The sequence below is a fragment of the Amphiura filiformis genome, chromosome 19 (assembly GCF_039555335.1).
Source record: "Amphiura filiformis chromosome 19, Afil_fr2py, whole genome shotgun sequence".
In the NCBI taxonomy this organism is placed as follows: domain Eukaryota; kingdom Metazoa; phylum Echinodermata; class Ophiuroidea; order Amphilepidida; family Amphiuridae; genus Amphiura; species Amphiura filiformis.
Genome location: NC_092646.1, coordinates 29372554 through 29444642, shown reverse-complemented (window position 1 = coordinate 29444642; position 72089 = coordinate 29372554). Strand labels below are relative to the sequence as shown.

Below are 72089 nucleotides of genomic sequence, written 5' to 3'. Positions count from 1 at the left end.
CCAAGCAATGAAGAGGCTCAAGAATGGTAAATCACCAGGAATTGACAACATCCAGGCAGAACTGTTCAAAGAGAGTGAAGGGGAAGGTGTTGCAATAATTCACCAAATAAGGGAGACACAAGGGAATGTGCTAACAACCGCACCATCTCCTTAATTTCACTTGCTAGTAAAGTCCTCCTCCATATCATTGCTGAGAGAATTAGAAATCATCTTGAGAATGAATTACCACCAGAGCAGGCTGGCTTTAGAAGGGAAGAGGGACAAGAAACCAAATTGGCAATTTGAGGAATTTAATGGAGAAAAATAGGAATTCCAGCAACCATTATACCTTTGCTTCATTGACTACTCAAAGGCATTTGATTGTGTGCGGCATAGGCAGCTGTGGAGAATAATGAAAGAAATGAGGTTCTCCGAGCATGTGACTGACCTGATTTGCTCATTATATCACAACCAAGAAGCCACCGTTAGAACAGAGAGTGGAGACAGTGAGTGGTTCACTATTGGCCAAGGCGTTCGTCAAGGATGCATTCTGTCACCGTACCTTTTCAACATATATGCAGAGTACATCATGAGGAGAGCATTTGTTGGTGTTACAGGTCAGGTGTCAGTCGGAGGAAGAAAGATTAACAACCTCAGATACGCTGACGACACCACCCTTATTGCAAAGTCATCAGATGAGCTTCAGGACCTTATAGACAGAGTAAAAGCAAGTAGTGAGGAATATGGGCTGCATCTCAATGTCAAGAAAACAAAGATAATGATCTGTGGAGGAGATACAAATCAGCAAGTTAAGGTGAATGGAGAAGATGTGGAACAAGTTGACACTTTCAACTTTCTGGGATCACTTATAGACAATGCAGGGGGCAGTTCACAGGAAATCAGAAGACGCCTAGCCATGGCAAGATCATCGGCAATTGCGTTGACAGATATATGGAAAGACAGAGGTATTTCTAAAGCTACCAAGATTCATATTATGGATGCTCTGGTTTTCCCGATTGCCTTGTATGGCTGTGAAACGTGGGCGGTTGGAATGACAGATAAGAAAAAGATCATGGCGTTTGAAATGTGGTGCTGGCGGAAGATGCTGAGAATATCGTGGAAAGAACATAAGACCAACGAATTTGTAAGAAACCAAACTGGAGACCATGCTTCCGTGTCCCAAAAAATAGATCGTTTTAAACTGGCGTATTTTGGCCACATTTCTAGAAGAGATGGTGACAGCATTGAGAAGATAATTATGCAAGGTCACATAGAAGGCAGTCGTAGAAGAGGTAGATAGAAGCTTAGATGGACTGATGGAATTAAACAATTAACAGGCCTTTCTCTCGTCGCAGCCCACCGTCTGGCTCAAGACAGAAGCTGCTGGAATACCATCATCAACAGGGTCACAAAGGGTCAGTCATGACCCATAGGACCACGATGAGCATTATCTGGAACATTACATTTGCTTATAACAACATGAAATAAGATCATCCTGAAAATTTAAGCAATTTTGGTGACATACAACAAAAAATATACGACCTCAAAACCCATGGTTTGTTTGGTGGAACCTCAAATATGACTATAGATGGCTGCCATGGAAAATGTCTCCATAGAGGAGCTGGACAAAAAATGCATTATTTCATAGCGGTAGTCTTAAACATTGTTCAAGGTCAGCACATTTTATCTTCAAATATGATTATATTTCATCATGACATAAGTTTGGTAACATAAATAACTACCAATTTTGAGAAATTTGCTCCAACTCAAAGGTTATCTTTACTACATTGAGCAATATACTGTGCATGGAAGCCATGATGGGGAACATATCTAAAATGCACATGGGCTTAAGGGCTGGGGTATGAACGTTTGGACAGTATTTATTTTGGGACATCAGAGCACATCAGACATATCGAATTGCATTCTGAATACGAAGAATGTCATTCTGATATCAAATAATTTTGATTTTTGAAATTCGCAATTTAATACACATTTTATGGCAAATCATTAAAATTGATATTTTGATATTTAACAGTACTTGATGTAAACTTTATAAATCTGATGATTTATACTTAAAGTGTATGTAGGTGGGATGAAAAGCCGACGATCAATTGAAAATTTTGACCTTTCGTATTGAAGATATGGATTTTTTTCCCAAAACACCAAAAAAAATAGGTCTTTTTGGGAAAAAATCCATATCTTCAATATGAAAGGTCAAAATTTTCAATTGACCGTCGGCTTTTCCTCCCTGCTACATACACTTTAAGAATATATCATTAGATTTATATAATTTACTTCGAGGACTGTTATATATCAAAATTTGAAAATATCAATTTTTATAATATGTCATAATAAAATTTGTATTATATTGTGATTTTCAAAAAATGAAAAATATTTGATATCAGAAAGACATGCTTCGTATTCAGAATGCAATTCGATAGGTCTGAGGTGCTCTCATGTCCTACAAAAAATACTGTCGAAACGCAATAAACGCTCATTTTAGATCCCTTAAACATTCTTTAATTTCTTAACATCCTGTACATTGTGACCCGGCAGCACAAACGAGCCGTAAATTCCCTAAATTGTATTCTGAGTTACGGTGTAAAATGTGTACGAAGGTCATATTCATCGGTAACTTAAGCTGGCCCGACATCCGTCTCATTTCGATAGTCAAAACTAATCAATAATCCTATTGTTGAAGTGGATAATAAGCTTCTACCTTAGATGGCTATAGAACTTTTAATAGCTCTGGTCTTTGTTTGCTTATATTGCTAAATCCTGTTCAAGTGGTGGGTTACCAGGCATTGTATTTTGTACAGGTATGCATAACCAACAATTAACAATGAGAGAACTTTCTTAAACCTCGTTGACTTGGGGATGATTTGAAATGACCACCAATTATGACTGTTTGATATTTATTGCCAACAATGTGGAAAAAGAGACACATGTAAAAACGTAAAAAGCTATAATTTTGTTGAAGGAGCAAAGTTTAACAAACCATAACCCCGCTTCTGGATATCGTTTGAAGTCAAATGATATACCATTTTTAAGTTTATGATGTTTATTTTTAAACACGAAATAAAACAAAATTGACCGGGAGGAATTTACGGCTCATTCGCCGTGGACGGTCACATTTTGTCTTCAAAAATAGTTAAATTTTATGAGTAGGCCCTATGTAAGTTTGCTTGTCTGAATCAATCCAAATTCGGAGATATTTGCGTTTCAAGACCTGATGCACAGAATGGTGTCACTTCAACCTGTTGTAGTTCTCATCTCATAAAATTTTTCTTTAAAAAAAGTTGATCTTTTGATAAAGGAAGGTCTTCTCTATTTACTGACCATGGTTTCTGATGGAATCAGGAATTTCTTGAAACAACCTGTTGTAGGTCTAAATCGGGCCAATGCAAATACTGCATACCATGGGACTTCCTCAATTGATTAATTTCTGCATTGACAATACACACACAACAGTAAATGCAAAACCGTTCTAGCATTAAATTTATTGACAGTGGGCATCCCTATTATTACGTCCTCTCATAGCGTGTCTGCGGACGTGTTCACTTGTTATCATAATCCTGTGACCTGTTCATGTACCTTTTTGTCCTTTATTTTTCCATCTTTCCGTATTATCATGTCCACTGGTCTCTGGCTCGCAAGTCGCGTGGCTCTGCGCCGTTTACGCGCGAATTGGCTTAGTGCGCATTACGCACGCGGCGCCAATGCGCTGCCTGCCAGCTGCAGTGACGCGTAGGCTGGCAACCAATTTTCATAACAAAAACCCCGTTTTTACCCATATTTTCACTGATTTTGTGGCCAATTCTTGACCGTTTTCAACCAAATAAAGTGTATTACCGTTCGGTATATTCCTCGATCTCCTGTATGAATTTGGCGACATTTGGATCGAAACTGACGGAGCCTTTATACACATACATGCATAGATAGATTGATACAACATTAGCTTATTTATAGCAAAAAAATAAATTTACCCCTTTTCTAGAAACCACCTTTGCAATCAAATTTGAGCCCATTCTGAAGCTACAGCTTTTGTTAATTACAATGATTTTTTTCAAACATAGTGATCCCAAAACAGTTCCTTTTGGTTTTAATAGTTAAAGAATATTCAAGGCTACTATTATTTTCCTAAAATTTTATATTCATTTTCAGATTTCCTGAAATTCCCTAAGATATGCCAAACAGGAAATATACAATAATTTCCGGAAGGGAAGGTTGTATGAAGGTCAAACAGCCACCTACATGTATAGTGTGTATTTTTACCCACACTATAATGTCATGCCAATTTCAGCCAGAGGTGGATGTAAGGGCTTTTGTAACAGAGCTCTTCAATTGTGGTGTGATCAAGCAAACTCAGTCTGAAGTTGGACACCCAGGGTGGGGGGGCACTCCAACTTTGGAGGTGACGCGTATGTAGGGCTATTAAGACCCCCTTTTTCAGCATCGCCATCACCTAAAGACCCCATATTTTTTTACGAACAGATGCTCTGTCACCCGAAGACCCCTTATTTTTCCATTTGATCTGTCACCCAAAGACCCTTACATGTTCAATTTTAACAGCAATTTTCATTTATCACTGATTTTGTTACTTATTTTGAAAACACTTTGAAGCCATTTAGAACTAAAAATGCGATTATTTTGTACATTTTGCTCTCACCGAATGCCAAAAATCATGCTCTCACCCAATGACCCCATATTGTTTACATTTTGCTCTCACCGAATGCCCCTTAGTGCGGAAGTGCCAGCCCTACACCTATATCCATTTCATATTGAAGTGCGCCCCCCCCCCCCACCCGGGTTGGACATGTTCAATTTTCAGATTCTTAAAGGATTGTAAAAAAAAAACCACTAGCATTTGCAAAGCTACATTTCATAATGAAAACTTCGCGACATCTGCTCTGCACACTACTACACGGCCACTAAAGCATGTGTCAAACCCTCTCTGTTTTTACTTCCATAGCTCATAACTTTGGATCTACTCATAGTATCAACATGGGGCAAACGCCATTGAAAAGAACTTTTTTTCACCTAGTCAATGAACTTCAAGTGATTTACATAGCTTCACAAAATATATGGTTTTTTTTAACTAGAACAGTTCATGTCTGACAACTTCTCAATGGAGAATTTCCCTTTGGCCTCAAAATATCTGGGTCGGACAGTTATCTCAATTTGGTATATGAAAACCAAAGGTCGTACAAATTTGGGGTAAACTGCATTGATATGCCATTGAAATTCTCCAGCTTATAATATAAACCTCATTCCTATTGAATAAGTAGAAGTATGGTTTTTTTTAGCTTGAAAACTGCGTTCCAGTCGAACTTAGCCTCTGTGTTGAGCTCAAATCTGTGACGTCATCAGATCTGACTGTGCAGTGTATCCCACGCACTAGTATGTTTTACCATACATGCGGACCAGGATAGGTCACAGTCAAGAAAACAGTCTCCCCACAGACCTCTGGCTCACACTTAGTATTTGTCCATTTTCTTGGTAAAGTTTTCATTATGGTGGAAAACCCCATTGAATTTGGACAACCAGTGGACAAAAAAAATAGAAAACAAAACGATATACTTCCTTTGTTTGGCTATATCTCAAAATCAATATTTCCAACTTTATTTTGTTTGATCACATCACAAATAAAGGTGCCCTGTTTTTGGAAGTTTACTAGTGATAGGCTGTATAAGGGTGTAGTTGCAAACAGCTTAGGGTACCAGCTTATTTGATGCAGCTTGTTGTTCTGAGTAATTTGACACCAATTTAATTGAAATCGGCCAAAAATTGAGACAGTGCCGGCCAAATAACGACACACAAGGGGGGGGGCAGATTTGACCTTTATTTTCTAGTTTTAAGGAAATTTTATCACTAAAAGGATTATGTAAGGCATTTTTGGTATCTACTTACATAGTTTTAGGTCCAGGAAGGTCATTTATGCACTTTGAGTCAAATGAAACTTTTTAGTGTCCTTAAAATTAACGGTTTTGGGTAAAATTAGGCCGTGAGGGCGCTTTACCTTTTAGCAACCCCTTTTGCAACCATTTTAAGGTAATCATACTAGATATTATCATCAATCATCCATATTCCGAAATTTTCAGTCATTTATCACATTTGGTGTGGCCGTGGCGCTAATTATTAATACAGGGGTAACCTGCCCATAGCAATATACAGGGGTCAAGGAACTTTGTATCACATGTAAAGTCAATGGAAGCATCTCTACACATTTTCAAATGGGTACCACGCACAAGTGAAATAAGGTTAAGAGTTCAAATTTGGACAGATGCTGTTATTTATCAATAACTTTGATTTGATAATAAGAAATGATAAAATTTTAGTAGGGGGATACGTAACAGCTATTAGGCTGAACAGCGCCCTCACATCCTAAATTGGCTCTTAAACTTGCATCAAAACATACGATTTGTGTAAAAATTGCATAAATATATCCAGGAGACCCAAAATCATGTAAATAATTGATCATTAGAATCCAACAAACAGCAAAGAAAATGCCCATAATTGTCAAAATAGTGAAAAATAGGGGGGCTCCCAAGAAATCCCCCTTAATGCGTAGTTTTTTGGCCGGCACTTTCTCATTTTTCAACCAATTTTTTTTTAAAAGGTGTCAAAATGCTCAGGAGGATCAGCTGTTTCAATTCAGCTGGTACCCTATTGCTTTTTGAAACATCACCCATTTTTTTGGGCTGTACAGCCTATCACTATTTTTACATGTACGTGGGTCTTGGCACCCTCAAGGTAAAAAGACCTGTGTTTGTTTTTTTATTGTTTGCAGGGTGCTAATTACTCAATTTGTGCTAGTCATACAAGATTTGCTTTTTCTTCACAGAATAATGGCATCAGATCCTCATCAACAGATGGATTCCAATTGTGAAAATATCTCCAAAAATGGCGTCACATCAGAGAAGTCATCAACATGTCACACGAGCATCTGTATTAATGGTAAACAAGAGAACAACAAAGGTTTGGAACATGAACAAAATTATGACTTGAAAACACAAGAACCCATTTGTACTACCGGTAAATGTCAATTTTGTAATAAAGCATTCCCAAAGAGCGGTAATTGGATAGAGCATGAATATTGCTTGAAAAAACATGCACACACTTATGCAGCAGACACTGATACATGTGCACTTTGTAACAGAGGATCCATACAGGCAGATGGGGTAGAGGAACATGAATGTGTTCATACCAAAGAGAAACCTTTCAATTGTAAGTGTTGCAACAAAGGCTTCATAACCTCAAGTAACTTGAAAACACATTCCGAACGTATTCATGCAAAAGTGAAGCCTTTCAAATGTAAATTTTGTAACAAAGGCTTTACATGGTCAAGTAGCTTGAAAAGACATGAACTTATTCATACTGGTGAGAAATCTTTCAAATGTAAATTTTGTAACAAAAGCTTCACACGGTCAAGTAGCTTGAAAGATCATGTTTTTATTCATACTGGTGAGAAACCTTTTAAATGTAAATTTTGCAACAAAGGCTTCACAACCTCAAGTAACTTGAAAACACATGAACGTATTCATTCAAAAGAGAAGCCTAGCTTCAAAACACATGAACGTATTCATACTGGCGAGAAACCTTTCAAATGTACATTTTGTAACAAAGGCTTCACACAGTTAAGTAGCTTAAAAGAACATGTATTTATTCATACTGGCAAAAAGCCTTTCAAATGTAAATTTTGTAACAAAGGCTTCACACAGTCAAGTCACTTGAAAACACATGAATGTATTCATGCAAAAGTGAAGCCTTTCAAATGTAAATTTTGTAACAAAGGCTTCACACAGTCAGGTAGCTTGAAAAGACATGAACTTATTCATGCAAAAGTGAAGCCTTTCAAATGTAAAGTTTGTAACAAAAGCTTCACACGGTCAAGTAGCTTGAAAGAACATGAACTTATTCATACTGGCGAGAAACCTTTCAAATGTAAGTTTTGCAACAAAGGCTACACACGGTCAAGTAGCTTGAAAGAACATGAACTTATTCATACTGGTGAAAAACCTTTCAAATGTACATTTTGTAACAAAGGCTTCACACAGTCAAGTAACTTGAAAACACATGAACGTATTCATGCAAATGAGAAGCCATTCAAATGTAAAGTTTGTAACAAAAGCTTCACACGGTCAAGTAGCTTGAAAGAACATGAACTTATTCATACTGGCGAGAAACCTTTCAAATGTAAGTTTTGCAACAAAGGCTACACACGGTCAAGTAGCTTGAAAGAACATGAACTTATTCATACTGGCGAGAAACCTTTCAAATGTAAGTTTTGCAACAAAGGCTACACACGGTCAAGTAGCTTGAAAACACATGAACGTATTCATACTGGCGAGAAACCTTTCAAATGTAAGTTTTGCAACAAAGGCTTCACAAAGTCAAATAACTTGAAAACACATGAACGTATTCATGCAAATGAGAAGCCATTCAAATGTAAAGTTTGTAACAAAAGCTTCACACGGTCAAGTAGCTTGAAAGAACATGAACTTATTCATACTGGCGAGAAACCTTTCAAATGTAAGTTTTGCAACAAAGGCTACACACGGTCAAGTAGCTTGAAAACACATGAACGTATTCATGCAAATGAGAAGCCATTCAAATGTAAAGTTTGTAACAAAAGCTTCACACGGTCAAGTAGCTTGAAAGAACATGAACTTATTCATACTGGCGAGAAATCTCTCAAATGTAAGTTTTGCAACAAAGGCTTCACAACCTCAGGTAACTTGAAAACACATGAACTTATTCATGCAAAAGTGAAGCCTTTCAAATGTAAAGTTTGCAACAAAGGCTTTACATGGTCAAATAGTTTGAAGTTACATGAACAAATTCATACAGAGGGATCTTTTGAATTTAGATCTTTAAATGGCAGCTCCATGGAGCGTGAGTGTATTGATGTCAAAGAAAAGCCTTTTGAATGCAACTCTTCAAGTGAAGCCTCTGCATTGTCAGATAACACAAATGTACATGAAAGATGTAGCGAAGAATCGGCTTTTGAATTAAGGTCTTCAAATAGAGCTTTCACTGAGCATGATGGTATTTATGTCAAAGAGGAGCCTTTTGAATCAGGCCAAGCCTCCGCAGTGTCGGATGAAATAATTGTTCATGAAAGAATTAATACTGAAGAAGCAGCTTTTGAATGGAGGTCATCAAATAGAGCCTCCAATGAGCATGATGGTATTGATCTTAAAGAGGAGCCTTTTGAATGTGAATCTGAACATAAAGCAAGTGAAGTCGCCACAGAAAACTGGAATGTAAATGAAAGAATTCATACTGAAGAGATAGCTTTGGAATTTAGGTCTTCAGACGGAGCCTACACTGAGTATGACGATATAGAGGAGCCTTTTGAATGCAAGTCTGAGTACGGCGATATAGAGGAGCCTTTTGAATGCAAGTCTGAGTACGGCGATATAGGGGAGCCTTTTGAATGCAAGTCTGAAAGTGAAGACTCTACACTGTTAGTAAACTCAAGTGAAAGAATTCAACCTGAAGGCTCCATAGAGTATGATAGTATCCATGTCAAAGAGGAGCCTTTTGAATGTAATTCCTCAAGTGAAGCCATAGGAGGGTCAGATAACTCAAATGGAGCATCCACTGAGCATGAGATTATTCATGTCAAAGAGGAGCCTTTTGAAACTAGTGAAGCCTCCATGGTGTCAGATAACACAAATGTACATGAAAGAATTCTTCCTGAAAAAGCGGCTTTTGTATTAAGGGCTTCAGACAGATCCCCCACTGAGCATGACAGTATTGATGTCAAAGAGGAGCCTTTTGAAACAAGCGAAGCTTTCACAGTGTTGGTTAACGTAAATGTACGTGAACAAATTCATACTGAAGAGCCAGCTATTGAATTGAGGTCATCAGATAGAGGCTTAACTGACCATGGGGGTATTCGTCTCAAAAAAAGGCCCTTTGAATGCAAGTCTGGAAGTGAAGACTACTATACACTACCAGCAAACTCAAATGAAGGAATTCAAACTGAAGGCTCCATAGAGTATGACAGTATCCATGTCAAAGAGGAGCCTTTTGAATGTAATTCTTCAAGTGAAGCCTTAGCAGTGTCAGATAACTCAAATGGAGCATCCACTGAGCATGAGAGTATTCATGTCATAGGGGAGCCTTTTCAATGTAATTCCTCAAGTGAAGCCTTAGCGGTGTCAGATAACTCAAATGGAGCCTCCACTGAGCATGAGAGTATTCATGTCAAAGAGGAGCCTTTAGATGTTATGCAAAATGAGTGAGGGGGTTAGTGCAAGGTGTGATCTGCAATAGCTGCCCTATAGACATTTTACAATTTTCTGCATTCTTTATTGTATTCTTGACACATGGCAGCTATTAATTGCACATAGCCTTCTTGAAAAGATAATGCAGATAATGTCAAATGGGGTATTCCAGTTGAAATTCATACACCCCCTGTGGTAAAAATGATCTTAACCCTACCACACAGGGAGTGGGAATTTCACATGGAATTGCATTACTCCATTTGAAATTTACACCCCAGTGTGGGAGATTAAGATAATTTCTTTCATAGGGGTGAATGGATTTCATCTTAAATAGCCCAATGTTTCATTTATATTCAGTGTGGTGAAAATAAATAATTTGAACTTTTCTAACACAGCCAAATATTGTTGTCATGTAGTGCATTTCTTCTCTCTTGTTTACCCTATATTATCCAGTGGTGTACCCAGGACTTTTTCATTAGTGCGGGGGTGGCAAGGCAATTGGGAGAATTTATCGAAAATGGGCTAAAGAGTACAAAAAACGGACTGGCGCACAATCAAAGTATGTCATCCACACCCTTATCAACAGTAGATAGCATATAATCATAGTAAGTCATCCACACCCTTATCAGCAGTAGATAGCATACAATCATAGTATGTCATCCACACCCTTATCAGCAGTAGATAGCATACAATCATAGTATGTCATCTACACCCTTATCAGCAGTAGATAGCATACAATCATAGTATGTCATCTACACCCTTATCAGCAGTAGATAGCATACAATCATAGTAAGTCATCCACACCCTTATCAGCAGTAGATAGCATACAATCATAGTATGTCATCCACACCCTTATCAGCAGTAGATAGCATACAGTAAGTCATCCACACCCTTATCAGCAGTAGATAGCATTCAATAATAGTATGTCATGCATACCCTTATCAGCAGTAGATAACATACAATCATAGTATGTCATCCACACCCTTATCAGCAGTAGATAGCATTCAATAATAGTATGTCATGCATACCCTTATCAGCAGTAGATAGCATACAATCATAGTACGTCATCCACACCCTTATCAGCAGTAGATAGCATACAATCATAGTGTGTCATCCACACCCTTATCAGCAGTAGATAGCATACAATCATAGTATGTCATCTACATCCTTATCAGCAGTAGATAGCATAAAATCATAGTATGTCATCCACACCCTTATCAGCAGTAGATAGCATACAATAATAGTATGTCATGCATACCCTTATCAGCAGTAGATAACATACAATCATAGTATGTCATCCACACCCTTATCAGCAGTAGATAGCATACAATAATAGTATGTCATGCATACCCTTATCAGCAGTAGATAACATACAATCATAGTATGTCATCCACACCCTTATCAGCAGTAGATAGCATACAATCATAGTATGTCATCCACACCCCGATCAGCAGTAGATAGCATACAATCATATGTCATCCACATCCTTATCAGCAGTAGATAGCATACAATCATAGTATGTCATCCACACCCTTATCAGCAGTAGATAGCATACAATAATAGTATGTCATTGTCATGCATACCCTTATCAGCAGTAGATAACATACAATCATAGTATGTCATCCACACCCTTATCAGCAGTAGATGGCATACAATCATAGTATGTCATCCACACCCTTATCAGCAGTAGATAGCATACAATCATAGTATGTCATCCACACCCCGATCAGCAGTAGATAGCATACAATCATATGTCATCCACATCCTTATCAGCAGTAGATAGCATACAATCATAGTATGTCATCCACACCCTTATCAGCAGTAGATAGCATACAATAATAGTATGTCATTGTCATGCATACCCTTATCAGCAGTAGATAACATACAATCATAGTATGTCATCCACACCCTTATCAGCAGTAGATGGCATACAATCATAATATGTCATCCATACCCTTATCAGCAGTAGATAGCATACAATCATAGTATGTCATCCACACCCTTATCAGCAGTATATAGCATACAATCATAGTATGTCATCCACATCCTTATCAGCAGTAGATGGCATACAATCATAATATGTCATCCATACCCTTATCAGCAGTAGATAGCATACAATCATAGTATGTCATCCACACCCTTATCAGCAGTATATAGCATACAATCATAGTATGTCATCCACATCCTTATCAGCAGTAGATGGCATACAATCATAATGTCATCCACACCCTTATCAGCAGTAGATAGCATACAATCATAGTATGTCATCCGTACCCTTATCAGTAGTAGATAGCATACAATCATAGTATGTCATCCACACCCTTATCAGCAGTAGATAGCATACAATCATAGTATGTCATGCATACCCTTATCAGCAGTAGATAGCATACAATCATAGTATGTCATCCATATCATTATCAGTAGTAGATAGCATACAATCATAGTATGTCATCCGTACCCTTATCAGCAGTAGATAGCATACAATTATAGTATGTCATCCGTACCCTTATCAGTAGTAGATAACATACAATCATAGTATGTCATCCGTACCCTTATCAGCAGTAGATAGCATACAATCATAGTATGTCATCCGTACCCTTATCAGTAGTAGATAGCATACAATCATGTTATGTCATCCATATCATTATCAGTAGTAGATAGCATACAATCATAGTATGTCATCCGTACCCTTATCAGCAGTAGATAGCATACAATTATAGTATGTCATCCGTACCCTTATCAGTAGTAGATAACATACAATGATAGTATGTCATCCGTACCCTTATCAGCAGTAGATAGCATACAATCATAGTATGTCATCCGTACCCTTATCATTAGTAGATAGCATACAATCATGTCATCCATACCCTTATCAGTATTAGATAGCATACAATCATAGTATGTCATCCGTACCCTTATCATTAGTAGATAGCATACAATCATGTCATCCATACCCTTATCAGTAGTAGATAGCATACAATCATGTTATGTCATCAACACCTTTCAAAGTTGTTGATGGCATACAATCATAATATGCCATCCACATCATTATCAGGTTGACTGTTCGGGTTGACTGTTTATACAAAATTTTTATTGCTTCACACTTTCAGCCTTTAAACATAAAAAAGAAATCACACAAATAGACATGTTTGCTTTGCGCATTTATTATCTTTACTAGGTGGTACACATGTGCGTGCATATACACAAACAGATAATTTCTAGCATAATAAGGTGGGGCTAAAGTTGCAACCCTTTCATGGTAAATCTGAATTTTGCTATTGGGCTATTCCATTTCAAATCCACACTGCCCCTGTGGAAGATTTTGGAAATATGTTCCTCAGAGGGAGTATGAATTCCTAATAGAATGAACACATTAGGCAGCTCCGTTTGAAATTCACCCTCCCTCTGTGGAAGATTCAGGTTGAATCTTTCTCAGATGGTGTATGAAATTCAAGTAGAGCAGCTAAAGTATTTAATTCAATTTGAAATTCATACTCCCCCTGTGGAACATATTTCCAAAATCTTCCACAGAGGTAGTGGGGATTTTAAATGGAATAGCCCATATTTGTTATATCTTTGGTTTTCTTGGATTATCACTTCTTGTTTCAGCCAGGGGTCATGTTACCCCTATCAAGTAGTTTGATGAGACAGGTATCCTGTTCAATCCTTGGTACGGTAAATCAACAAAATTGTAGATTTTTTACATTTATTGCATCCATTCCACAAACTTTCTCTACCTGCAAATGGCGGTTTCTAGCATAACATCAGAGGTAATGGCCTGACTGAAACCTAGTATAAATAGCATGCATAGAGTCCATTCATTTGAAATATGCTGCCCAATAACTAACAATATGACCAAGAGCTCTGAAGCACTCTAGTATTTTTTTTATTTTATTTTTTTTCTATTTTTTGGCACATTTTGTATATTTTTTTTTATTAGTTTTGGTTTTCGATTTTTTTTTTTTTTTTTATTATTTTTTTGTATTTTTTTTTTTTTTGCATATTTTTTTTTTAGTATTTTTTTGGTATATTTTAACATTGTTACAACATGCTGTTCAGATTTTGCTGCTATTTTAAAGCTTAATCACATGTAACATACATTAGAAGAATGTATAGAGCTCTTGATCTAATAATAATAGTAAACCGGGCAAGCAATTGGGCTATTTATGTTACCATCAAATCAAAAAGCTTATCTGGTAAAAGAATTCTGGATTTGCCTCATTATAATATTGGAATAGTACCACTTTTACCATGAAAGGGTTGATTAGCTAAATAAAGACCATAATGTCAATGCTGCAATTAAGCTAATTGTAAAGAAAACTAAAACAATGCAACTGTTTATCAAATACCAATCCTAAATACATAACATACCTTAGATACATCAGTAAATCCAAAACTATCCCACAAAAACACAAAACTCACACCTTTCAATACCCAACACTTCAATAAACCAAAAAGCTACCTCACAAACACCAAAACCATTTAACCTCAAAAGCAATTCTGAAAATGTGATGGTATCAAGCAAAATGAGTAGCACGGTGGTTCTTGGCTGGGGTGTATTTCACTAAGCTTCTAACCCTTTGTAACTCAAGTAACCGTTTCTAAGTTATGAATACCCTTTTACTAGACATAACTTTATGGAGGGTCACTATAGAGGCCTTGTTCGTCTCACACATATAACCCTGCACTACGATCAAATAGGTTGATGACAACATTTGATTGAATGGACTGCACTCCGCCATAACTACAGTGAAGGACACCGGTTCAAATCCTTTGTTTGGAGCCAATCGATAAAATGATGCAGGGCCTCTATAGCAAATCCCTATTGGGTACTGATCATAAGTCATTTTAGTAAATGGATTTTACAAAGCGTCGCAAGTTACGGTTGATTTTTAAATTTACGAAGCTTCCTATAGTTTAGTGAAATGGACCCCCATCAATTTACATGTTTGTCCATTCCTGCTGAGCTTGCCTTCAGGCCCGTATGCACCCCCCCCAAATTTGGAAAGTATACAAAAGTCTCAAAATTTCAGAATTTATGAGCTGCATCGAGCAAAAAAAAAAAAATCATGTTTCTTACCCTTTTTGGACAAAAAGGTCCCAATTTTGGGAAGAAAGTCCACTTTTCACAAAATTTCCCCCCTCCCCTTGGAAAAAAGTCCACTTTTTCAAAATCAGCACCCCCCAAATCCTGCGTACGGGTCTGCTTGCCTTATATACATGCTGTAATTGTTGCTGTTGAAATGAACTGCATTTAGTTATTATTGTGATAATTTAATTTTTGCGAATGGACAATGTAAACATGCAAATTGAACAACTCAGTTTCTGAAATTTGGCTAAAATAAATACATATATTTCCATCTATATAGGTCACTGTACATGCTTTAAAGGCTCTCAAAATAGAAATAAAGATGGTTTAACCTGTGGTTGAAAACAGTAAACAAAAAAATTATCAGAATGAATCAGATGTACCGACACCTGCTCCATTTTGCTTGATCACATCTTTATCCGTTTATGAATATTTATTATGAAAAATTATGAAAAGATCAATATACTCTTAGTATCAAAAATAAAATTCACTGATATTTGATATTAAGTAAGAGTATAATAAAAACCTGAATTTCCAAAATTGACAATACCAGTTAACATTGTTTTGAAAGCATGTCTTTCTCATATTATCATAAATCACCAACTTTAGCACCAACCATAGAGATAAGCACAGGAGAACTCAGATTCTGTATATTCTTGTGTGAAACCTGTATGCAAAAATGGCCATATTGGATTGTTACTCATGGGGACCAAATAATGTTCGGATTTCGGAATGTTTCAGCAAAGGCCCCAAATCATAAGATAATAAGCATCTAAAAGCAAAAGTGCCTCAAAGGTTTTTACTGTGAATCTTAGACGTCTCATTTTTTTATGAAAAAATATTTGGGCATTTTCCAAACAAGTCGTGCTTCATCTTGCTTTTGGTTTACGAAATATCCAAACAACTCAGTTTTGGATTTTCAATAGCTCCTCACACTTGGCACATTACTGTGCTTATGTGTTGATTAATAACTATAGGATCCACAACTTACAAATTCTTACGCTCTTTTAAATAATTAGAAAAATATTTTACGTAATGTAAAAATGTCAGAGGTATGTGTAGCCATATCTGTTTTGCACATATGGATGAATTTATAGCATCACACATCATTGCGTTCAGTCACAAGGGCCCATTATGTAAAAAAGGCAGTTTAAAAGTTGCAACAGAGTCTATAGGAGTCAACTTTCCTTAACAAACACATGAATAGGCCTGGCCTACAGTATTGTTTGAGAGTTGACTTCTATGGACTCAGATGCAACTTTTAAAATGGCCTTTTTTTTACATAATGAACCATTGTGACCGACCACAATGACGTGTGACGCCATAAATTGGTCCAGATGTGTAAAGCAAATTGGGCTACACATACTATTTTATATTATTACATTTCGTAAATATTTTTCCATTTATTTAAAATACGTTGTGGAATGTGGATCCTATTATGAATACCCCTATATATTGCTTGACAAGGGTAATTATTAATTCTTTTCAGTGGACAATGTGACAAGCATATTATGCTGATTGGATTGTTGATTGTGTGAAGTCAATGTTCTCCCGTGCAAGTCTATGACGTTATCTCCTGTGCAGGTCTATGACATTACAAACCGTTCAGTTATATAACCAGACAATCTTATTTATTATACATAATCTAAAAAACTTTGGCTTACTCATTATATTGATACATTTTTTAACATTTTCTAATACCATTACTACAAATGTACTGAAGATTGGGTTAAGCTTCCTATTTAGTGAAAGTTATTATTTCCCTAAAGGAGTGATCAATATCTATGCCGGTGGATTGGGGAATTCACAATTTTTGAGACGTTATAACATTTCACATTCACCTTCGCAATCCCTTAAACATGCACCTTGATTCTTTAACATATAAGTTACATATAATTATATAATTTTTGCTAATATAAAGTTACATATTTTCTTAAATGGTTATGATTAAAGTTTATATAAGTTACACATGTAGTAGGACCAAATGAAAAAGATGGAGTGTTCATTTTGAAAAATAAAAAGTGTGCATATTTTTCTGCTTACATTACATGAAAACTGATACACAAACTTAAGGGATCTGGAATGAGCGTTTTGAGCGTTTCGACAGTATTTTTTGTGGGACATGAGAGCACATCAGACATTTCGAATTGCATTATGAATACAAAGAATGTCTTTCTGATATCAAATAATTTTAATTTTTTGAAATTCACGATATAATACAAATTTTATGACAAATTATCAAAATTTGATCTTTTTCACATTTTTGATATATAACAGTCCTCGAAGTAAATTTTATAAATCTAATGATATATTCTTAAAGTGTATGTAGCTGGCAGGAAAAGCCGATGATCAATTGAAAATTTTGACCTTTCATATTGAAGATATGGATTTTTTTTTCAAAATGACCTAATGTTTTTTGGTGTTTTGGGAAAAAAATCCATTATCTTCAATACGAAAGGTCAAAATTTTCAATTAATCGTCGGCTTTTCATCCCACCTACATACACTTTAAGTATAAATCATCAGATTTATATTTACTTCGAGTACTATTAAATATCAAAAATATCAAATTTTAATCATTTGCCATATAAAATGTGTATTACATTGGGAATTTCAAAAAATCAAAATTATTTGATATCAGAAGGACATTCTTCGTATTCAGAATGCAATTCGATATGTCTGATGTGCTCTTATGCCCCACAATAAATACTGTCCAAACGTTCATACCCCATCCCTTAAGAAACTGTGATAATATCAAGCAAATTGTGCATCAAATTCAATAATTCTTTTAAGGGATCTAAAATGAGCGTTTATTGCTTTTCGACAGTATTTTTTAGGGGACATGAGAGCACCTCAGACCTATCGAATTGCATTCTGAATACGAAGCATGTCTTTCTGATATCAAATAATTTTCATTTTTGAAAATCACAATATAATACAAATTTTATGACAAATTATAAAAATTTGATATTTTTCAAATTTTTGATATATAACAGTCCTCGGTAAATTATATAAATCTAATGATATATTCTTAAAGTGTATGTAGCAGGGAGGAAAAGCCGACGGTCAATTGAAAATTTTGACCTTTCATATTGAAGATCATGATTTTTTTCCCAAAAAGACCTAATTTTTTTTTGTGTTTTGGGAAAAAAAATCCATATCTTCAATACGAAAGGTCAAATTTTTCAATTGATCATCGGCTTTTCATCCCACCTACATACACTTTAAGTATAAATCATCAGATTTATAAAGTTTACTTCAAGTACTGTTAAATACCAAAAATATCAATTTTTAATGATTTGCCATAAAATGTGTATTAAATTGCGAATTTCAAAAATCAAAATTATTTGATATCAGAATGACATTCTTCGATTCAGAATGCAATTCGATATGTCTGATGTGCTCTAATGTCCCAAAATAAATACTGTCCAAACGTTCATACCCCAGCCCTTAAGCTGAAGCTCAAAAAGAAATGCTGGCTATCCTTGCTTAGTAATAAGAATCTCATGTGAGATATTTTTCAAATGTGACCATTTGTTTTGTTTTTTCAAATTCTCAAAGGAGAAAAAGTAACTTTTGTGGATATCAAGATCTCAACTCTTTTAAATATGGGCACAACTCAAGACTTTTTGTTATAAAGAGTAAATTTGGACACAACTCAAGACTTTCATTACAGAGTCCAGACTGGTGACAGGGGAAGTCAGTCTTGGTAAATGCTATGTTTATTCCCCATATTGGATTGTAATAAATAGGGACCATAATATGTACTAATGAGTCAAAGCCTAAATTGAACGATAATTGGTGTCTTAGCATACACATAAGGTATGTACACTTTAGTGCACATATTTGGGATAGTGCATTACAGAAACATGCAAGTACTTTAAATCTACATTTGTCAGGATTGGACACAATATCATAGTTTATACCATGTGGGGTATTATATGACCACATTATAAGATATTATGTTAATTCAATTAATAATGAATCCAGTTTGTACTGTCCTGGGTTGTTATATGACATATAAGTTGGGCCTAAAAATACGCAATTTCTAAAAAAATGCATTTTGGGCCAAAATATGTGAATTGAGCCGCAAATCACGCAATTGCGTATTCTTAGCAGCCCTAATATTTAAGTGAATCTAGTTTGTAATATTCTGGGGTATTATAATATGACCACATTATGAATCCAGTTTGTACTATATCCTGGGTTATTATATGACCGCCTTATATATATTCAATTAATAATGAAGCCAGTTTGAACTATCCTGGGGTATTATATATTGTAAGACTGCATTACAATGTGTTACATTTAGTTTGCTCTAAATAAAATATATTTCTTTTCTCAGTAATAATCATGTCAAAGATATTTAAACAAACAAGTCCAGTACCTGTGAGATGTTCTTAAATATTTCAAAACAAAAAATAACATATTTGTGACCGTTCACGGCGAATGAGCCGTAAATTCCTCCCCCGGTAAATTTTGTTTTATTTTGTGTTTAAAAATAAACATCATAAACTTAAAATGGTATATCATTTGACTTCAAACGATATCCAGAAGCGGGGTTATGGTTTGTTAAACTTTGCTCCTTCAACAAAATTATAGCTTTTTACATTTTTACATGCGTCTCTTTTTCCACATTGCTGGCAATAAATATCAAACAGTCATAATTGGCGGTCATTTCAAATCATCCCCAAGTCAACAAGGTTTAAGAAAGTTCTCTCATTGTTAATTGTTGGTTATGCATACCTGTACAAAATACAATGCCTGGTAACCCACCACTTGAACAGGATTTAGTAAAAGCAAACAAAGACCAGAGCTATTAAAAGTTCTATAGCCATCTAAGGTAGAAGCTTATTATCCACTTCAACAATAGGATTATTGATTAGTTTTTGACTATCAGAATAAGACGGATGTCGGGCCAGCTTAATTTACCGATGAATACGACCTTCGTAAACATTTTACACCGTAACTCAGAATACAATTTAGGGAATTTACGGCTCATTTGTGCTGCCGGGTCACATTTTACCAAAACCAAAGTGTTTCTTTTACCACTACATTTTCCTCAAGTTACAATAGATATTACATTGACAGTAACTTTTTGCCCTTTAGATTTTAAATTTCTGATTCTTTACATCTACCAATTTATGAACGATTTTGCAATATATGTACATACATATTAATATGCATCAATTTTGCATGCATACATAATACCGTAAATACTGAATAGTTAGCATATGTGCTTACTACAGAGCGTTTTTAAAACAGGCAAACATGAAGAGCCCCATCCACAAAAGTGTAAAGGGTTTTGAGCAAATCATCGATACACATAGTTACATACGAACAAGTAAACCTGCAAATGTGTGTCGCAACCCCATTATATAGCTCAGTTTGTAAAGCGCCAGACTTTGGTACAATTTCATGTTTTCAAAATCGCTTGATAGTAAGCACATATGCTAACTATCGAGTTTTTACGGTATATTCATAACCTCATTAATATATGCAGTGTGGTGATCCAATTATTTTTATTATTCGTAAACATACGGACGCAAATGTAAGTCATTAATATCTCACAATGAACCAAAAAGTGCATAATTGTTCCAACCTCACGCATAAATAACTCACGCTTGCGTACAATATTTATCACACATAAATATCCAGCACTTTAGTTATCGTTCCTTAATGTGTAAACAGGCGTACGTAATCACTGCAAGTAAGTCTGCGTACTTGTGCATCGCATATCAAATGTACATAAACACAGTGAATGGAAAATACATTTTTTTAAACAAAAAAATTTTCATGAAATAAATTTGTAAAATGGTGATAACGAATGACAAATAATAACTTTGCACCATCTAATTTATGGTCACTACATGAATTTGTCAGAGTTTGTGTTGGGCCTCGGTATTTTCAGCAGCTCACGCTACTGGGAGCACAATTTCATGCAATAACCTCAAACAGATAGCACACAGTTATTATTGTCTAAATTACAGTTGAGTTACAAATATAAGTGAAATAAATAGCAAATATAAGTTACACATTTGTGTGTGTTTTGCTGTTACATTACTTCTGCATTCATCGCAACAAGAAACTGACCAATATTTTTCCAAATTTGTTATAGCATTATATATAACCAAAAACGTAATCATAATTTTGAGTAGCATTCACCAGATAGACAACCAAAAATGCAGCTTCTGTCGCAATAAGAAAACCACACATAAAAACGCACATCAGACCATACTGCCTAAAGCTGCAATTTTTGATTCTCCACTGCGATTTTCAACTCGAATGATTAGCTTTGGTAGAAGATTTGTTCTCCTCAAAATTGTCCACAACAGACAATAATTACCACTGCATTTGTCTAAATGCAAACACTTTAAACATTATCCTGGTCTTTTTAGGAGTAGACACAGTTGAGATTATGTTACAATACATTTCTATTTTAAATTAAAAAAAAACAATGTTAAATACAAACATCAAAATTCTATATAAAAAAAAAGAACAATGTATACAAACATCAAATGTTATCCCTAATATTTTATGAACAATTCAAATTAGAATTATCCCAATGCACAAGATACACAATGGATACATGTATAATCTACATAAATATCTTACAAATACCTGAAAGCATTTTTAATCATTTTCAGGAACAAAATTTAACATATGTGCGGTTTTTAATAGCTTGTCTATTCAAAAGCGTTTTTGTCACCATGGGGTCGCCCTGTTGGTTTTGTTTTGGCTGGGTTTTTTCTCGATGTTCGGGGGGAGTAAGGCAGGTTGTATTAATTGCCCCAGCTCAAGCCATATCAGTAACGTCACCCTTGTGAGGTAGTAACTGCGGCGGGGCTATTCCCCTTCTTGATTGGCTGCCTTACGACCTTGCCAGGCTCGGTCCAATCAGATCTCTTGTTAGTGAGCGTCTGGTACTTCGCGGTTTTTTCCCTTTCCATCTCATTCACTTTTTCAGCTGGAGCGGTCAGGTTCGTTTGAAAATAAAATTTGGCTTAATTAAGTGATCAAGTTCGCCTTTTAGAGCTGAATCAGTCGAACTTAGACTGAATTATAAACGGTCAAGTTCGTTGGACTAGCGTTGTTCTGATGGGTTGAAAGAGGGAAGTTACTGCACCGGCGAAGCAGCCGGACTCGGCGAAAAAAGGAAAATCTACAAGGAATACAGAAGATGACACATCGTGAACTGTGTTGGAAATTCCAAGATGGCCTCGGATAGCAGTAGCATGCATGTCTAGTGCCGGTGCGGTGCCTGCAGCAGCGCGGGGGCAGAGCCGATGCCTGATGTCAGGGTCGGTGTCGATGCTGAAAATGCTATGATGCTGCCTCCCACCTCAGGGGCCGCACCGGCCCTCCAGTAGTCGGCGTTTCAGCCACTAGAGGCCAAGATATTCACCCCGGTGAGTTTAAACAGTTTCGTAGTTCATTAAGCCCTCCTGTAGTGACTGAAAGGTGAATTCAAATTGGCCATCAAACCGCATCAACTTAAAGTAAAGAATGCAAAAACTGGGACCATTTTGTCATAGCCCTTTCCGTAGCAAAGTTACATATTGTCGGGGATCGTCTTTTATCAAAACTATTTCAGTCATTATTTTATAATGCATTATTTAAAAAACAAAAACAAAACAAAAACAAAAAACAGCATAGTCTTATGATAGCGCAGTTTGTCTCTACGTGTAGGCCAAATGGCTATCAAAATTCCTCTAAAATTCCACGTGCGATTGCTCATGAAAAATATTTAGGTGAAGTGAAGTATATGCAACATGTTTATGTAGCCTTTCATGGACATGCCTGAGCAATCTTTTTCTTTTTAAACTTCTTGTAAATATCAGGCTAAGATAAATCGCCTATCCGACTCGACTCCCGGGGCAATTTAAAAATACTGCCGGGCAAGCTAATTCCTCAGGCCTCTGCCGATCGGAAAATGGGGAAATTATTGTTCAAAGACGGCATTTTGACCCGCTGGCTTTACTTTTGTAACGTGGACAAGCAAACAAAATTTATTTCCGCACTAATTTCCACTGAAAATGTTATGGAGCGCGGGCTATTCCTAAAAGCATACATGCTAGACATGAGTGGACATCACCTGTTCAGACCGTGGGAATCCACCATATCAAAATAATGTTTTTAAATATTAATGAGGTCAAATCGTTTTTCATTTACCCCGAAACAAGTACAGAGTATATCGCAGTGTTCATTATTGTTGGTACCGTACAAGCACATGTTTACTCTTTAATTATTAATGAGGTCGATCTGATGACGCGATGCTTTTTCCCTGACCCCGAAACATGTGCACGCAGTGTATATCGTATGTAGAATACGACCGCATGTGTACATCACTTATGAATTATTCAGCGCACGTGGGTTTTTCGGGCCGGCGCTGCTCGCCTGGGAGATGAGTGTCACCTAATTTGCATAGAACATTATATCAGGATTATCAGCCCGTCGTATTTTTCCCGCGCGGCCACCGCACTCAGAGGTTGCTTACAAAATTATTCATCACAAAAAACAAGATGATAATGAGATAATAATTTAGAGATAAACAGAGAAATAAATAATAGAGTAAAATTATTAACAATTACATAATGAGGAAATATATATATTAATAAATAAAGATATAAAAGAAAATCAAGAAATTTACAAAAAATTAAAATAGACAAGAAGGAAAAAGAAAACATCTGCATGCAATAAGAAGGGGGTGCATTCCGCCGCGCGATGACAAGAAAGGATGAAATGAACAATCTTTATGATAGAAAAAAAACAAATGAAAATTGAGAAAAAAAAAATAGAAAAAAAATAAAAATAAAAATAAAAAAAAAAAATAAAAAAAAAAAAAAAAAAAATAAAAATAAAAAAAAAAAAAATAAAAAAAATATTATAACATCAACGAAAAAAATAAAGTAAATAGAATTAACACAGTACATATATACATGTATAGTTAACAATAAATAAAGGACAATAGATAATCAAATACGAATAATAATAATGAAAAAATAAATAAATAAATAAATAAATAACAAATAAATAATAACCAAATAGAATGATAGTTAAATAAAGTAATAGAATGAACACAGTACATATTATATATATATATATATAACAATAATAAAGCAAAATAAATAGATTTAACTAATAGTTAATATGCACAAATAAATGGACCACAATGGGAAGGGAATATACAAAAATAAAATAGACCACAACAATAGGAAAAAAAAAAAAAATTAAAATAAATAAGTCAATAAAAGGGATTAAAGACTGAATAACCCAAAACTCGGCTAGGTCATTCAAGACATAATTAAAGACAGGTACAAACCAAAACCAGTTAAGTTTAACAAGACACGATAATAAAAAGTAATAAGTTCAATATTAAGAACTAAATTAACAGGAGCAAAAAACCCTAACCGGGTTAGTTGCATAATAATAAAAAAAGTAGTAAGATCAATATTAAGATTCAAGTCAAATTAAAATTAAATACAGGAACAAACCAAAATTGGTTTAGTTCTTAAATAAAGACAGGACAATAAAAAGCAATAAGTTCAATATTAAGAATTTAAGTTATCAAAGGCAGGAACAAACCTAAAATGGTTTATTTCAAGCAGGACATTAATTAAAGACTGGAACAAACAAAAATGGGTTTCGTTCAATCGGACATTACTCAGTTAGCTCAATTGAGGCATAATTACAGGAACAAATCAAGACTAGTTTACTTAAATAAATACAGAATAAGTTCAATATTAATGTTATTTATTTATGACAAAAAACAACAACAACTTGGTTTAGCTTAATCAGGACATTAACTAAAGACAGGAACACACCAAAACTTGGTTAGGTCAATCAAGACATGCTAATAAAAAGTAATACAGTTCAATCAAGGATACTCAATACAATATTAAAAATTCATTTAATTAATTAATTTAATCAAAATTGGTGTAGTTCAATCAAATCATTTAATATGGTAATAAGAATTAAAAGTTAAATATTATAAACCAAAAAATTAGTTAAGTTCAAGCACAACATATTCAAAGACAGGGAAAAACCAAAACGGGGTTAGTCAATCAACCCACGATATTAAGAAGCGTTAAGTTCAATATTAAAAACTAATTTAGAAAGGATGGAAAACAAACAAACAAAACAAAAACAAATTGGTTTTATAGTTCATTCAAGGCAGAGTGATAGACAGAGACAAACAAGAACTGGTTTAGTTCTTAAATCAAGACAAGTTTAGAAGAAGTAATAAGTTCAGCGTTAGTATTAAATTATTTAATCAAACAGAGTTTCAATCGAGACAGAATTTAAAAGCATGAACAAACCATAACTGGTTTAGTTGAATCCAAACATAATAGAAAGTAATAAGTGCAAAATGAAAAGAATCAATTTAACTAGGCAATTGAAGACAGGAAAAAGCAAAATTGGGAGTTAATATCATAGACGTAATTAAAGACAGGAACAAAACAAAACCTGGCTTGGTTCAATCAAGACACGATAACAGAAAGTAATAAGTTCAATAGTAAGTCTAAGAATCACTTTAATTACCGTAAGACAGTACTGAACAAGCCAAAATTTGTGTAGTTCAATCAAGGCATAATTTATGATAGGAACAAACCTAACCGGTTTCGTTCAATCAAGATGATAATAAAAAGTAATAAGTTAACATGCAGAATTAAATTATTTAATCAAATAGAGTTTCAATCAAGACAGAAATTTAAAAGCATGAACAAACCATAACTGGTTTAGTTCAATCAAAACATAATAGAAAGTAATAAGTGCAAAATGAAAAGGTTCAAATTAACTAGGCAATTAAAAACAGGAACAAACAAAATTAGTTGAGGTAATATAGATGCAATTAAAGACAGGAACAAAACAAAACCTGGTTTAGTTCAATCAAGACACGATAACAGAAAGTAATAAGGTCAATAGTAAGAATCATTTTAATTACCGTAAGTAAGACAGTACGGAACAAGCCAAAATGCGTTTAGTTCAATCAAGGCATAAGTTATGACAGGAACAAACCTAACTCGGTTTCGTTCAATCAAGATGATGATAAAAAGTAATAAGTTAACATGCAGAATTAATTTAGTTAATTAAAAACATGACACAGGGTCGACACCCTATACTATTAACATAAACTTAATACTCTGGCGCTGCATTTTGCGAGCGGGCAAATGGTATTTCACCGAACGCAAGAAAGGGAGTTCGGTCTGATTGGCTAGCAGTCGATCGCTAGATCGCTCAGCGGTGAGCGACAAACTCAAAATGGAGCGATGTATTCAATTCGATTGAAATTAATATTCTATTATTGATGCAGATAAAGAATGTGGCATAGCATGTATTGTTTAGACTTGTGATTTAATTTTCTAATATACGTGTTCCCTTATATAATTGGTATTCCCAACAGTGGTATACATTAAATGTTTATTTTGACGATCCAATTCGTTGCTTATAAAACGTAGTAAAATATACCCGCAGCAAACAGCAGACCCCGCTAATTATTCTTACATTTCCAGTTAGTGTATTTAAAATAAACCTGGGATTTACCTGACAACAAATCAAATTTTCTTGGAATAGCAATATCATACTGTTTATCAGAGTTAAGAAGGAAAATAAGAAATAAATACATACCATAGCGTAAGTTGTTGCATTTGCTGCTGATATTTCTCTTTTTTCTGTTCTGTGTCCCACCTTTTATTACAACAGGTCACCAGACGTGGACGGTGGGTGATAGCCGAGTATATTAGGCAGGAGAGCGCAACCCTCCACTCCCTGGCGCTGGACAGGTTCTCATGGATGGGGCTTGGCGGCACAAGAGTCAATACATTTAGGAAAGAGTTGACAAAAAGTGAATGGAAGGTCTGCTCCTCCTATGCTATAAGACACATTGGGAAAATGACATTTTCACACCCTAAGAAACTATGTCACGCGGTTGACCGTCAAAGGAACTTCGGCAGATTACCCCATACATGCGTAGGGTCGCATGACCGGTTTATTGTCACGCTATTCTGGTTCTGCAAAGTCCTTTTGACGATCAAAAGTGGTGACAACAGGGTCATTTCACAAGGGCATCACGCATCATGTCCGTTCCGGGTGAAAGGCGGTGTCCATCCTCAATAAGGTTTTCGCCAGTGTCGCGACCAGGTGAAAGTTTTGCCAGCTCTATACAAACTCTTAGTCTAGACTGGTAGTCTAGTGGCCGTTTCATTTCATAAATAAACATTTTACATGAGTTGCACGGTAATTATAAGGGCAGCACTTTTCGAGCCTCAGTTTGCATTTTCTCATCCCATTGTCGGCCTGCAAAAGGCCCGGTTTCGGGTTTCATGTAAAATGGTTTCACGGTTGGAAAGGCCGGGCTGTGCTTCTGATATAGTTACCGTTCAATTGGATAAGGTATATCAGTAATTGGTTATAAGTAGTTGGTTAAACGGCTTGTTGGCATGCCTCGTTCAAATTCAATTCAAAAGATGTGCAAAAGCGTTGTAGCAGAAGGCCAGGGCAAACATGTCAGCTTTGTTGTGGGGCATTGGCTCACTTAAGGAAAACTAAAGCAAATTCTAAACCAATCAGCAATTTCAGGGGATATCGTTCAAAAACGTTAGTCTCGTTGTGGCGGTGCATTTTTCATGTTAACATCAACTTGCAGAATGGATTGATGCTGTTTTGTCCTGTTCTTAGTCCACTTACGTTCTGGTTGGATGGCAATGAAAAGCCAAGTGAAAATGAAAGAGTGTTCGGTAAGGCATTTTCATTGAATTCAATTAAAAATAGGCACATACGCTCTTGTGCGTAGGGTAACTAAGAGCAAATGACAGGAATCAACCAAAAGTGGTTTTGCATTTCGTTGGAAAAATAAAAAAGGGTTTTGGGAAAGGATTCCAAAAAATGGTTTCCGTTCAGAGTTCGCTATTGCCGGTGAAGATGGTAATTAAAAGCAGGTAGCTTTTTAAAAAAGACCAACCAAAAATGGGTTTCTGTTGTTGCGGTGACATAGTTCACTTCAACATTAATAGTTGAGTGCTTGAAAAAATGGTTCGCTTATTATGTTATTATTCAGTGGAAATCAAAGCGAGGTTGGAAAAAGAAAATGTGTTTTGGAAGTAACTTTTCACAAAGGTCAGCTAAAACATGCTTGCGTTATTGGCATGGTCAAGCATGTGTATTGTGTTGACGGCAATTTAAAAGCCAGACAGCTTGGTCACAAAAATCATTCCAAATGGATGTTGTTTGGGTGACTGTGTTCACTCAATAGGTAATTCAAATGCCACCCAACCCGCCCCCACATGAGTTTTACAAAAAAAAAAAAAAAGGCGGGGGTTGGCAAGGGTTCAGTATGGAACCCTCGGTGGCATGTTTTTCAGGGGATCAGGGTCTGGACCGTGTCTTTTTTGGTAGTTTCAATGGTCGTGTCCGGAAAATATTTGGAGGTGTGTTGCCCCAAGTGGGATCCACCATCAAAATCATCAAATAATATGTCCAGAATCCGCTCCCACCTTTTTGTTCCCTATCAATGGGTAATCTCTGTGGATAGTCCTACTTGTTCGTGCATCAGTGTGGTGCTCTGACCGTTTCAGCTAATTCCGCAAAAAATAAATGTTAATTGGGTGGTATCATAAATTGGCTGTGTGATGAGTTATTTTTCTCTCTGTGCATGTAGCCTAAGACCCTCTGAGGACAAGTGCGGTTTTAATAGCTTGTCTATTCAAAAGCGTTTTTGTCACCATGGGGTCTGCCTGTTGGTTTTGTTTTGGCTGGGTTTTTTCTCGATGTTCGGGGGGAGTAAGGCAGGTTGTATTAATTGCCCCAGCTCAAGCCATATCAGTAATGTCACCCTTGTGAGGTAGTAACTGCGGCGGGGCTATTCCCCTTCTTGATTGGCTGCCTTACGACCTTGCCAGGCTCGGTCCAATCAGATCTCTTGTTAGTTAGCGTCTGGTACTTCGCGGTTTTTTTCCCTTTCCATCTCATTCACTTTTTCAGCTGGAGCGGTTAGGTTCGTTTGAAAATCCCGCCCAACCCACCCAGTTTGTAGCTGGGGGAGGGTTTGGTGGGGCGTGCCCCAGACCCGTGGTGTTTGGGGGGTAGCTGGCCAGGTCTGTGCGCAATCCCCGTTTCCGATGTGGGGGTGGGCTGGCAAGATATCTTGCAGCCGTGTGCTCAGCCGGGTATGGCATGTTTTTCAGGGGATCAGGGTCTGGACCGTGTCTTTTTGGTAGTTTCAATGGTCGTGTCCGGAAAATATTTGGAGGTGTGTTGCCCCAAGTGGGATCCACCATCAAAATCATCAAATAATATGTCCAGAATCCGTTCCCACCTTTTTGTTCCCTATCAATGGGTAATCTCTGTGGATAGTCCTACTTGTTCGTGCATCAGTGTGGTGCTCTGACCGTTTCAGCTAATTCTGCAAAAAATAAATGTTAATTGGGTGGTATCATAAATTGGCTGTGTGATGAGTTATTTTTCTCTCTGTGCATGTAGCCTAAGACCCTCTGAGGACAAGAAGAGCTTTGTTGCAAAACCCCTTACATCCACTTTTGACTTTTTGAGAAAAACAGCTTTTTTTAATTGTGCAAGTATTACTTGTTCGATTTGATTCAATTTGGGATTGGATAAAGTGTTGATGAACAGAAACTAAAAGAATAGGTTTGGGATAATTTTCAAGGCTTCCTATTTATTTTATTATTTATTTTATATCGCACCTTTTGTGGATGTAAGGGGTTTTGCAACAAAATAAATTTACCCTTTTCTAGAAACCACCTTTGCAATCAAATTTGAGCCCATTTGTTTGCACTACATTATGTAACTTGACTAATGCTTTGAAAATCAAAAAGAAAAATTGAAATATCTCATTTACTTTTTTAATTATGATTTTTTAATTAAATTCGGGAAAATGGCATTTTTTGGTAAAGCTACACCTTTTGTTAATTAAAATGATTTTTTCAAACATAGTGACCCAAAAACAGTTCCTTTTGGTTTTAATAGGTAAAGAACATTCCAGGCTACTATTATACATCAAAAAAATTAAAACAAAACAATTCTATATTCATTTTAAGTTCAGATTTCCGGAAATTCCCTAAGATTTCCCAAACGGGAAATATGCGATAACTCGAAGGGAAGGTAGTATGAAGGTCAAACAACCACCAAAATGTGTATTTTTACCCACACTATAATATTATGCCAATAACTCAATTTGGCCAAAAGTGGATGTAAGGGGTTTTGAAACAAAGCTCTTCATATAGGTATCAAAGTTCATTGCATTAACTTAAAACCCCTTTTTCCTCCAAATACAATTGACGACTTTGGTGGAAATAATAATTGTTTAAAAGTGTTGAAGACACACTTTACAGGTTAACAATTTCAGGGAGAATCAAAGAATCAGTTCTCACAATGAATCTCCTAAAATTGGTTTGCGAGAATAAAATTAACTTGCATAAATGTTTTTGTAAACAATGTGGGTTATTAGATGAGAATCAATCTAAACTTCTCACCAAATTCTGTGATGATCAAAATCAAAACTGATTCTTCTAAGCTGCAACAACAAATTGCACCCCTGCTTTATAAAGCAACAGTTGTGCTATAAACATATACAAGCTTTTGTAAATTCACATGTCGTATATTCCTTGCAAATCACACAATCTGCCTCTGAGCTACCTCGTATATAATTGAGAAAAAAATGCATGCCTGTGTATCATATGAAACATGCCTACACTCATCAAATTTAATACAAAACTCTTTTCTTCTTCACGTTTCACATTCAGTGAATTACATAAAATTCGCCGTAGAAGTGATGATGTAACAAGATTAACTACCATAGCAATAGGTTAAAACAATTTTTAAATATATCGCCCTGCACTACAAGCAGGTTGCACTCATTACTTTTGTATGTCTGCAATCATAGATTGAATACAATGCCTCTCTTTTTTCCCAAGATACTAACCTTACAGGTGCAAGTGATCATCATGATATAAATATTCTAATCCCTGTTCTTTGACATCTATGGTTGAATGCAAAGGTACAGCGTGAGCATACTAGTGCAGTGCAATATATTCAAAAATTGTTTTAACCTATTGCTGTGGTAGTTAATCCTGTTACATCATCACTTCTGCGGCGAATAACAAGTTAGATTGAGATTGATAATTTCTCCAAAATCACCAAATAAAACTCAAATTATTTCAAGATTCGCACATCACATTTATATACATTGAATCATTTATATACTTTTTCTCTTCTGCTTTTTGTTTTGTTTTGTTTTTTTGTTTTGTTTTTTTGCCTGTTTTAAAAATGTATTTGCCAGAATTGTTTTTCAATCCTTTTACAGTCACGCATGAGACAGGGATTCAATTTTTATAAGTTAGTTTCTCAAAATTGTTGACATAGAGATGCACAACTATTAACAACTTAAAAAGGCCGGTTTCAGCTGCAGATACATAGTATAATATACCAGGCCTTATTGTACACATCAGGTTGTATGTTGTGCACCCCCCATCCCCATACAAGGTATTTCTCTACTTTACTTTATACTCCTATTCTAGTTTATACTTCACATAAGGCAAAAAAAAAAAAAATACATCTCGAAGCTTGCAAAGATTTTTAATCCAATGCAGAAGGCGCCACCCCCTCCCCTCCGACTCAAAGTCAGTCCAAATAACTCAAGATGTTGGGAACATTCAAATCTTCCATTCTTACACACAAAATGAAATATTTTCACCAATTTAAAGAGTTAATCATACAATTCTACCAGCAAATGCTTTTAAAATATATTTTTTACTAATACTTTTAGGTCAAAAAATTAATTGGCCAAGACAAATGCGCAATGTAAAACAAACACGGCTGCTTTGAGATATACTTGTTTTGTCTAATTAACTCTATAATATTCTACATGTTTCTACTTGTCATTAGAACATGACGATTCTTCATGACCTAACTACACTTATAAATGCACCGTAAACTTTGTTGCAGTATTATTGCGGATTTTGTTTTTGTGCATCATCATTTTGATATGCATAAAATTTGAGATGAATTACTGGTGGGCCAAGTAAAATAAAATAAATCACTTGGTATTGTTGTCAGTTGTTACCCACTTTTTTGGGAAAATCAAGGCACTTTTCAAATATTGCACATTATTGTTCCTCATTCGGATACGGGTATTTTATTCCTCCTTTCCAGTAACGGTTTTATGCACACACTTATTTTTTAGGACCCCTAAGGTATAATACTGTTTCCACTGCATAAAAGGCGCGCATGATTAAACAAGTACAATGAAAGACTACATGTGTTTATTTTGTACAAATTAAATTCAGAACCTTTTCGCAAGGTATTTACAGATCATTTGATCGGATCAACAAACTAGAGTTTAAATGTTGATACAAATGTTGAATAAAGTACAATGAATGAAGTTAAAAGTAAAACACATCTTGTATTCAAATATAACATACAGTACATTATAATGCAGAACTTCTAACCTTACTAAAAGTACCTTTCCATTACATTAATTTACAGACCTACAAAAGCAAATCATGACAATTCTTTGGTTGTAGAAGAAAAAGTGGCAGTGTAAGCTTTCTCTTACTACGGAAGCAATCAAGTACTGCAGCATTACAATCGTATAGTAACGTCTATTAAAAAAAGAAGAAAAAAATCATACTTGCAATCATCACCTTTGCATTGCATTTTATGTGCAAATCTGATTTCACATAGCTATGTGCACTTGTTTCCGAGACACGTTGGCTTTAAATATTAATGTTATGCTCAAGGGACACATGTACTGTGTGGTACAGTATGTGTGTTTTTCAAATTTTACCACATATTTCTTTCTGTATATTTGGGGTAAATATTAGAGACACTTTAACAATATAACTTCCAACTGCAAAAGGCTCTATCTTTGGATGTTTCAGTGGCCTATGCTCAATGTGGAATGATGCTGTGTCCCTCAAGTTTATGAAGTTCTTGCAACCCTGGGTCTGATTCTTCTGAATTCTTCTGAATCTCCCTTGCAATGTCTCATATATTGAACTGTAGGTTTTGTGATGCATAACTTTGGAGCTTTACCAGTTGTTTACAGATCTCTCAAATGTGGCCTGGTAGTGACACTCACAAACAGATAATTGAGGTGAGGGCTACTGAGTGCATGGTTTTGAGGCCTTTTGGCATTTCATCAAAACCATCCAAAAGAATAAGGCATTTATTTTCCAATTAAACCAACACCTGATCAATGTCATCTCTTGATCCACCAGACAAGAGCTGTTTTAATTGCTTCAGCAAGTGTTTGATTACTTTGAAACTTTCGGATATCTAACGCAATCACAAACTCTCTCACACCTAAATCATCTCCTCCATTCTTGACCTACTCATATGCAATTCTACTTATTTGTGTGGTTTTCCCTGTACAAGTTGTACCAGTTACTTGAAATAATAAAATTCTTCATTTGATTTCAGTCTTGTTTCTTTTACCTGAAGTTTCCCTCTGCAACTCTTGTGTTACGGTTGCCTTCATCTTCAAATAGTTCTAGTTCTACATATATATCATCCATATGTTTGATGTCAAAGCTCCTCCTTCCAAACCTGATTTCACTTTTCTCACAGAGATAGGGATTCTTCAGTTGTCTCCATTTCTGTATCTTTCCTAAAAAATATTTATAATAAAATGTATAGATAAATTCCACATTCATTGTTCTTGTTTTATAAATGTTTGTGAATACTTGTTCTTAACTAAGCAATTTCATTACAAAATGTTATACCAATAGTCTTTTTAAAGTTTCCACATGCCTTGTCCTTAAAAATGGTGTTTAGATAGCGCGGATTATGGAAAACTTCTAGGCCTTATTACTTCTAATTATTGATCTAAACTACACTAAATAAAAGAATGAAACAATCCGACAAATACGGCTGTAATGTCAGCTTTATGTATAAATGCTCAGTCTTGTTTTGACAACAAAATATTTATACAACATAGTGTTTGTTCTTATTGATTTTCAAAAACTAGATATGAAGATATAGGATTAACAAATCAAAATACGACCTATTCTTAGAAATATTCACCAAAATCATTTGAGAGTTTCAACCTAATTTGCACTAAATCTTAGGTTCCTAGAGTAAAATAATAGTAGAATTATAGGCCAAAGCTGTATGGGATAGAAGTAAATGTGTTCACATTGTTTGCTAATTTTTTAGCCATCTTGTCCCAAAAGTGTCAATTGACACCAAAAGTGACACTTTTTAATTTGGTAAAAAATAAGTGAATTTCAACATGAAAGGCTAGCATCCTCCTTAAGGGCTGGGGTATGAACGTTTGGACAGTATTTATTTTGGGACATTAGAGCACATCAGACATATCGAATTGCATTCTGAATACGAAGAATGTCATTCTGAAATCAAATAATTTTGATTTTTTGAAATTACGCAATTTAATACACATTTTATGGCAAATCATTAAAATTGATATTTTGATATTTAACAGTACTTGAAGTAAACTTTATAAATCTGATGATTAATACTTAAAATGTATGTAGGTGGGATGAAAACCCGACGATCAATTGACCTTTCAGATTGAAGATATGGATTTTTTTCCCAAAACACCAAAAAAATTAGGTCTTTTGGGAAAAAATCCATATCTTCATTATGAAAGGTCAAAATTTTCAATTGACCTTTGGCTTTTCCTCCCTGCTACATACACTTTAAGAATATATCATTAGATTTATATAATTTACTTCGAGGACTGTTATATATCAAAAATTTGAAAAATATCAAATTTTTATAATTTGTCATAAAATTTGTATTATATTGTGATTTTCAAAAATGAAAATTATTTGATATCAGAAAGACATGCTTCAGATTCAGAATGCAATTCGATAGGTCTGAGGTGCTCTCATGTCCCACAAAAATACTGTCGAAACGCAATAAACGCCATTTTGGATCCCTTAATTTGGTTTTCAATGTTCCAGGCTGAGTCAAGGGGCAGATCATACTGTGTGTAGGATTAACAATTATTTGTGGCCTACCTTTTTGAAGTTCTTTTTGCCTTTCTTGTGGTTTTTCTTCTGCTTGAAGATGTCCTGTATGGCCAAAAAAGTGAGCAACTGTTATTACACAGAAAAATGGGTATGATTAACTGAGTTGAGGTTTTGAAATAAATATAACATTTTGGGCTGGGGGTATTTTGGTATTAAATTATATGGGAAGAAACTGTATGCAAGTGTCTTGAGGATCTGGCCATTCCATGCAAACATTCGTAACTTGAGTAGTCACACTATAATTCCATTCTCTCGTACATCAGGCAAGTCATAAGAATTCTAATTTCATGCCAACAAGACCAAAATGTATTGGCCTTGATATGTGTGACTTGCTTAATGCACAAGAGAGAGGACACAGATTTGGCTACTTATGTTAACCAGCTACCTTTGAGCCAAACCTGTGGAATGGCCCCAGAGATGTTCAAATGGGATGGTAGATGAACCCTACATCTTCAGCACCAACACTGGATATGTACAAAAACTTACTATTGTTCCCCCTTAACAAATGAAGATATTCATAAGGAATTAAGATATGGAAAAGTTGCTTATCAGCTTTAATTTATGTAAAAGTTAGCAATTTATTCTATATGTTAATGTTACCTTTGTCAATTTGACTTGTAAGTTTGTCTGTCTGCTGTCTTGTTTGGTCTCTGAAGGTATCTTGCATTGTAATGGTCTGTTGTTTTGTCTGTCCTCTGATGGTATCTTGAAGTCTTCTGGTTTGCCCTTCTGTGCAGTCTGTCATCTGTCCTGTGATAGTATCATGAAGTCTTCTGGTATGTGCTTCTGTGCAATCTGTCATAGTTCTTTCAATGAATTCTTTTGGTATGTGCTTCTGTGCAATCTGTCATAGTTCTTTCAATGAATTCTTTTGGTATGTGCTTCTGTGCAATCTGTCATAGTTCTTTCAATGAATTCTTTGAGTTCATCTTCAGAATCTTTGATGATTTGTTGCATCCATTGCTTCATTCCTGCTGTCAATGGTCTTGTTGCTCTTTCTTCCATTTCTGGTGTAACAGCCAGGGTCTGTATCTGCAATAACATGAAAGCAATTTGTGGATTATTTAATACAAAGGTTTAAATCAAATCAAATGTAGAGAATTGTTAAGTTTCTTACAAATGTGTGCTTCTCATGATAATCCATAGGCACCAGCAGTGGTGCAAGTGGAGTCAGATTAAGAGGGGGATGTAGGGTGTGTGCCCCACCAGGCAGACCCTTTCCCTACAGGATTCCCTCTATTATTAGGGGTGAATTGTGCACTACTGGGTATTGTACCCAAAAACAAAAAACTCTTGCTCCCACCAGCACATGCCCAAATTTGGTGGAGCAAAATCTTACATGGCAAGAAATTTGCTTATGGGCTTTTTCCATAGTGGTTTTCTATGTTTGTTTAGTACATAAAATTAACACCATGCCCAAAATCAGTGTTCCAAAATTTGCTTGTCTCGACCTTCGTTGACCTGCCAAATATTGCTCCCCCCCCCATTTTTTTTTAGGTCTGCCACAAATTCCTTGGACCCTTCATCCCACATAAATAAAATATCATACTTACATTTTGTAGTTTATCTCTGATATCATCAGCCTGTGTTGTTGAGAAGTAAGTCGGATGTATACTCTCAAGAAGATCTACCAGATTGAAGATGTCATCAAAGAATTCATTTCTTGTTGATAAGCTCACCTGCTGATTATCTTCAATTCTCTTATGGCAGAGATTGTTTCGCACTTGGTACACCTAAAAGAAAGATCAATATAAATCAACACATAATATTCAATACATTGTTTAGAGATTGTTTCATACTTGGTACACCTGCAAGAAAGATCAATCCATAAAGGAATTAAGATCAATCACCACATAATATTAAAAACATTGTTTAGAGAAAAAACCCAGATCAATCCAGGCCTGTACTTTGCAACTAAGTCGATCACTATTAAAATATGCATCTAAAATAAATGTTTCCCAAATGCGACCATCAGTTTAAGTCAAACAGCCAGAGATCCGTCACTGCAAAATCACGCTTTTCCTCACCGATTCCCCTTTTTTGCACATTTGTAATTATAGTAACTGACCCCTGAAATTAATAATTCAAAAACTTTGTTTTCCAATGAAGAAAAACGAGTATCATATCTTGGTAGTTCCAGGGGCAAGAAACTTCTTTTTACGAGCTATAGCCACAGTCTATGGTCCTTACAGTCTTACAGTGAGCGCGGAGCATGAGGCTAGCTTCTCTGGATAGTATGCAAAAGCAACAGAGCTGGAAAGTAGTGCTAGTTACGAGCAAGAAGTCAAATATGGGAACCAAACTCACATACATACACTAGCAAGTGACGCTACCATACTCATTTATTTCACAGAAAATATTAAAATTTAATTTGGTCCAATTTTAATTTCTTTCACGGATTTGTATTTCATAAGAGGTTGAGCAAAATTGGCAAAAAAATCATCAGAATCAACTTAAAGTTATGGTATACGTGTACCAGGTGTAAAATAGGGATAAGAGATATTCACACCTGTGCCATTATTGTTGGCTGCTAAATCGTGTGATTATATATTTATTATAATATATAAAGTGATTTGATGTCCATTTAATACTGAATTTAAGGCACTATATAAATGCCTACTTTTTAATTTCAATTTATCTTTGTTATCTTCAGAACAAGATACATGTACAAAAGACATGAAATCATGAAATATAACAAGACCACCTCATGTTCACAATTGCAAACCACCTCAAGATCTCAATTACAAATCACCCCAAGATCGCAATTGCAATTAAATTTCAGGAATTCCTATATATGCATCTTATATGCCATCAAATCAAATAAAAGTCATTGTATCAAAGAAGTGTCAACAGATATTTAATCCTACCTTCTGTATAACATCATGATTAGTTGGATTCTTGCCATGACATTCTCCAAATTTCATCATGATCTTCAAGTGGGAAGCTGGATAAAGTCGCCAAAACATGAAGGACTCTTTCCTGGTGGAAGACTAACAGCAAAGGCTTTGGCTAACTCAACATAATCATGGAAGAGTCTTGGCGGGTTGATGTTTCTCCAGGTGACTCGTGCATCCATCTTTGGATGACCATTGGTCCAAAATAAAGACTATTGCATGGCACCATTGGATGCAATTCTTACAAGGTGGAGGGTGTACAGGACAATGATGAGGTTGTCTCCTATGTTTGTTGTCTGTTATTTTGGCAGGACATTGTGTTGGATGTAAACAAGGTTGAAGGGTAACTTTTAGATGGATTTGTTTTGTGGCATGCCAATCTTTGATAACATTCTCTGCACATGGTAGAAATGCTTGATCACAAACAATCTGGATGGCTTAATGTTGCCATGGTGATGATGAGCTTCAGATTTCTGAATGAGAAATAAATAAATAAAATAGATAAATAAATAATCTGAAGAAAATTGCAACATGTAACCAATACGGTCACTATGGGTGATTATTACATGTAGGTCCCAAAATTGTCCACAAAGTTCCTCCGTGGACATTATGTTTGCTTAAAACTCTAAATTATGCAAATTACCAACTATTTAATCACCATAATTAATATGTTACACTGTGAAAATCAACTTATTCCAGAGCAGCTAAATGAATATCCTTCCATCTACCAAGTTGCAGTGCATTATCTTACTATAAATAGCGAAATGTTGTATGCATGTATGAAGATCAAAAGGCTCCGTCAGTTTGTATCCAAATGTCGCCAAATTCACACGGGAGATTGAAGAATATACAGGGAATGCATTGCACTTTATTTGGTTGAAAATGGTCAAGAATTGGCCTTAAAATCAGTAAAAAAGTGAGTTTTTTGAGCAAATATATAGCGGATGTTTATTAGCGGGCTATGACAAACAACGCGTCCACATATCTGGCAGAAAGTTGAGTATAGACGAATTCGACGAGCCAAGTGATGGTCAGGATTAAGTTGGCCATAGCTGGGGGTCATCCGCACCAAACTAGCTTAGTTCGTTTGGATTGCAATCCAAGCCGTCCACTATCGCGAGCGCATCGGAGCGTGTAGCACTTGCGCCGCGTCACAGGAGCGGTAAACACTGTACACCTATGATACTGGCGTCGCGTAAAATGGATGGATGGCCGCCAGCGAGGTGTAGGAATGTGGCTCGTCGGATTCGTCTATAGGGCACAACAGTGGGTTTTTTTTCTGAAAAAATGTTTTGGTAAAATGTGATGAAAATCGCTTTTTAATACTTCAAGTTAATGCAACCAAAAGTTTACTTGAAAAATGTTAATTAACAGAAATATAAATAATTGGATTTTGGAGACTTGTTTTTGAAATTTTAGTGTATATCATATACTGGCTCAACTTATAGTTGTCTTCCCTCCTCTCAACAATAATTTTGACATACCTCACTGTCCTGCTAAAATAATTCAAACAGATGCAGAATTGGTCTATGAACATGCAGTTGGTAAATTGCATAAACATGGCCATTGGTCTGGGTTCTGCCAGGACTTGCCATCTGACTACTCACAACTCTTCACAATTTTTGCTAGGAGTATGCACAGCCTGTCTTTGTCTTGTGGACTTTGTAGACAATAACAGCAGCAAAATGCTACCAAGAGTTGTCTCCTCTCCTCAGTTGAAGTTGCTTCTTTTTCTTAGAAGGTCTTGTGAAGAAAAATTAGAAAAAACAAATTGTTAAGTCACAAAGCAGCTGGAGAATCTATGTGTGCAAGTGGATCAAGTGTATGGATCAAGTGTATACTGGGTTCAAATATTTGCGAGGCTTTACAATTATTTCATTGTTTTCTACTGATTTGCTATCACAATTTTTGCTTGTGTTTCAGGTCATTAGTCTTAAGGGTAGATACGGTATTGTTGGCCGAAGCAGCCAAAAAAATTGATTTTCATTGTCTAAATCAATATATTATTGAAAAATAACACTCTCATGTTTTGCAAAGGTTCATTCTACAAACCATATACTTTGAAAACTTGCTTGATTTATTGTTGTTATATAAGTTATGTACGTTTTACCATAGTGTTGTTGTTCCATGAGCCCTCTTTACATCATAACTCAAGAACCACAGGACCTACAAAAGTATATCTGTGATAATTGAATTCTTCTACACACTCGCTATGAAATTATCAATGCAATTTTTGCCAAAGCTCACTACCATTCACAAGATACTGTGAACTACCAAATTGCAACAGTTTTAAACAGTTGCTAACCTTATAACTGACTCACAGAGACACACAGGATCACTCAAAGTGGGAAATTTTTTTAGGCATTGTTTTGTATTTAAGGTTAGCCGAGAGTTTTTCATGCGCTTGATTTCAGAGACAAGAGCACCAAGGGTGCTGTAGCTCAATTGTTATTTGAAATTTTAAAAATAAATATAATGTTCAGATATATGTATAACCGTTGAATATATCAAATTGGGTTTTTTTTAATACACTGGTATTTAATTGTGTTTATAACATTTCTTTATTTATTTATGTCAAGAATATTGCTAGTTGGTTTTATAAAAACGAGTTAACTCTCAACATTAACAATAAAACTAAATAATATAGTATTTGGTGCATCTCACATTCTTACCAAGTTCAACAATATGACATGCTTGATCATACAAATGAATCCAATTATCTTGGTGTTACATTAGATCCACTTCTCATGGTGGGGATGTGAAACAAAATTTTAATTTTACGTGGCATAATGTACATGTATATAGAGGTCATTTATGTGCAACAGGGCCCTCCACCTTTGTTCCATAACCATTAAGGTATAGGAATTTTTTTTTTGGCTATAGCCCCCAAATGAAATGTATTTAATTATGTTTGTACTCACTAAGGTAGCATTGTGTGTGAATTTTACAGCCGAACTAAGTGCTATTCTTTTTTATGGTCATTTTAGTGACTAAAATGGCCCAAAATGAGGGTTTTCAATATTGCTGTCCATTTCTAATCCCATAGACTTTACATGTAAAATAAAAAGGCCCATAAAAATTGAATAAGCACTTAGTTTGGATGTAAAATTCTCACAAAATGCTTTTGAGTGATTACAAAAATAATTAAATACTTTTAATTCAGGGGCTATGTGGAAATTGTTTATTGTATTTCTTCATTTTCTTGTGCAATGACATATAGGTCCTTTCACAATAAAATGTCCATCTGAAACAAAGGTGGCCTTAGGAACAACAGCATAGCCAGCATTTTAGTGTGCGGGAGTAAAGCCAAACTCTGTCCCCATTTGTCAATTTTTAACCTTTCTCAGTCATTTTAATGACTTTACTCCGATCCCCATCTCCATTTTCATCACTGGAAATTTCTGTGTTGGGGATGCAACTTTCCCCCTAGCTCCCAATGCCACTGCTCAGGAGGGAGGCAAGGTGCTGAGGTTATTCTGCATATAAATTGTTAATGAATAATAAATAAATGAATGGGCACCAAATATCTTCAGGTATAAACTGACAGGAATATTAGCAGTAATAAATATTTGTCTTTAGGCATGTCCACACAGCTAGAGGAATTTTTGCTTGAGCAAAGCGGTTCTCGGACAAAAACTTGGGGAAATCTACCATGTGAACGCTCAAGGATTCCAATTACTAAGTTTACCCCAAATTTATCTGTGTCTGTTAATTAGTTGAATAAATGTAGGCTTTCAAGACATCCAAATTGCACCTGCATTGCTGAAAAGCCACCCAATTTTTTTCTTAACCATCTGTTTCTGTGGGACAGGAAATTGTTGAAAGTCTCAGGGAAAATCTTCAAAAGTTACCCATTTGGGCTACCGAACTATGAGTTTGGCAACCCTGATTACTTTGTCCTTGTCAAGCACTTGAACTAATTCTTAAACAAACAATCTACTGTTGACAATAGGTTTTAGTGGTTTATGCATATTTAAGAGCTTTAGAATTTTACAATCTCACAGAAAATAATTACTATGTAAAACTATCCTCACAAATATCTGAGAGGTCTCTGCAAAAATACACATGCTCCAAATCTAAACCTCCATAAAACACAGTAACATCATTGGCAAAGCTAAAATGTAAACATGTAACAGATGACTTATTGCTTAAAACACCTAGGTTAAACCTGGTGTAGCATGTAAGAAATCTAGGAATGAGATTATTCTTGTGAAACTGCATAATTTTTTCGTGACAAAATGCTCAAAAAAGCACACTTCCTGTCCATTTTTTCCCAGCAAAAGAAGTAACTTTCATGAACAAACTTGCAAAGATCGCCACCTCAAATTACCAGCTCCATTACTCAAACGATGTAGCAAGAGAAAGTAAAAAACATAGAGCAATCGGATCATGCCTATAGTCTCAATTTGCCTTGCAAATTGAGCTAAAAATGGGCTCTCTGGCTGAGTGTAATAAAATTGCTTATGACAAATTGAGTCAACATGATAACAATGAGTGTTAATTGGGTGCTACTTGTATTCCAGACAAAATGTCTGTGGCAGGTCTAAAGCTGCCCTCGCGAAGTAAACCATGCAGATGAAAAGGACGCATCGTTGTTAAACGGTGATGAACAACGGTGAAACATAATTGAATCCCAAATCTATGCATATACTTACTTAGTAGGCTATTGAAGCTCAGTTTATCTTGTGGACATCTTCTTTCGTCACATATCTTTTCATGCTGATTCTTGTTGCCCATTTGACTGAAGGACTTGTTACAGTAGCTACATTTATAAGGTTTTTCTCCTCTATGTATCTTCTCATGTTGATTCTTGTTGTCGCGATATCTTACTGACACTTTTGTCAGCGCAGGCATGCAAGTGGGAATACATACACAGTGCACTCCCTCAAAATCACAGGGTTGCTATCCAATCCACCAGTCAGTTGAATGTCTATAAGTGACACTTTAGCTTGTGCAGGCATACAGCTTTTACAGCTTTGTAGACTTACAATTAACATCACATTCCATTCCACAAAGTCATATGTAAACAGCAGCACAAAATTCTTGAAAAGTTTTGTGAATAAAGCTAACAAACTAGAATGTTTCATTTGTCTTCTATAAACACACCCAATATACCGCCACACAATATTCTTGCAATGTTTTGTGTATAAATGCAACAAGCTCATGTGGTCTTTCACAAATGTGTCCTTTAAAAACCATCCTTATGCTATATGCAGGGATGAAAACAAGCACTGACATAATTTCCTGAAAACGCTTTAACATTTCCTGAAAATGTGTATTTTCCTATACTTTGTACTGAGAAGCAAGCAAAATTTCCTGAAATCAGGAAATTTCATGAAGATGTACATCCTTGTATATGCTTGCTCCAGAATTGTGGCACTGAGTTTAGTTACGTTGAAAATCAATTGATCTTCTTCATCAAACAAATGATTCAGAACAACCAGGACAACATCAGTAACATAGTTGTGAAAGGTTATCTGTATCAACATCATAATATTGTGAGTTCTGCAATAAACTGCAATTCTTTTTTACGCTTATGTTGTTTTTCCTATTCCAGCTATGCAGTTTAAAAGTATATGTTTCAAATCATTGCCACTTGTAGATTTAAGCATTGCAAGTTCTTGGTGTGAATAATAATATAGATGTTGACTTTCTGTTATGCCAATTACACCACATTTGTCTTCTGCAAGCTCCAGATCAGTAAAGAACTTGTGTACGAACGTATATAAAATCATGACTATTATAGCTGCATTGTTTTTGGTTTGTCTGGCGGTTGCAGTAAAGCTACTTAACAAGTTTGAATGCAAGGTTGCCAAACCACAATTTCGTAGCCCAATCGGACTTTTGGAAGATTTTCTTCTTAAAATAATAATTTGCATACAATTCATAAATATACATAACAATTTGCATTGGTCTAGACTAGGCATGTTGCTGTTTTTTGCACAAAAACAAAGCTGCCAACTTCCTAAAATACTTCTCAGTATTTTCAATACAAAATCATTATTATCAATCTCATGATGAACAAAATAATTAACAATACTAGGAATTTCTATTATATGAACACAGCTTTTAACAGCTGTACACGATCAGACCACGATCGTATGTCGCGTATTTCAAACTACAACGTGAACGCACGACCTTGGATACAATAATTAAAATACTAAACCAATCACGAGTGAGTTGGCATGGTTGGATTCACTTCCGCGTTATGCACGCAGAGTCGCACACACTAGCGTACATCGTGCACTATACGCGAAAAAAACGCTGTGTTCATTCAATTGTAATTTAATTTCTAGTATAACATCATTCTTTAGCATTTTCAGTATTCTTAAGTCAAATCAAATCAGTAAAAATTACTGAAAGTTGGCAGCTCTTCAAACAATGGTACACCATGACTGAGTCATATGTGTAGCAATTTCACTACATGTGATGATGGACAGTTTCATAACATATAAATGTCATAGTGGCAGAATCTTTACATTGAAAATGAAAACTTGAATGCCAAATACAATAATATTATAGCACCACATTTTTCCATTCAAAACAGCACAAAGGCTGAAATTATTGTATTTTGGTGCATGTTTGCAACAGAGACATAGCATATGGTTTCCATTTGAGGTGGGCACCAAGCCTGATCTAGGGGGCACCAACCATGCATGAAGTCTGTTCATGATGATTTTGGTTGGTGATTTTCATTAAAATGGCAGCTGGAGGTGAACACAGAACACCCCCATTTGACCAGGGGCATACCAGGACCTCCGAGCCGGGGAGGGTGGGGGAAAATTTTGAGCTCCCATATCACATGTAATGAATTACACACATTAACACATGCCTAGTCTAAACATAAGGCTAAAAGAAAAAAGTTTGTTTCGCATAGGCTGTTCACATTTCCTTTTTAGGAGTAAATTGACCACATTTTTACTTTTATATTTGAGAAATCCAGAAAAAATACAAAAATTGAATGACAAGATTTCGACCACTGTGCAATGATATTTGTGATTTCAGACATAAGTTACCATGTAAACATCCTTTTTGGATTTTTGGTTTTCAGCCAAATATACGGGAAACAAACTTTTTTTTAAGCCTAAGTGCCCAACGATCGTATCGGTGCTTTAATGGCACCACAGAGTAATAAACACCTTAGATCATTGGTTGTAAAAAAAAGTCACTACAAACTGCTCATTTGGTAATTAATGGTTGATCATATCGATTGCTACACAAGACACATTAAATATATAACTGTTAATAAAAAACCTATAACTAATTCAATTTCAATACCAGCTTGGTATACCGTATACATGTGCTTGGTATATACATGTGCCATGTGGTTACATGGTAGGAAAACCGTATAATAACAACAAAGTGATCCAGATGAATTACATGTAAAAATTAAATGTAGGAAATGACTTCCATAGCTTGAAATAATTCCAATATTGTATGCATATTTCTGTACAAAAAACCAAATGAGCAGATTGTAGTGACTTGAATTGGGGGCCACTTAGGTATGAACTTGAAGCATGCACATGTATTATATAAACTACATGAGCTGTAAATTTCAATTTACAAAATATATACTATAATACACATATTTGCATTAGCATTGGTCTCTGCTGTTACAAATGACAATATTTACAATATCTGTCTAACAGATTAAGCAATTTTATGCAATTATTGCAAAAAATTTACGAGAATCATGAAATAGGGTATAATGGGTTGTACATGTACATATCAGATTTCGTTGATACAGCACTTTGTAATGCTACAGAGATGCTAAGAATTAAGGGTAAACTACTGACAACATGTGCATGCTATGAAATTTACACCTAAGTGGCCCCTACTCTGGCCCAGGTTAGGTTTTATAGATGTGAACTACATTTCGTATCTTCTTCCTACAAATTGGGCACATGGCAAGCGCGTTGGCGCATCCATCGCACGCGACCATGTGATTACAAGGTAGGAAAACCGTACTCATGTCGTTGTCCATGCAAATCTTGCAGAGTTGGCTGTCGCGGTATCGCTCAAGTTCCGATTTCAAGTCGTGGACTGTAAGGAAGAAAAAAAAGCAAACACTGAAATGGTTACTGCAATGTCCAAATCTGTTATAAAGTATGACACTTCTTCATTGTCTACAAAGCACATATTGTGCTTGTACTGTGATGACTGAATTACTTACTGCACGTATCATGTCGGATTCGGGGTTGATGCAAAATCAATTGATGCAAAAAGTGGAAATTTTTGCAGTTTTGGGTTTTACTGGGGGTAACAGAAGGGGGGCAAGGGTTCTGACTGGGGGAATTTGCCCCCTCTCCATGCCCCCTGTGGCGCCGCCACTGGTCAGACTCATGAAAATATTCTTGCGCTACTTTGGTTGTGCACTATTGTGTTAAATTTAAATCATTAATATTGTTATTCAAAAAAAAAAAAAACGTTGTCACTTTCTCATGTATTTTTCTGAATTTTCATTTTAAAATGTCTGTAGTACAGAAAAGCTGTGACAACATGAATAAATCATTAAGTAGTTTCTCTATCCACAAATTAGATCAAATTCAATATTTTTCATAAAACATTCAAAAACCTTTCTTGCACAATGTTACTAAATGTCAATTAAAAACATCTGGTAGGATTAATTTGTTTTCTACATAAGGGTGTAGGCTGTAGGCGTGTATCAAAACAGGTGACATGACGTCACGGGTCGATTTAGAAAACAAACGTCGCATGCTGCACCACTGCAGTTTTTCCTTATTGAATATGAGCTGAATATCAGAAAATTGCACAGAACCAATGTTACATGCATATATGCATGTAAAATCCCTCTAAATCGAGCACTCTGCATGACGTAATGCCTGTATCAAATACAGCAATTTTACCAGACATAGTTTTTGAAATGGCTCACGTTACATTGGACTGTTCCAGTTGAAATGCATACACCACTGGGATGACATGACCTTAATCTTCTACACAGGGAGTGTGAATTTCAAATGGGGTTACATGAATGGGTGATTCCATTTGAAATGGCCTCCCCCGTTTGGGAGATTAAGGTCATGTCTTCCATAGGTGTATGGATTTCAACTGGAATAGCCCATTATAGGTTCAAACGCAAAACAAAACAAACCACTATAATAGGCATTGGATAAATTAAAAAGAACATGCAATGTAACACAAAACCAATGTAAATTTGACCATTTGTGACCCGATCCGATTCACTTAGGCCAAAGTCAGAAATTTTGAAAATTGAGTTACTAGCATTACTAACTTACTCAGTACCCACAGTTACTGATGTGGAATCCCCAAATGCCTTGAATACTTGGTTGCAAAGTTATGAACATTTTATATGTCCATTTTCTTATGTTTTTAAGTTGGTTTTTTCTCCTCATTTTTGCCTATATCTCAGTTTCATTATTGCAGACTTTAGCCTGATTGGACCAGATCTGGTCACATTTTAAAACACACCTTTGCTGACTGCTTATTTCATTTTCGAATGTAAAATATACCATTCACATGTATTCAATTACCAATTACTGGAAACTGAAACCAGAATTTAGCTCTGTTTTCAATTGCCCAGAAAGCTGGAAACTTCTTGATTGATTTTTTTCATCTCAGTTTAGCACTATGCCTACTTATTTTTTTAATCAGTCTAGCATTTCCATATATGCATAAGAAATTAAGTGAAACTTTGCAGTTGGGAAATAAACATTTTTAAAGCGCAGGTCCTTCCCCTAAAACCTAACCTAATCCTTATCTCTTAACCCCCTGAGCACTACCTGTCAATCTAACATTGCCTCTGATTGGTCAATTACATGATATCTTCACTTTAATCACCAATCCGAATGGAGGTTTGTAAATAATTCACCCCAATTTTTTTGCGTATAAAGTGAAATTATTTTAACAATGTTGCTGATTGGTCCAATTGATAATGAAAACTTCTTTTTTTTTTTCGGCAGGTAGTTCTCATGGGGTTAATCAGAAGTCTTGCCAAAGATTATTATGAATAAATTTGTGTGAATTTTAAGTTATCTTGCATGCACATTTTTAAAGCTTAAAATAAATTTAGGCATGAATCAACTTCCTGTGTGACAAGAGAACTCTACCCACCTAAGTGATGTTTAAAAAGGGCACAAAAGTTACTTTTCAGCATTTTTACCCGACAAGAAAAGAAACTTGGTTACAAACCTGTAGCTGGCAGCAGACGATCTTCGTCTGTACGAGTATGTACACCTGCTGGGGGTGCTGTCTGTGGTGCCAGATGTCCTGATGAAGTCCCTTGGTCACCGAGTTTACCTTTAAAACAATCAAAAGCTACAAATTAATTTTCTTATATTCCTCTTGAAATTGAAAAATCATCATGGTCCCAAGAATTGATTCTAGCATCTTGGTATTTTTCAAAACAAGACCAGTTAAGTAAATCAAAGCTATAGCAATAGCTATTTGAATTGACTGAACCCCAGAAGGGGCAGAGGTTTAGTTTATGTTTTTAGGGTCAAACTTTCGACAGGCAGTTTTGGTGAAAATGATAGGCAAATCCTAGCTATGACACTGCATATAACACATTATAAAATCTTGGTTGCATTATGCTCATACATTACCTGCATAAGCGCTCGATGATAACGCTCCAGCTGTTGTTTCTGATCCCTTAGACGAAGAAGATGCCTCAGGCGGTGATCGCTCAACCAAGGTCACATTCTGTAGGTCCTTCGCAAGCTGGCTGACATCTCCTGCTGGTGGGTCTTCTACAGTGGGTTCATCGTCCAAGTCAATACTGCCTTCAGCTTCGAAGATGGCCTCTAGGAGTTCTTGGGCATTGGCAAAAGGTGGCTCAGTAGACTGCATGCGGCGGCGAATGACAGCTCTCACCAGGCGAGGATCATAGCCCATGTCCAGCACAGTTTTGGCTACTTTACTTTTCATTGTTTGTTCAATTCCAGATGCTGTTGAACAGAAAAAATGCTTGATATTAACCCCATGGGCACCACTGGCCAAATTATCAACGTCTAAGACAGGGCTCCGCAAATAGCGGCGCGCGCGCCACATGTGGCGCGCCGTGGCTTCCCGAGTGGCGCGCGGCGCCGTTTAGATTTAAAAATAAATAAATAAACAATGCGATTCCCATGTTATCCCTGTAAAGACAGGCTAAAATAGTACAAAATGTTGCACCAAATGGCGTCATTTGCACCTCAAATTAAAAAAATCGATAGCTTCACAGGGGAAACCCCCTCTGACTCCCAGCAATTAAGCAGCCATTGAGTGGCGCTTTGCATTTTTTTTTTTTTTTCATGTGGCGCTTCAACAAATCTATTTGAGGAAGCCTGGTCTAAGACCTATTTTGATTGGTTACAAAGAGGGGTATATCCTGTATTGAGCCAATCAGAGATATTATAAGAATAGTAGGAATTACACTTAAAATTACTGAGAGATCTAACATCTCTATTTTGATTGGTTGCTAAGATAATTATGTCATGTAATGAACCAATCAGGAGCTCTGTAAAAGTAGGTCCCATGGGGTTAAAATTCACTATTACACTGAATTCTTATTCACTCTTTCTCTGTATTCTCACTGTCTCCATCTCTCTCTCTCTCTCCTTTCTCTATTTTAGTCTTTCTGTATTGTGTGTCCATATATCTTTCCTTCTTTGATTTTCATCTCACTCTCCCCACTCACTATCGACAACAATGGCCTCATCCAATGGCATAGTTCAATAACCTCAATTAAACAATCACAGTGTAAAATTTGACCTCAAGTTGCAGAGTATGAGTTTTAGCACCCACATTTTCAAAGATCATTCAATGAATGTACAAATGTATATGGATTAAAGAACTGTGCCCCTGACAGATGAGCATGTTGTGGATCCTAGTGACTCACTCACTCTTTCTCCCTTTTCTCCACTTTTTCTTATCATTTTCTCTCCTTCCCCCATATTTCTGCAAATCCTCCCTCCCCTCCCCCTCTCTCTCTTTTCTCTCTCTACACTCTGTCCACACATATAAGTACAAACCAAATCTGTGGCATCGGGGGTCTTAAAATAATGTGACATGTAAAGAGCGTGGTGTGCTCGGCAAGAACAAATCGCGCAGTGGTTGACGAGCCAAAGAAGCATACACACGCATTGCATTGAAATAATTATTCTCATACCTCCAGTTTCCGAGGCCTATTTACTTTGTACTTCTAGGAGGACAGATTGTATACAGGGTTATTCAACTCAATTGGATTGAGCATGATCTAAAGCAAGTGAAAAATACAGTTCAATACCATCAGTGCTGAAGTCGAGTCCACCTTATCCGAGTCTTGAGTCCTTGGTGTTCGAGTCCGAGTCTTTGATGTCCAAGTCTTTGATGTCAGAGTCCGAAATGTTCGAGTCCAAGTCTGAGTCATTAATATCATAATACTATTTAGGCGGAGTTTATTAGTATCTCAGTCTGTCCCATTTACCCTCACGCCTCACATATGTGACCCCTCGGCACAACTGAGCCCTGTAGTCGCCAATCATCATTTTTGAGATATTCAACCAAAATATTCTGCTTGAAATTAGCTTTAAAATGATGTATATCATGTCTATAGTACTTGACATTTAAGTAGTGAAAAATCAATAAAACAGTCAATAAATCCTTTGTTTCCTATTGTTTATTGTTAAGTTCGATGGAGCATATCTCAATAGTGGCACTGGCGACATCCGGGCTCAGTTGTGCTGAGGGGTCACATATTTACTCGCCTGTCATTGCATATTCACTAGAGCATTGCGTATTTATCGCAATCATGTGAAAACAGTGATGTAAATCTATGTGAATATAAGAAAGAAAGAAAAGAAAGAAAGGACGAGAAAGAGAGGCAACAAAGGAAAAAAAGTAACAGAAAGACAAAATAAAAAAGAAAGAAAAACAAAAGAGGAAAAACAAAAAAAAAAAAAGAAAAAATAGAGAAAAGAAAGTTGAATGGGTCAAATTCCGGTGTATCAACAATGTGAACCTACCTGTTCTTCTTGGTACCGTTGTCCTGGCAACCCCAGCCTCTGGTTCTCTTTCATTTGTTAGTTCCTCCTCCTCTTCATCTGAACCCGTCCCTGAACCTCTCACTGCCATCTGAGCTGTCTGGAATGTGCCGGCTTCATCTTCACCAGCATCCTCGCCACCACCTGTGTTGCCCTTGCGATTACCCTAAAGCAAGAGAATATGAATGATACATAATGTTTTTAAAGTCATTGATAAAAACAAATAACTGATAACATTTGATCCAGTAAAATCATCAAAAAAAATGGTTATTCCTTCATGTAATTTTACACAAAATTAGGGTTAGGGTTAAGGTTAAGGTTAGGATTAGGGTTAGGATTAGGATAAACCTTAGGGTTAGGGTTAGCTTACACGAAATTACATGAAGGATCAACCAAAAATTCCTGAAAATAATTAAAAGGCCATACAGGAGCAAAGATTATCTACCAAAACACGTTTCAAAACGTAAAAAGGGGCCAAGTTTAAAAAATCTTTCCTGTGTGGCTTTTCACCCTTTTTTAAACTTGGTCCCATTCAGTAAAGTGGTACCGTAATAACATGAAGAATGAGTCCTAATTTCTACATGCAACAATTAGGTTTAAGACAGTTCGAAAGCGGTGAAATATGACGTAGGCTATGTATTATCATAAACATTTGAAGGTTTATGTTTCATTATATTGCGTGTTCATAAAGAGTAGTGGAGTATTATATATACTTAGCAAATTGACTGTCTGTCAACCTGTTACATATTATAGGCCCTACATCTGTACATAAGGCGCAGGATCGCACAAGACGATGAAGAATTTAACAAAGTGAGTATTTGCTACTTTTGCTTAAATCAAAATACATTATAACGCTTTACGGAAAAACTTCAATCAAGCACGAACATTAATTAATTTACTCTACAAAATGAACACGGACAACTAAGAAAACAAACAAGTAGCCTAAAGATGACTGCGTATGGGTCTTTAGAAACTTTCATAAATGGGACCAAGTTTAAAAAAGGGTGAAAAGCCACACAGGAAAGATTTTTAAACTTGGCCCCTTTTTACGCTTTTGAAACGTGTTTTGGTAGATATTAATTCTTTTTTGAGGTAAAAAGATATTGCGCGGTAAGTGGTTCTTTGTAGCCATGCGAGGCGAAGTAGTTGGATATCCATATTTCGCGGTTAATGGTTCTTTGTAGCCCTCTGCGGGCAAACTAGTTGGATATCCATATTTAGCGATGAGTGTTTTTTCAAGCTTCGAGGGGCAAACTAGTTGGATATCCATATTTCATGGTTAGCAGTTCTTTGTAGCCCTCGGGCAAACTTGTTGGATATCCATATTTCGCGGTTTGTGGTTCTTTGTAGCCCTGCGGGTAAAACTAGTTGGATATCCATATTTCGCGATGAGTGGTTTTTACAGCTTCGAGGGCAAACTAGTTGGATATCCATATTTTGCGGTTAGCAGTTTTTTGATTCAGGGGGCCTATGTTCGATATCCTCATTGCGCGGTTAGTGGTTTTTAAAAGACCCGTAACCACCCCAATCAGCTGCATGGGGTAAAAGAATTATTTAAAAAAAAATAATAGATGAACCCTATAGTTTTTATATGTATTTTCCAGTCATTTCCTGCAAACTTAATAAAGATATTTTGATAATTGAAAATAGTCTTTATCATAAATCGTATTGAAAGAGTCAACAAGCGTCAGAAATTATAATTTGCCATGGAACTTCGGTCATATTTTATTTGAAATATAACTGGATGTTAGGGTCTGCATGCATGGTATGCATAGTATGATGATATACAGACACTGACCTTTCCCTAAAACTATTAAGCAGCAAGTTGTGTATCACACCCATCATGGGTTCGAACCCCTTTATTGTATTTTATTGTTAAACCTGAATAGCGTGATTACTTTTGAATGAGCGGCAGCACACATATTTTGTTTGAGGATAGCTGGATCTATCTCCTTTTCCTCACATCTTCTCTGTAGTACAAAGCTGTCTTTTTATCTAGTGTTTAGACAATGTTTACTCAACCATTGCTATCAATGGATGTTGCCATTTTGACGACTTCTAACTTTTGAAATGCCCAAAATGAATCAATAAAACCGTGTATAAGATATTTGCGGGGATATTTGGGCGCGATTACAAAAAATTAGAAAATAAATGGGCACTTCTGGGTTGGGTATCTATAGAGGCCCTGCATGAAATTATTGATTGGCTCCAAACAAAGAATTTGAACCGGTGTCCTTCACCGTAGTTATGGCGGAGTACAGTCCATTCAATCAAATGTTGTCATCAACCTATTTGATCGTAGTGCAGGGTTATGTGTGTGAGACGAACTGTCACGGTAGATTGCAATCATGCTTTTGTTGAATGCATTTGAGTAGTCTGCCATATTTACGGGATGATACGTCACATGCAATGCCTCTATAGATTCTATAGAATTTAAGTATGATATATTTTCGATGGTAATATATTTTCACTTTCAAAGTTTGTAGTTTTCATAATTGCAATTTCTGAATATTATATAAAAGGTGGGAATAAGTCTATAAATGAAAGAGTATCGGATCATTTTGAATGTTAATAAATCTGGCGCCATGGTAGACACCAGCAATATCAGGGATTGCCGCGATTCTTGCAGTAGCTTTTATGAATAGAATACAATAGTGGATACAATAGCGGATACAATAGCGGAACAATAGAGCTCTCTTACGGGCAAATAAACCTCGTCGCGTTTTGCTAAATTTCACTTCTTCTTTTTCATGAACTAACCGTTATTTCATTAAGTAACCGTTATTTTTAAAACTTGGCCAAAACCTCGACGCGAGGTTTTTAATTCACGAGGAAAAAACGTACCGCATTGCATTTTCAACCTCTTGTGAGACCAGAGATAAACCCTTCTCTTTTTGGCCTAATGCAATAAAATTTAATAAATTTTAATAGATTTGAGAGCGAAACTTTAAATTTTTCATAATTATCTACTTTTCACCTAAAGACCAGAAAATTGTGTCAATTTTGGCAATCTGGTCCACTTTAACTGACTTTTTTTGTCATTCTTTAAGTTTTGAAAACTTTTTTGTACATCTGATATGCAGGGCTGTCAACTCTCACGCATTGGCCGTGAGTCTCATGCATTGGGTCACCTTCTCACGGTCTCACGCCAAGGTAGTATAATCTCACGCCAAGGTAGTAAAGCTCACGCAAAAAGCTGGAAAATGAGTAAAATCTCACGCATCGTCATGAATAATTTGTTGCTCCTACCCCCCCGCTTTTCACATTCTCGGCCGTGGCTCAAATAATCATGGTACAAAATGAACATTGGAGTCGGCAAATCCCGGTACGTCTCTGTCTCACGCCAAGCAATTCCAAAAAGTTGACAGCCCTGGATATGTTTACTGAAAATATCAATTCTGTGCTCACCTTTCTTTTTATTTCATTTTTACATTCAGAAATTGAAAAGAGAAAGTTATTCTGACAAATCTGTTAGCTGAAATAGTTCACATTTCAAACCACTTATTTGAAAGAATATTGAATGTTTTATTATATTCAAAGCATTAAAATTCATTTCTTTGTTTGTAAACAATCCAAAGAGTGTAAATATTGACATATATATGCAAAAAAATATTGTGGTTACTACATACTATTTTCACAAATATTTTGATGCCGGATACGGATATCAATGGGCGACATCAATGGGAAACCGTATAAAACTTTGTTTATTGTATATATTTGTTTTACATATTTGTTTTACCAGGAATTGTTAAGCAAGTATGTTTTCACTTTCAGTTTTGCAAATTCACTGAGAGAAACGTTATACAGCATGTTGGAGTGCAAACGCCATGAATGAAAAAATAAATAATAGAAAGAATAGCCCAAGACATTCAATCAAGTACATGCTTTCAGAATTGATTGGATAAATATAGTACAACTACATAGACTGATAGAATTAGACAATCAACATGCCTTTCTCTCATCACAGATCACTGTTTGGCTCAAGTCCTTTTAGGCAAAATTGTGTCTTTTTTTTTCTTTTCATTTTTTTTTTGCTGTATTTTGCATGCAAAATTGCTCAACTTTGACTGGAAAAAATGTGAGGGAAGCCAGTGCTAAAAAAATGCATTTTAATTATACAGATTTTGGAAATTTTTAAGGGTTTTTAGGGTCATTGCCAACAAAAATTCTCTGGATATTTTAAAAGGTACATTCCCTCATAGAACAGGGTTTTCTTTTTTGTCGTCTTACAGGCAGTGGCGGTGCCAGGATTTTTTTTTCGGGGTATTGGGGAGAGCAATTGGAATTTCAGGGGGGGGGGGGGGCAAAATCAACCAATTTTGTGCAAAAATGCCATAAAAAGTGGAAAGTTTTGTAATTTTAGGTTTTTACTGGGGGAAACAGGGGGGCAAGAGTTCTGACTGGGGGAATTTGCCCCACGATGCCCCAAGTACAATTTCTACTCACCCCAGCAGACAAAACTTCAGCAGATATTCTTGGTGGAGGGAAATTATGGACTACATAATCCACATAGGCCTGACCCCTCTGTTGTATCAACCATTCGCACCGAGGAAACCAGCGGGCATGCTCCATCCATGGTTCATCTTTGGGTTCCCAGTTTTTGAGGCCTCCATCACAGTAAAAGCATTTGCAGCTATCGTTATTCCCTGAAAAACATGTGAAAAGTGGGGGAAAATATCAAATATGATCAATGATCAGGTTTAACTGTAATAATTTTTGGGCTGAATACTTTTGGGCTAAATCATGAAGTTTTGTTCTGCCACACCTAAATCGACCTTGTGTTAATTAATGCAAACGACTTGGGCATTATAAAATATACATCACTTGTGCTTACTCCGTTAATCATAAGAATTTAAATTCCAACCAGGATCTTCTGAATACGGGGCAAGAAAGGTACTTTTTCTGTTGTTTTAGGCCCGCAATAAAACATCCATTACTCACTTATCTGAAGTGGGGTGAGATTAGTGCAGCACTGATGCAAGACCATATCCATATGTGTTCCCATCAAGGGCTTATGCAGCCAGCATGGGGGTTTTACACACCTAAACACCCAGTTTTTGCCCACATGGACGGTACATGGCCTATACCTTGAACACAAATCTTTAATTTACACACCCAGGTTTTAGAATTTACACACCCAAACCTTCAAATCCTAGAAGTCCTTGGTTCCCACACAAACATAAAAGTGGACCAACTGCTTTTGGTTATTTAGGGGTTTTTTGGTGTGTGTTTTTTTTGGGGGGGGGGCAATGGTGTTTTTGTGGGGGTTTTTTTGTTTGGTTTTTTTTTTTTGGTTTTTGCCTTAGTAAAGTTTTGTTGCAGTTTCTGGTTTCTAGGGTAATGCAAAGTTAATTTGAACTTGAAACAACTCAACTTTCCGAAATATTTCCCTTTTAATTGCTGAAATTAATATTTTGGGCATATTGTTTGGGCATAGAGGAAATACATGTAGTTTAATGAGCAATGCCAGTTGAAATCCATACACTTTCTATGGAAGACATTACCTTCATCTCCCACACAGTGGGTGTAGATTTCAAATGAAGTCGCCCATTCAGGTAGCCCCACTTAAAATTCACACTCCCTGTGTGGAAGATTAAGGTCATGTCTTACAGTCTTCCACAGTTGGTGTATGGATTGCAAACAGAATAGTCTAATATGCTACATGTACTTCCTCTAGGAAATCACAAACCCATAATACTAATTTGATTAATGCATTCCAAATTAGGACATTTCCTTTATGGTTTTGGTTTCTGTTCCGGATATGTCAAGAAATTTACACTTTAATAAAAGGTTTGCTAATCACCACAATTCACAAGCATGTGTTGGTACTCGTAATCATATGTCCTGCAATTTTGTTAGGATTGCTCAGGTGTGCTGTACCTGGTTGTGGAATAAAAGCCACTTTCAGTTAACACTTCCTCTTTTTTCTTGTCAACTTTCAAGTTCCTATCAGGAAGTTATACATTGTCCCTTTAAGGGTAGACGAGGTATTGTTGGTAGAAGCAACAAAAAAAAATTGATTTTCATTATCTAGATCAATATATTATTGAAAATTAACACCTTGATGTTTTGCCAAAAGTTCATTCTACAAATCATATATTTTGCAAACTTGCTTAATTTAATGTTGTTAATGAGTTATGTACGTTTTACAAAAGTGTTGTTGTTTCAGCCCTCTTTACAACGTAACTCAAGAACCACAGCACCTATAAAAGTATATCTGTGATATTTTAATTCTTCTACACGCTCGCTATGAATTGAGCAATGCAGTTTTTCCCAAAGCGCACTACCATTCGTAAGATGCTGTGAACTACCAAATCACAACAGCTTAAAATAATTAATAACCTTAAGGTCACTGGAGTTGGAAGCAACGGGATCACTGTGACTGTAAAACTGTGGGAAATAATATTTGTAAGCTCTGCTTCCTTTAAGCTCTGCTTCTTACATTTACATGGAGCAGCTTTTTTTATTACTGTAAAAACTGACCAATCACCCATTTTAGGGATTCCCAGGGCCAGTGTATTATTTTGACATGTATGATACTTTTGTTTAGTATGACAAAAAGATATATACTACACAATTGAGGTTGCTGAAATGCAAAAGAAATCAAAATCCTTCTTTTGGGTGAATCCCAAAATAACTTTTACCCACAATTTCCAACAAAAGACTCGATTAGCTTGACTGCGTACAATTTTCTTTGGTCACGCAACAAGATTTTGACATGGCCTGTACTTTCCACCAACAATATTACTGCATTAACATTTGTAATGCATAAAACTTATGTCAATTACATGAACATATTTTCCACTCCGGTGATCAGCAACAAGTTTCTTCAGCATAATAACCAAAACACAAATCATTCCATTTACGATGTATACAAATAATAAAAGTGGCATACAGGGTTAACTTCAAAATGGTGGAAAATTGTCTCTGCGACATGTTCCCATAATGAATTACCTGGACAAAAATAACCCAGACAAAAATGTACATATTGGCATGTACAAATTTGCCATTTTAATGCTAAAATGGCAAAAATTGATGTTACTTTTGGTCTGAAACAGGACCTAAGGCAGATGCAAATCGCAAATGACCTCTTCCCTGGATAAACTCAAGAGCTGACAATGATTTTTTTCAAAACTTTGATAAAATCAAAACTTGGATTAACGTCATTCTGCTGAAACCTGTATAAACAACTTCTCAAAATATACATTGGCAATATATTCATGTAATTAGATCAAGTACCGTATTGACGCGAGTATAGTCCCACCCTGTTTTTGGGTGAACATTTTTCAAAATTGGGGTGGGACTATATTAAATTTCAACAAAAAAAAAGTGTTTTTTTTTAAGTTATTTATTTTTTCGACTTTGGCGTGTCCCTGGACCTAGGCCTAAATGCTAGGATCATTCATGGTTGATTTAAGGGATCTAAAATGAGCGTTTATTGCTTTTAACAGTAGTTTTTTGTGGGACATGAGAGCACCTCAGACCTATCGAATTGCATTCTGAATACTGAAGCATGTCTTTCTGATATCAAATAATTTTCATTTTTGAAAATCATAATATAATACAAATTTTATGACAAATTATAAAAATTTGATATTTTTCAAATTTTAATATATAGCAGTCCTCGAGTAAATTATATAAATCTAATGATATATTCTTAAAGTGTATGTAGCAGGGAGGAAAAGCCGACGGTCAATTGAAAATTTTTACCTTTCATATTGAAGATATGGATTTTTTCCCAAAAAGACCTAATTTTTTTTGGTGTTTTGGGAAAAAAATCCATATCTTCTATAATGAAAGGTCAAAATTTTCAATTGATCGTCGGCTTTTCATCCCACCTACATACACTTTAAGTATAAATCATCAGATTTATAAAGTTTACTTCAAGTACTGTTAAATATCAAAAATATCAATTTTAATGATTTGCCATAAAATGTGTATTAAATTGCAATTTCAAAAATCAAAATTATTTGATATCAGAATGACATTCTTCGTATTCAGAATGCAATTCGATATGTCTGATGTGCTCTAATGTCCCAAAATAAATACTGTCCAAACGCTCATACCCCAGCCCTTAAAAAAAAAAAATTTAATTTGGGGGTGGGACTTTACTCGAAGGTGGGACTATACTCGCGTCAGTACGGTAATTAAAATATTTGCTTGTATGTTCTTACCTGTATAGAAGAATCCTGCTCTGGCTAGTTGTATGGGTGCAATGCCAACAGCTGGTGGCCAGCGCTCATAGGATTCCAATCGGGCCTGCTCCGATGCAAACTGTGGGTGTCGCACTTTGGCAAACACTCGCTTCTGGTTTGGTCTCTGATTCGTCGGTCCCCAGTCGGCGGTTGGTTTAGCTGTCTGCGTAAGCGGCCCTTTTGGTTTCGGCTGCTGGGTTTGGTTGCGTTGTCCAAACATAGACTGGTCTTTGTAGTTGATTGCTTGGAGGGCGCTAGCCATTTGGACAGACGTGATTGGCTGATTTCCAACTGTCAGCCCCAAGATGTACGGGCACGATGGGAAATGTCGGTTGTGTTCCACCATGGGTACATCACCGTCTTTGAAATTGCCGAGCTTCCCGAAACAAGCAAAACATTGAACCACGTCTTCTTTCCCAGTGTAGAAGAAGCCTGCTTTGGCGCAATCTCTTGGATCAACAGGGCAGGACTCAGGCCAATTCTGATATGAAAGAAGCCGCTTGAATTCGCTCTTGAAAGTAAGCTTTGCCTGATTGTCGGCTCTGGTAGCTGGGTCATCAACTTCTGCTTTTGGACTCGATTTTCCGCTCTGCTTTTTACCTCCATTCGCACCTTTCGGTTTCTTTTCTTTTGAAGCAGCCTCAATTTTTCCGCATCTTTAGAGCTGAACAGTGACGCTTCTTTTTCTTTTACTTTCTTTTCTGTGGATGATCCGGATGCTCCTGCAGGATCGGATGTAGCTACTTTTGAGAAATCTGGGGTTCCAGCCATTGGTACGTTGCCATGGTTTTTATTCTTAACAAACGGACACTTCGGAAAATGCTTCTTGTGTTCGCCCATTGCCGTATCGCCATATTCAAAATCTCGTATCTGGCCTTGACAGATAAAACACTCCACGATATCATCTCTCCCCGTGTAAAAGAAACCCGCTCTCGCCAAGGCAGAGGGTGTCACGGGGGCCATTGATGGCCAATTGCGAAATGTTGACAAACGAGTGACTTCGTATTCCGCCGCTGGTGGTCGCGGGTTTTGAGATTGATTACCTAACGAACGCCCATCAAATTGGTTCATAGATGCAGGGGCGTTGTTTCTACTTGAATCACTACTGCGATCATCTCTGTTAACTATGGATGCACTGGCAAAATCTGAACCACCTCCGTCGCTGCTGCTCGAGTCGCTTCCGCCTACACCACTACACAGCTGCAAGCCCCGAGTAACCCTAGAAGTGACTTCGTCAGGAGTAATAGTTACAGCCCCTTCAGATCTTGCTCTTTGTAATAATTGAGAAATGCTAGGTCTGGGCACTAAATGGCAATCAACTTGGTCTTCTCCCGCTGATGCCATTTTGAGTTGCGTGCACAGATAAACTTTCAAATGAATATATCCTTTAAACCCTCAAACAGTACTACTACCCCTTTCTTGTTTCTTTGACTGTAGTATATATGTGTAGTAACTTGAATTAATCAATAACAAAATTTTGAAGATCTCTAACAATCAAATTTGTAAATGTAATAATAATTTGTAAATATGATGAGTTCACTTTTTGTAAAATGTACAATGCTGTGTATAAACAAGCAAAAAATGGACAAGTAATGATTGATTTAATATTCGATACTGAACAGCAGATGGAAGCGGACGATGGATGGCTTTACCGCTGCCGGCTCAGATACGTTGACACTAATAAACAAGAGGAGAATGAGCAGTAAGAAAACTTCGTAAATACACAGTTCTGTAGTTGGTATGTTGATGCTTTGCAGGTATTTGAGATGTGGTGTTACCTGGGTACGTCTCTTCCTGCGGATGTCTTTTTTCTTTCTCTTTTCAACTGCTCGACTTTTGGCTAAAAATGCACTTTTGCTGATGTATATTGGCTTGTATCTATTGGTTTTATGGGTATCAATGTAACAACTGTAGGTGTAATATATGTATTGACCGCAGAGTAAATCTGGATAGTTTGGAGGATCTAAATCAGTCCAATCATCCAAGTCCGCAAGATGAATGTCAGGAGACCAACCTATGTGTGATGAGTCAATACAACTATAGTGTAGGTCCACAGGAGATGGGTCTATGTATGAGACCAGTGGACAAAGTTCCAGTAGTGGGGATGGTTTAAGTATTGGCGAGAGAAAATGATGTTCTTTTTGTAAGTGCTGTTTTCTTTCCTTGGCAATATCACTGTCTCGATTGAATGTAATAAGAATGATTGAACACCCAAAGTCAAAACGTTCAGAATCACTTTTTAGACAACTCTTGAATTCCTCTTCTACAGACGGATTAGTGCACTGTACTGGTAGGTTCTCTTCGCAATCGTGTTCGCAAATATTACAAGAAATACCCTCAGTCTTAGCTTCCACACGACAATGATCCTCGTCTGGAAATGCTCTATTCCAGTTAATCAAGTGGTTGTCCTCTGCTTTGTGTGGCAGTAGCCAACAATCAGCCTCCTCTGTTGAAGCAGTTGGAACCTCTGTCGCCGACTCAAAACTTTCCTCTTCCTCTGAATGCAAACCACTTTCGCCACCTTCAGCAGCTGAATGGAAGTAATTCAGATTTGAGTCTTCTTCTGGATGTAAGTTGGTTATTCTTATGGATGCACAATACGAACTGAAAAATTCCTCTAATTCTCCCGTTGGTATGGTTAGTACACTGCTGGTATACAGATATATTGATTGATCTCCAAACTCTAAATCTGAATCTGAATTGCTATGTTTTTTCAGAATTTCTTCTCCTTCTTCACTATTGATCTCACAAATTTGGAGACTTTCCAGCTCCAGCTTGCCTTCTTTGTCGTCTTCAATTTGTACTTCTTCTCCAGTTAAATAGGACCTCGCCTCTGAATCCAACTCTTCTTCTTGAGTTTTCCAATTGCTTGTTATGTCCTTGTATTTGCAATGAGACATATAATATGTTACTGATTTGTTTAGCGCTTCGCACATCAAGTTGAATAATGCCTGTGGGACACAAACAAATTAAAACATTGTAATTTTATGATCAAAATGTACTGATATACAGCAACTTTATTATTATTATAAATTATTATTATTATTATTATTACAGTATTATTATTACTTCTTGTTCTTTATAGTTATTGACATCTTGTGCTTTCTCAGTTGTCATAAAATGCATGCATGCATGGCGTAACATAAAAAAAAAATTAGGGTAGGTCGGTAGGCATTTGTTCTTTTTTAAAAAGATTTTACACACATTTTAAGCGGTAAATTGCGTATGATAAAGGCCTTGGAACTTCTTTTTTAAATTTATTATTATTATTATTTTTTTTTTTTGGCGAAGGAAAAGAAGAAAAAAGTGTAGGGTCAGGCCTATTTTTAGGGTCGGTCGGGTTACGCCAATCAAACAATTTTTTTAGGTCATATTAGTACATGATTTATGCATGCTGTATACCGGGGCTGTATATTGCATTTGGGGCCAAGATCACCTAAAACTTTTCGCAATTTTATTAATATTGAGCCTAATCGGACCAATTTTGAAATTTGATTCCCACATGAACTTTGACCTCAGGTGACCTCTAGATGCCAAGATGAGTTTACTGTGATTCAACTAGAATTTTGTACCCATTTCCAAAGTGCATTGAAAGGGTGCTATTCACCCTTTGCACGGATCCGCCATCTTGCTACCAAAACGAGGTTCTCCCTGCAAACGCATGCGCAAAAAGTGCAAATATCAGATGTGTCTTATATTGGGACCAATTTTCAAAATGAAAATGAATACTTATATTTATAACCATCATATTGGTTTTGTTTTAAAGCTTTAAGTTCTTTCTTTTTTAATTTGACACCAAAACCAGGATTTTCCATTGGTGCTTATTAATTTTATGATCAATTAAGCTAACAAACTTGCAGGGTGGAGGATGTGCAGACACGGATGCTCAGACCAATGTGCACCATGATACATGTATTGGTATACATACAATGTACCTTCTTCTTCCTCTTTTTTTCCCTTTTCTTCTTTCCTTTTTTTTGCAGATAGGGGGACCGTCCCTTCTACTTTCTTCTGAACTTCTTCCGTCCATTTTTTTGCAAATGATAGAGGGTGCCCCCCAGGCCGCGACAAATTTTATTTTTTAGCTTGCCCGATCGGGCAGGCAATATCCAAAAATTGGTTGCCCGAAATTGCCCGAAATTAACCAATATTCCCGGCAACAATTGTCGACAAAGTCACATACCGTACACATGCAGTGCTTAGTACCGTAAGTGTGCCGAATTTGGCAGTTTCATTCTTACGGAAATCCAATACTTTTCTCAGTTAAGTTGATAAATAAATGAGTATTCATGAAATGCATAAAAAATGAACATTTCATTCAATTATTTCACTGTTTGTTTCTTACATGTGGAAAATAATGTGAAATTTTGTCAGTAAAGCCACGGCGATTTACGTATTTCGCCAACCACTAGTACATCTCAATCTCAATCATATGCCAGCTGACGTCCATTGACGTCATGATATTTGCAAAACAGGTTCTGTAATTGGCCAAACTTCCAATACGTCACGTAACGGCATGATGTTCATTAGCATATATACATGTATATGTCTGCAAGTCTGGTGTGGGATACGAGTGCCTAGCGAAATTTGAGTTCCATTTCAAGAAGTTTTCTACTTTGTTTAGACGTTTTTTTACTTAAATGTGAACACGCCAAGTTGGACAGAAATACTCCATTTTAAATCATCAAGCTTTAATTGGTTTAAATTTAGACTTGCCCGATCGGGCACAGCTCTTCAGAGTTTTAATTGCCCGACAAAAAATGTGATTGCCCCGGGCTATCGGACGGCGATTTGTCGCAGCCTGGTGCCCCCTGCTCCCCCTGTGGCACTGCTGCCCCTCTTACCTTGCAGATTGTAATTAGTGTTGCAATAGTGGCTCTTTTCAGATGGACTGCATTATGTGTGTTTTTGACTGGTCTGGCCATTTCTTATGTGCCATTTCCCGTTTCACTCACAGCACCGTGAAATACTCCTGAAGAATGGGTCTCGAAATTAATGATCCTCTAAAGATATACCGGTATCTGTAAAAAAAAAGAAACACATTTATAATTACATAATGTGATGCGATCAAGCAAAATCAGTAGGAACTCGTAAATATTGATTTTGCACTTTTGAGATATAGCCAAACAAAGGGGAAATTGTTTTGGAAACTCTTTAATTAATTGCTCATATCTTTGAAACTGTTTGTTCAATTTTAATGTGGTTTTCTGCAAAATGCAGCTTTGTAAATGCTTTTTACTATCCTGTAAGAAACTGAAAATTTAATATTTCCAGGTTCCGACTGATTTTGCTTGATCGCATCACATAATACATTAAAGGTGTAAATTGTATTCTGCTTGTTTTGTATTGTGTTGGAAATTTATAGCGGTTGACCAGATCTAGCTCGCTGGCTGCCTATTAAGAATCCCTGCTTTATTGAATAGAAGCTTAAATAGCGTGTTTATATATATATAAATCGTTTATACATGTAGAGATCAATTTTAAATTGTTTATATTTCTATAATTATGGTACACATTTTTTATTGTTACAAAGAAATGTCCTTTTATTTGTGTTTTTGAGTTTGTAAGTTTTGATTTTTAGATGTAAATGTCAGTGTAGTAATACCGGTAGTGCATATATTCTAGAAACTTTCCCTGCAATAAATGACTACACAAGTAGAATGTGCTTTCATCAGGCCACCACACAATTAAAGTTCATTCAAATTACTTTTAATTTTTTAATAGCAATTGGTAAAAGCAACTAATCCAGAGATACATAAGGGGCTACCATTTTTGTCATTTTCTTTTGAACAGTGTCATAAATGTACTGGGGGCGCCCCCGGGCGGGGTCATAGAAATTTTATACCAAAATATTGGCGTCATAAAAATCATATATATTATGTACAACTTTTGAACACCCTGTATCAGTTAGACAACATATAACTCATCATTACAGGTTTGCTTTTTTTGAAAGCCTACAATATGTAGCACATCTAAAAAGGTTTTAGCAGAAAAAAATTTTAAGTTAGTTTAAGAGAGGAACAAAATTTAATAATTTTGAACCAAAATATAACATTTCCACCCTATATGATTGGGATGATTGAGATGAGGTATTATCCATTTAGTAGCCAATTAACCCAGTAATAGTCAAGACGCAAGGAATACATCCTAGAAATTTCCAGATTATCTTCATAACAATATTAATATAATCCAAAAGCATTTATTCAATATGTATGCATGAGTCTTCAATATTCAGCTCATAAAATTATGTCTGCTTTCTCCAAACCCGAATCAAAGAATGATGGATTTCCTTTTCCAACAAAACAGATAATATTCCAATTGCGTCTCGCCTGTTAGACTGACTCGCATAAGCTTAGACACGCTGGACATTGCGTTCACGCTGAAAGAGTAAAGACCACGCAAAATAATGGCGCAATTAAAAATGCTTGACAAACAGAGCTTGATAAAATACAGCCTGTAAAAATAAAGGATGAACATCAATTAGATTGATCATGACATTGATATAGATCTGTGACACCCTGTATATCAACTTAAAAAATGCACAATGACAATTGTCTTCCTTACATTTTAAATTGTACATTTCTGACAAACCTGAGGTGAATTACAATCATTTTTGTGTTGAAAGCATGTTTATTTATCGAACTTGAAGCATGTACATGTAACACTACATGTAGGACTCTCAACTAATGGGTAATTATGTACTCGGGTACCTGATTGAATTTTTGGGCGGGTATCCGATAGGGCTCAGGCGATTGTTGAATACAATCAATTTCGATTAATTATTAAAATCAATTATTTTCGATGTATTGAACATCGTGTGACTGTAATAGGTTGAGCATCATTTGTTGCATAGAATCCCACTATTGAACATTGCTGTGCATTTTAAGTGGAGATACATGTAGATGTGTGTAACAGTTGTTTCACTTGTTATTCTGGTTGTAGTTTCAGCTAATAATCACTATTAAAGATGAAACTATTTTAAAAACCACCTATCAGTTGAAAAAACTGCTTTAATTATCTACCGGTATTTGCTTAGAACAGGCCTTCTCAACTGGCGGCGAGTGTGGCGCTTGGAGTTAGTCGAAGTGGCGCACGAAGTGGCGAATGGTAAATTTACTATTTTTTTCACATAAATGTTTTTTAATAACAAAAAAGGGGTAAAAATACCACATCTGAGCCTTTAGAAAGCCCTATAATCTCAGAGCTTCCGGGGGCACCTCTGAACCCCCGCGGCCGGGCTTTCACACTGGACACTTCCATCCAGGGGCCATAAGGCAAGCCCCTGGACCCCATGCTATGTGGTCAGTCACACACACTCTCCCTCACAAAATCCTCCCTTAACATGTTGGCACTTCATGATCACCAAAATTTCCCAGTTGGCACTTCAAATAAACTAGTTGAGAAGGCCTGGCTTAGAAAAACAGTCGATTATTTTCGATAAAATCTAAATGTCGATATTTTGATTTTGATGTTTTTAAAAATAATCGAGTACCTGATTAAAAAATAATTGAATATAATTGATCAATCAAAATATCGCCCAGGCCACGCGTTTTGAACTCGTCACCCAAAAATGGTGGTGGTGTTACGTATTTTCAAATTCTGATCTGTTCAATTCATCATACCTCGGCTAAACAAAAATATTATGTCATGGTTTTGGTTTCATTTGAAAGCTAAATAATACCACTAAATAACCTGTAACTAACAAAGCTGTGGTTGATTCAATTGCGAGCAGTCAGGGTGGTGGAGGGGGGAAGCGGTACACACAAACTCTATGTGAACGTGACGTTTCACGTGTGTAACTTGAATAAATTCACTGCTACAGGGGCTTTAAACTTGAACAATTCTGCTAATTGTTTTTATTCATTTTGAAATCCTTATGATTGGTTTAGTCTATAAAATTCAAACTTTTACGTACAAAACCACCCGTTTTCATATTAAACACTGTACAGTAAGTAATGCGGATGTCTTCAAAATCTAAAAGTTGCTGTAAATTTTTTATTACTTATCCTATCATAGTCAAAGTATACATTTTCTGATAGGAAATTTGATAAGGAATCTAAATATGGACTCACTTTTTTTCTGTATGGGTTAGGGGCAAAATGTTTCAGTTCAAAATATGATGAATTGTAAAAAATTCTAATATACTTTGGGACACCCTGTATTCCGAGATTACCAAACAGCTGTGATTTTTTTTCTTCCAAAGTCTGTAGGCTCCCCCTATCCTCTTTAACTAAATAGATGTTGTTTACTTTCAGTTTATTACTGCAAGTTAGTAATAAGCAATGCATTAAGTAACCCTTTTTGTATCCAGAATTTTTTTATTCCACCCTGTATAACTTCACGATCACCCTGTATAATGAGTTGAAATATGTATTGTTACATTCCTTATGCCTTCAGCTTTCCAAAATTGTATACTTTTGCTAGTTTAGGGTTGATAATTGTGGAGATATTCTAATTTGAAACTCGATTGGTGTAAAAATTCATATATTTGTGATGTAACGCTACGGGTGGCGAGTTCAAAACACATGGCTCCCAAGCCTGGAATCCGGGTACTGCCCGGGGGGTACTGGTACCTGAAAATACGAAGAAGAAAAAAATCCAAAAAAAAAAAATTACAAAAATTGGAAAAAAAAGTTATAGGCCCTAAATTACTTGTTATTCAAGGTTGGAAACTGGAGAAATACTGCTACAAAAATAATGCTATTAATTTATTTGAAGTTGGATAAAGTTGTACCAGTACATTTTAATTACCTACTTTTGCTTGATACATGTATTGAACAGGCAGGAAGACATTGAATTAGAATGCATTGCTAGCTGTTCAATAGAAGCAAAAGTAATTAAAATGTACAACTTTATCCAACTTTGAAAAAAAAAAAAGACATTTTATACATGTATTTTTTTTAAAGTACCGGTAGCAGTATTTCTCTGGTTTCTAACATCGAATAAGTTTTTTTGCGTTTTCGGGTACTTTGACCCATGAATTTTGACCCGGGTAGGCCAAGAACGGGTGTGGAACTCAGGTACCCGGGAATTGGTGAGCCTATAAATTTATGTGACACATTTTGCGGAAATTTGCCCCCAATTCATGACGCATGACCGTATGCAAAACGAATTTGCTGAATTTTTATTTTAAAAAGTTACATGAAATAAAAAGATTTTACAACAGCCCTCCTCTTTTAGTTACGTGACATTACAGTTACACTAACTGATATATCGCTTTGGTCAATTCTGCATTTTAAAAAGAAAATAACAAATAAAAAAGAACCTCCTCCTCTTTTTACAAAAAATTTGGACGATCAATGTTTTTTTTGTTTACCCTTGAGCTATTCAGTCTGCGACAGTGTACCATTAAAAAAAATAATTTTTAATATTACATGTATGTGGATCACCTGATAAAAAAAAAAAAATTAATATATAACTAAGGATGTGTGGATCACCTGATACATGTATCAGGTGATCCGCACATCCCAATATATTAAAAATTATTTTTTTAATGGTACATGTACACTGTCACTGACTGAATAGCTCAAAAGTGGTCAAAGTTCATAAAAATCCAAAGCTACATGTACCCAGTACTGATATTTACCACACACACAAACAAAATTGTCAGTCAAAGTCATTATTTATGATACGTAGTCCGTTTAGAGCAGTCTACATGTAGTACCGTACTACACTGTAGTCTAAGTAGAGCTTGCAGCACCACCAAGTTTAAATTAGGGGATTTCCCATTTCATTGTTGCATGCAGTTGAGTACTTGCGCCACCAAGTTTTATTGTAAAATTAGGGGTTTCCCAGTCGTGAAATATATGATTGATCAGTACATTGCCAGGCCATGATGCAATTTCTGTTGAGGCTGGGAAATTCCCAGCTCACATCATGAATTCATGATCACCTTGAGCAGTCATGTAGCAACCCCACTCCCGACATAGCCTCAGCTGGAGGAGCATCTGCAACATTGATGAACAAAAGCCTAAAACAGAATGGTGTTTGTTTTTTGCCATTCATTTCTGGGTAAGCCCATGCCACGGGTATGAAAAAAAAAACTATTGAACTACTAGCCAATAGGCTTTATACATGCTTAGTTTATTTACAATAATTTTGTAGCATTTTCAAACATTTAGTTTTTATGTCCTAGGGCAAGCAGTGGCGTAGCTGCCGGGGGAGGCAGGGGGCAATTTTTTTTTTGCTCTTCACTTTTCAAACCACCGTAAAAAAATTGGGTCAACCTTTTCGGCAAAATTTTTGTTTGGTGGATTTGGGCCCCCGCCCCATACAGGCTTGCCCCCCCCCCCCACCCCCGGAAAAATCCCAGCTACGCCACTGGGGCGCTTAAGTTAAATCCTGACTTATGATCATAACCTGAAATAAATTGGAAAATTCAGTACCTCTAAAGCTGAATTTATACTCGATCGCCGAGCGATGCGATTAATCGCTTTTGAAAAAGCGATTTGCAATCGCCGAATTTTGCGATGCATCGCCCGTCGCTTTTGCATTTATACTTATCACGGCGATAGCGATTGCAGACGACAATTAAAATATTCTAAATGCCACAAAATACATTTTTAAAACATCAGTTGCTGTCAATAATTATTGCTTTGAATTAATTCATCACCAAAAGTTAAAAATCGAGAAAGGTAAATTAATTAGCAAAATAATAGATCCAGTTGGTTGTATATGATTGGTTGACGCATTCACGTGTCAGCGATATCGCTGGGAAGTTGAGATTTCTTCAACTTGCAAAAGCGACGTCGTTTTTGCCTCCGCGATTTGAATCGATTGATCGGCTTGACGCTCTGGAAATGTAAGTAAACATTGAGCATGCGTCAAAATCGCTTTTCTGCAAAAGCGATTGAGTATAAATTCAGCTTAACTGGTAATACAATTTCATATTCAATAACCACACGTACCACATACACAATATATAAATATTGTGTTTAAATAAATATTATTTTTAATTTTGCGTGTAAGTTTTTTGTGTGTGTGTGTTTTTTTGTTTTTTGTTGGGTTTTTTTTTAGCATTTTATTTATTTATTTACCTATTTTTTGATGACCAAAGCATGAAAGGCTAAAGCACCACCGGGCAAGGCACCTGACCTAGCATGAAAAAGCTGAATCATTCACACTCACAGAGTAGCTCACTCACAGTAACGTACAGTGGACAGATCAATGATTTAATATTGTAAGCCAAAATTATGGACCTAAAAAAAATGTTTATGCCAGTCTGAGCTACCACACAACACTGGCTGCACCACGTACGTACGTACCAACAAATCAGTAATCACCAAAGTTGAAATACCTGGAGCGGACACTAGACTGTAGCGTCTCACAAAGTCTAGGAGGCAGATGAAATAATTCCAATAGTAGAAATTCCACTTCAATAGCAAGGCGTCGAACGGATAAAGCGGCGGCTGTTCCGAAGTGCAAAATGGCGTCTTAGTAGTCGGGGAATTCCCCGCACACGCAGCTGCAGCAGAATGCCATACATTCCCACAGTGCATTGCAAGAAAGGGCGCTACATCGCAAACAATCAATCAATCAATATTTTATTAACATTCACCAAACAAACTGGTATAGTTAATATTTACAAATACAAATATTTACAATTGAAATTGTAATATTAAAGTTACAAGTACAAATATTTACAATTATAAAAGAAATATAAATTAGTCTTAATAATAATAGACAATATTAATAGTGGCGCTCAAGTCCACGCTGCATTAAGCCCAACTTATGGGGACTTTGTTATTATCTATAATTATCTATAAGTCCATGTTCGTTCGTAAATCAAAAGCTGATTTGACGAATTTGGTTATTGGAGTAATACTGTCAAAATCACTTGCACTCATTATAAGTTTGAAAATGTCAGTGTCTACCATACCATCTATATCATACATTTCATGAATTGTATATAATAAATCTTGGCGAGGAATGGTATAGAAAGGACATATCATTACAAAATGAAATTCATCCTCCACCTTATTTAAATTACAAAGTGTACAAATTCTATTCTCTGGATTAATTTTTGGAGAGAAGTGACGCCCTTTTCGATCATGAGATTATGAGCGCTTATTCTTAATTTACAGAATGCAGCCCTTGAAGATCTTTTTAGCGATAATAACATAATTTTCTGTGCTGAAAGAATTTTTGAATGTACAATATGTTCTGAGTTTAGGACTAAAATTATTAATATGATTAACCCAAAGATTGTTATAGACGATTTGAAGTTTAGATACAATAATTTCATTAAAATTGGAAGCGGTGATCGTATTTGGTTTATCCCAAATATCAATCCTATTGATAAGGCTAAATATATTTTTATACCTGTCGACCATGTGAAATTATTAGTACACACTAACTTTCTGTTATCTACAAGTGCTTGAATTACAAGAGAATCATTACCATTCATACATTTTTCGTTAAGCTTCCACCAGTATTTTACAGATAAAGAAAGCATAGTTGTGAGCAGTGGAAAACTACCTAATTCGCCTCTTACTGCATTGTTAGTGGATTTTTTATGAACTCCGAGTATAATTTTGCAAACCTTTAAAATGTGAATAGATTCACTTGGAAGTTTATCACATGTTGTAAGAAAGTTTGAGTCGTTCAGTTTGTTTAACAAATATGGTGCCCAAACCTCACATCCATAGCTAAGGATTGGTTGGATGAGGGTCTGAAATAATTTCATGCTACATTTGTAGGAGTCACTTAT

The 72089-nt window shown here is 36.0% G+C and overlaps 3 protein-coding genes and 1 long non-coding RNA gene across 4 annotated transcripts; 2 read left to right on the top strand and 2 right to left on the bottom strand.

Annotated features, from left to right (window-relative positions):
* Nucleotides 1–7532: 7532 nt before the first annotated feature.
* LOC140140486 (uncharacterized) lies at nucleotides 7533–10605 on the top strand (the record flags this gene model as incomplete). Its single annotated transcript, XM_072162243.1, has 1 exon — nucleotides 7533–10605. A coding segment is annotated over one exon (2700 nt), but the record flags the coding sequence as incomplete, so codon positions are not given.
* A 13963-nt stretch (nucleotides 10606–24568) lies between these two features.
* LOC140140333 (uncharacterized) lies at nucleotides 24569–25720 on the top strand. Its single transcript, XR_011857257.1, has 2 exons — nucleotides 24569–24616; nucleotides 24789–25720. It is a non-coding gene; the product is annotated as an uncharacterized lncRNA (long non-coding RNA).
* A 4494-nt stretch (nucleotides 25721–30214) lies between these two features.
* LOC140141155 (baculoviral IAP repeat-containing protein 3-like) lies at nucleotides 30215–60853 on the bottom strand. The gene is given in 13 exon segments (XM_072162948.1): nucleotides 30215–33924; nucleotides 35300–35353; nucleotides 35912–36343; nucleotides 36865–37044; nucleotides 38179–38678; nucleotides 39690–39948; nucleotides 42861–46248; nucleotides 48376–48483; nucleotides 48789–49130; nucleotides 51168–51351; nucleotides 55632–55831; nucleotides 59360–59948; nucleotides 59951–60853. Coding segments are annotated over 7 exon segments (2391 nt in total). The 5' UTR covers nucleotides 60725–60853; the 3' UTR covers nucleotides 30215–33924; nucleotides 35300–35353; nucleotides 35912–36343; nucleotides 36865–37044; nucleotides 38179–38678; nucleotides 39690–39948; nucleotides 42861–46054.
* Nucleotides 60854–60975: 122 nt separating this feature from the next.
* Nucleotides 60976–70783, bottom strand: LOC140140331 (uncharacterized). Its single transcript, XM_072162098.1, has 3 exons — nucleotides 70645–70783; nucleotides 64225–64401; nucleotides 60976–62331 (listed from the first exon to the last, which is right to left on the bottom strand). The coding sequence occupies exons 2-3, from the start codon at nucleotides 64303–64305 to the stop codon at nucleotides 60982–60984; spliced, it is 1431 nt and encodes a 476-aa protein (XP_072018199.1). The 5' UTR covers nucleotides 64306–64401; nucleotides 70645–70783; the 3' UTR covers nucleotides 60976–60981.
* Between the last annotated feature and the right edge of the window lie 1306 nt (nucleotides 70784–72089).

Excerpts from the sequence above, each read along its gene's own strand:
- LOC140140331 (XM_072162098.1), bottom strand. The coding sequence starts at position 64,305 with ATGGCCAGACCAGTCAAAAACACACATAATGCAGTCCATCTGAAAAGA. Across the intron at positions 62,332-64,224 it reads CACTAATTACAATCTGCAAG|GCATTATTCAACTTGATGTG; the intron begins GTAAGAGGGGCA and ends TGTGTCCCACAG.